The 69,774-nt window shown below is 51.9% G+C and overlaps 2 protein-coding genes across 6 annotated transcripts in view; both read left to right on the forward strand.

The window, feature by feature from the left end:
* The first annotated feature begins 19,097 nt into the window (after positions 1–19,097).
* Positions 19,098–48,216, forward strand: ADA2 (adenosine deaminase 2). 5 transcript variants are annotated; one of them, XM_029205535.1, is made up of 11 exons: positions 22,892–22,935; positions 24,040–24,360; positions 26,117–26,342; positions 27,462–27,672; positions 32,789–32,863; positions 40,343–40,470; positions 41,806–41,896; positions 43,146–43,254; positions 45,481–45,638; positions 46,116–46,318; positions 46,518–48,216. In XM_029205535.1, the coding sequence occupies exons 1-11, from the start codon at positions 22,908–22,910 to the stop codon at positions 46,615–46,617; spliced, it is 1,650 nt and encodes a 549-aa protein (XP_029061368.1). In that variant the 5' UTR covers positions 22,892–22,907; the 3' UTR covers positions 46,618–48,216. The 5 variants fall into 5 exon arrangements, with proteins under 5 accessions (XP_029061366.1, XP_029061365.1, XP_029061368.1 ...); XM_029205533.1 differs by lacking the exons at positions 22,892–22,935; positions 32,789–32,863 and adding an exon at positions 19,098–19,238 and having other exon boundaries at positions 46,518–46,805; XM_029205532.1 differs by lacking the exons at positions 22,892–22,935; positions 32,789–32,863 and adding an exon at positions 21,480–21,578 and having other exon boundaries at positions 46,518–46,805.
* A 14,043-nt stretch (positions 48,217–62,259) lies between these two features.
* The window catches only part of HDHD5 (haloacid dehalogenase like hydrolase domain containing 5), a 12,539-nt gene continuing 5,024 nt past the window's right edge, over positions 62,260–69,774 (forward strand). Inside the window, exons 1-4 of the mRNA XM_029206189.1 lie at positions 62,260–62,372; positions 66,584–66,787; positions 67,656–67,768; positions 69,066–69,159. Coding sequence (XP_029062022.1) covers positions 62,265–62,372; positions 66,584–66,787; positions 67,656–67,768; positions 69,066–69,159 — 519 coding nt within the window. The 5' untranslated portion in view covers positions 62,260–62,264. The remainder of the gene's footprint in view (positions 62,373–66,583; positions 66,788–67,655; positions 67,769–69,065; positions 69,160–69,774) is intronic.

Consider the following 69,774-nt stretch of genomic DNA (forward strand, 5'->3'; position numbering starts at 1 on the left):
ATGGGAGCTCGTGTGTGGCGAGAGCTGTGTGCACAGCAGTGGGCCGGGGCCAGTGCGAGGGGCTGCCCCCTTTTCCCCCAGGTGTCGGGGGAGGTGAGGCTTGGAGCAGCTGGAGCCTCCCCGGCATAAGCGACTCTTAATTCTCTAATGAGGAGAAGCCGGTGGGTGGAGGCTGGCGGTGCACAAAGCCATGTCACACGTCCTCAGGGCCTACGGCCCTGTACGCCTGTGAATTGCTGGCGGGGCGACACCTGCTGTTCCATGCGTGTGCTGTTTTGGTGAACCCCTCGGCCCTCTGTAATCCAGGTTTTCGGGCATATCACTTACACACTAACTCTGGAGTTGAGGGAAAATTCATCTCTTGAGATTTAAAAACAAATAAACATTCAAACATAAAATGGTTGAGTGTAGCTTTATACATGAGAAACCCACCCCAAAATACGGGCAATGAATAGAGCACTGGAGGTGCTGGAGGGAACTGGAGGTGTCCTGCTGTCGGTCACACACTTGGGATGAGAATGTTACACTCCAGTCGGGATGATTTTGGTCTCACATAACAGAATACGTAACTAGGAGTGGCCTAAACAATGGGGCATCTAATCTCACGACAAGAAGTGCAGAAGGAGGCATCTGGACGGGCGGGCAGCTCAACACCCTCAGGGCTCTGTCCCAGCTTCCCTGTGGTTCTCATGACCCCAAGGTGCCTGCTGCAGTGCCCAGTGTTACACACCATTGTGACAATAAGCAAAGATGGCAAAGGGGGGAAGGGTCTGCTCCAAGAGCCCCAGCCAAAGTCAATGTCCCCCCCCACCAGAGCAGGCCACACACCTGCTCCAAGCCAGTCACTATCCAAGAAGATGCGTGGCCCCGGCGTGGCTCCGACCAATCGCATTTCCCCCTTCAGAGCTCAGCCCACCTCCCCTGAAAGTATTACATTCTGAACAAAACAAAAGGAGCAAAGCAGGAGTTGGTGGACAGCCAGCAAGGTCTACGGTGGTAACTAAGGAGAGTCATCCTCTGAGCCACTGTCACAAGGTCCCTGGGGAGAGAAGCAAGCTTCAGCAAAGGCCCCCTGTGTGCAGACAGCGAACCCCAAAGGGAGCAGAGACGGGGCAAACCCTAGCTGTGAAGTGGCTTCGCTTTCGGAGAAGGTGGCCCAAGTGAGAAGGTCAGCTCCTCGTTGGTGAAAAGCAGGGACTGCTTCTGTGACAACACACAGGCCACAACGGCTGTGCCGTCTGCCGTGAGGATGAAGCCAGGTGTTGGGCTGTGGGCCGGGACCCTCCTGGGCCCCTCACTGATTTCCTGAGGAACTGGGGGGACAGGCTTGTCTGAGAGAGGCAGCTGGTTTTGCCGTGTATGAAGGAGGGTCCGGGTTTGCCCCATCTTCTGATCATTCCAGGGAAGTCAAAATTTAAAAATGTTATATGAAACGGTCTCATTTAAAAAAACTAGCAAATTTAGAAAGTATATATTTAAAATATGGTGGACCAAGTACAACATCTGTGGGTCAGATGGACCTGCAGGTAAACGGGCTTGGGGAATGTTACTGGGGTGATGGAGGTGCTCTCAAATGTATTTATGGTGATTATTGCACAACCTGACTTTTAAATTTACTAAAAAATCATTGAATTATACACTTGAAATGGATGAATTTATGATACGTCAACATGCCTCCATAAAGTATGAAAAAAATGTGGCCTGCAGGCTGTAGGTCTGCTGCCTGTGGACTGGAATATTCTTCCCAAGGCCTCTCCTGTCCTGGGCTTGCACCCACCTGCCTTGGGCGCTCTTGACAGTGGGTCAGGACGGCCTTCCCTGGTTGCTCAGGTCGATGTTGCTGGAGACCAGCAGCTCCTCAGAGCTGACGCCCATTGATGGGGGGTGGCAGGACAGCGTAGTGGTTACCTCACCTGGGTTCACTTCCCCTTTCTTCGACCCGCGCTGTGACCTTGGGCACATTCACCCTCTGGGCCAGTTATCTTAGTTTCCTCACCTCTGCGATGGGAATGGCAATATTAGCTCCTGGAGGATTAAATGAGATGATACACGTACCGCATCTGGCACAATGAAACCCGCGGGGGATTATACAGTTATCACTGGGAGGTCTCGCCACCAAGGGCGCCTGAGCAGTGGGGGCCCCTTCCTCCGCCCGCTGTTGGGTGGGAACTCCATCACTAAGCTCCGGGGCGCCGGAGGATGGGGTGTCCCCTGCACCTCAGGGGTCCACAGGGCGCCGAGGGAGGGCATGAGCTGAAGTCGCAGTTCCTGGGAAGCTCAGATTTGGGCTCCTTTTCCTTAGAAACTCAAGGAGGGTTGATGGACATCCTCTGCTCCTGTTAAAGCCAGATTCCTGCTGAAACAGGGCTTCTGTGGAGCTGCGGGTGCCCCTGGAGCCCCAGTCAGAGACCCAGGGGACCTTACGTGCGGAGGCTGTGACCTCACCGCCTCGCCCCTGGCCGCCAGCAGAGGGCACGGCCCTCGGGATTGCCAGGCCCGGGACGCCTGCGCCCCCGTCCCCAGTCTGACATGGCCCTGCTGATCTCCACTCCACCCAGCAGCCCGGCCCCTACGAGGGCCCTGGGAGCCCCACTTAACGTCCTCAGCAAAGGTGAATTCTAATTTGCTTGCTTCAGGCGGGTCTTAAAGATATTCCTGAGGCATCACCTGAAATGGAGGAACCTTGGCCACCTCCAGGGCCAGGCCGCTGCCCTAGACTCACGGGAGCAGAGAGGGAGGCCCCACCCCGGGGCGAGGGGCCCACCGCAAACCCGGGAGCCCAGGAGGGGTCGCGTGCCTGCGGTGAACACGGGGGCCTTCCGGAGGGCAGCAGGAGTGGGGCACATGGAGCTGAGGGGAGCCGGGGGCACCAGGCCAGGCCGGATCCCTGGACCTGAAAACGCAGCGCCGAGAGAAGTGGGTCAGACCATCCGCCTGGTCGTCAGCTCCGCACGTTCTCATCCTGTCTCTCTGATTCCATCTGTCCTTCCCTAATTCTACAGGCTCCTCCTTCCCCTCTGCCCACATCCTGTTGCCCGAGGCCAGAGCGGCCAGGAAGGAGCCCCTAAGCGAGCTGGCTTTACCACCGGCAGTCGGGCTCCCGGGGGCTAGGCTGCGGTGGGCATCAGGGGTGAGCTCAGGGGTGCCTGCAGACTGCGGGGGGAGGTTTTCTTACCCACCCTCGGGGGTGGAACGTGTCAGTTCACACCTGGTGTGTCGGGTAGGGGGCCTTAGGGAGCAGAGCAAACCCCACCTCTGCCCTGCTGCGGGGCCCTGGCTTCACCACGCGGAGGGGGACCCTTTTCTGTTAACAGAGGGCAAGACAGCCCTTCCCAAAAGTCTCGGGGGTGCTTCACTCCACACTCGATTGACACACCTCTGCCTTCTCGTCCCAGTCACCTCCTTCAGCTAGTGAAACGGTTTGGTGTTAGAATTCCAGACAGTGTTATAGGCTGAATCGTGTCCCCAGATTCGTAGGTTGAAGCTCTAACCCCAGGACCTGAGAATGAGACTGTACTTGGAGACTTTACGGAGGGGATTAAGGGTAAATGAGGCTGTCAGGGCGGGTCCTGATCCAATCTGACTGGTGCCCTTACAAGAAGAGGAAATTTGGACACACAGAGAGACCAGAGGCCATGTGAGGACACAGCAAGAAAGCCATCTCCAAGTCAAGGAGGGAGGCCTCAGAAGGAACCAAACTGCGGACACGTTGATCTTGGACTTTGAGCCTCCAGAACCGGGAGAGAACACATTTCTGTTGTTTAAGCCCCTGTCTGTGGCATCCCTTATGGCAGTGCCAGCAAGCTCGTACAGAGCGAGAGGCTGAGATCCCAGGAGCAAGTGTCTCCTACCACAGATTCAGCGGCCCAGCTTCTGGAAATGCCCTGTGGGTGTCATGTGCCCACCAGTGCAGTTCCCTGAGGGGGCTGTAGTCCAGCTGTGTCTTGGGTTTACTCCTTCTCATGCTCCCTGCAGACAAAAAAAGGGTGTGTGTCTCAATCAGGAGTCCCCCCAACCCCGTCCGGGCCTCCCACGCCCCTCCCACTCCATCATGCTCTGCCCCCAGATCACACCAAAGTGCCACCGAGTGTCACCTCACATCGTGCGGAGGTGCAGGCCCACTCTGCCCTGTGGCTGAGGGGGCTCCTAGGAACGCCCTCCCAGCGCCCAGGTCTCCGGACAGGTGGACGGCACCAGGCAGCCACCCGCGCCGTCTAGCTAAGCTGTCACCACCCTCAGCCGGGCCAGCTGCTGGACACCAGCCAGGAAGCTGTGCCACGGAGACGGGAGTCTGAACAATTCCTGGGGAAGGACAGGGAGACACAACCAGGAGAGACCAAAAGGCAACTAACAGCAGAGGCCTGGGCCGCGGGCCCTGGGTGCGCAGGCTCCCCGATTTAACCCCAGAGCGCTGTCCCGTGTGTCTGTGACTGTTCTTCGTTTTCCTCCTCCAGGCACCTGGGAAGGCCTTTTGCGCACGCGAGTTCCTACTTCCCAGGGTGAGCTGTGAGTCACACTTGCCCAACTTTGCCCACCCCCATAGGATCTGGACGGAGCACAAAAGTCTGCCCCCATGCCCCGTCCTTCGCACCCAATCCCATGCCATCCTGTCGCTAATCACAGCCACCAGCTTCGCTGGCATGCTCCCAGGGGTGCTTTTTGTAAACAGTCACGAGTATATACTGTTCTTTCTTCTTCCTTTCTTATATTGGGGTGGCCCAGTACCTACCTCTGCACCCTGTTTTTTCTTTTAACTTGAATGAAGTTTACACAGAGAAAGGTCTTCCTGTCTCGGTAAAGCACAGCCTACCATCCACCTGTCTCTGTTGATGACCTGCTGGTCTTTTCCAATATTCGGCCGCGTGACCATGGCCATCAGTGACCAGCTTCACATGGTGTCACTTCCTGCCTGTGGCCACTGCGTCCTTTCCAGGTGTAACGTCCCTAAGGCTATTTGACCAGCGGGCTCAGTGACAGTCTCTTCCAGGAACGGAGGCTTCAGCTGGAATTTGTGAAGCTGAGTCATGGCTGGACCGGGACACGGTCTCAACGCCCCCGAAAGCGTTCTTGGCTTTTCTACAGGACCTCGACCTCCTGCCCAGCCCCTGGCCCGCCAGGCCGCGCACCCTGTGGTGGAGTGAGCTGCCGCCTGGTCCCCAGCCCCAGAAGGAAACCCCAGCTCAGCCGCAGTCCCAACTGTCCCCTGACCCGGGGATGTCCCTGCTCTCACCCTAAGGGTCACTTCCTCACACTGCTTCTGCCCAGTGCCCCCTCTTCTCGCGCTCCCTCCGGGTTTTCTTCAGCTGTCCGGAGAGGGCGCACACGCGATTCCTCGGCACCTAAAGTGGCCCACTCAGCCCCCAGCAGGGAGCCCACATTGGCCTCTGGTCTAAGGCCCTTCCTGCTCACCCCACCCGGCCCTCGGGCATCGGCCTCATTACACAGAAAAGACCCAAGTCCCTTGCAGGCTCCAGGCTCTGCCCCTTCCTCCAGACCCTCTGGTGACACAACTCTACTGTCACCACTGGGGACGCCCAGGGCCGGGGGGCACCGCGCTTCATGCAGAAGGTGTCCTTGGGGAGGCCGAGGGCTGCTCCCAGCCGGTGCGGGGCAGGGACGACGACAGGGCCGGGCCCCCGGGACGAGCAATCCCATCTCAGCTCCACGGACTGAGCGCCCGCGGCCCTAGCGCCTGGGCAGGGCCACGTCCAGTCTCGGGCCAGGCTCCCTCTATTCCACCTCCATCCTTCTCTCCCTTCCTCACTCTCCGTCCAGGCCCTCCGCGCGCATCCCCACCTTGGTGGATGCTTCTCCTCCCTCTGCCACGTCTGCCCCCCCCCCCCCCCCGGTCTCATTTAAAATGTCACTTCCGGGGGCTTCCCTGGTGGCGCAGTGGTGGAGAGTCCGCCTGCCGACGCAGGGGACGCGGGTTCGTGCCCAGGTCCGGGAAGATCCCACATGCTGCGGAGCGGCTGGGCCCGTGAGCCATGGCCGCTGAGCCTGCGCGTCCGGAGCCTGTGCTCCGCGACGGGAGAGGCCACAGCAGTGAGAGGCCCGCGTACCGCAAAAAAAAAAAAGTCACTTCCGGTAGACACTGCCTTGCTCCCCCGCCCTGGGCTGGGTCTCCCCCCGTCCCCCGACACCGTTCCATCCCTCCAGACCCTAAATGCGTCCACGCCTGTGTCTCCCTACAGATGGCAAACTTCCTGAGGGCAGGACCGCCCCCAGCACAGAGCTGGGCACCGAGCAGATCTTGGTAAGAGTTTGGTGAGTGAACGGATGAGCAGAAGGAAATCAGAGGCAAAGGATCAGTCGTCGCTTTGTCAGCGAGCGCTCAGGCGGCCGGACACTGGGAACCTCAAAACAAATCCCACACATCGAGCACATCCGTGTACCAAGGAGGGGGATGTGGGCAGGAGTCTGTGGCGGGGAGGGCGCCTGCGGTGCCCCCGCTTGATTTCAGTTCCTGTACTCGGTCGAGCTAGCAATTCTGGGTCCGTTTCTGTCCCAGAAGACCCCGGCTTTTCTGGTGGAATAAATGTCCTCCTTGTTACCCTGAGTCACTGACCCCAGGAATCCGGACCTCGGTCAACACCCTGGCTTCCCCCCAGGAAATTTTTATCACCTCTCCTGGGCTCTTGCGTCCCCTTTCGGTCTTTTACTTGTTGTTGTTGTTTTAATAAAACGCTAGCCCACCCAGTCAGTCCCTTCCCTCCAGCCCTCAGCTCATCACCGTGACAATAACTGCGCTTAAAGATTCATTATTTTCATTTGCATTTAAAAGCTAATCCTTGTGGCCCCAGGACAATCTGTTTCTGGTATTCCAACCTTAAAAATATTTAAGATCCCTGCATTTGCATTTTAACACAGACCTCGCCAGGTTCCGTGTTAGGGGGGTAGAGTCACCCCAAATCTCTCCATTTGCGTTGGGGGAAAAGAAGCGTTGCCCGGGCGCTGGCTCTGGCATACCTATGGAGCAATTCCAGGTGCTAATGCAGCTGCTCGGCCGGGCGGGGCACACGGGGCCGCAGAAGCCCCACGCCCTGATCCGGAGCCCACCGAGTCCCCAGGCAGACCGAGAGGCTGGCCGACATTCCGGGCTCTTTGGTAGGTCTGGGAAGTAAGGCATCCTTGTGGATTTGTCCTAAGCCCTGTCTGCGTTTTGTTTTGAGGCAGAGACAGCCATGTTCCCCTTCTCTGCCCTCCTGCACTTGAACCGGCCTCGAGCAATCTCGTCTCAGCTGGGAACTTCCCCTGTGCCACTGCCCAACAGATGGTTTTCCTGCTGCGGACCTCAGGTTCTGTCTTTGAAGCTTTGGGGCGGAGTCAGGAGCGGGTGTGTGTGTCAGGACAGAGGCCCCACACACAGCGTGGGCCAGCCAGGCCTGGCCGATGCCTCCGCTTAGGGGGAGCTGCAGAGGAGCTCCTCTGGGAGCAAAGGAGCCGGCACTGCTCTGAGTGCAGGTCCCCTCGGCAGCACCGTGTCCCCAAGGCTGGGGGTGAAAGCGCCGGGTCTGGAGATGGGGGGGGAGGATGGAGCGATGGGGGCGGAGGAGGGGGACTCCCATCCTCTCCCCACTGCTGTCACTTCTTTCTGCTTCAACAACCACCAGGCGCCTTTTAAATAAGCCCTGAAGTCAACGTTTCTGCTGGATGGCCTGACTCCCCACTGACCTCCAGCCCAGGACCACCGCCTGGACATGAAGTCTGGGGCCTAGGGCCCCAGGGCTGCGCAGGCCCCTCCTCTGACGCCCAATCTCACCTCCTTTACGAGGCAGCCGCCAGCTCCCCTCCCTGAGTCCCCAAGAATTTGAGCCTTTTTAATCTGTGCCCATAATGCCATGAGCTACTATTTAACTTTTCCACGTGGACCCATCTTCCGAAATGCAGTGGTTCTCAGCCTTGGCTGTGCTAGAGAGCCCCCAGTGAAGCTTAAAAAAAAATACCTGCACCCAAGTCCCAAGGCCGGGGGAGCAGATTTAAGTGGTCTGGGGTGGGGCTTAGAGGATCCCACGTGCTGTCAAGGCTCTGAACCGGAAGGCAGGGCTGGCCCCAGCAGGGCTGTCTGAGGTCTGTATGGACGGGAGGGCCGGACACGTCCAGGAAGGAGGAGGTGAGGCCCGGCCGCTCCGTGGAATAATGAGGGAGCCTAAGAGGTGTGCGATGCGCTCGTGGCCTCCTGGTGAGTAGGTAGTCCTTGCCCAGAGCCTCAGCCCCGCTGGTCATCCTTCCGGTGCTTTGCTGTGTCCACACACCTGCGGGCTCTCCAAGGGGCTTCAGCGAAGGGCAGGAGGACGGTACCTCCAGGCTCAGCCGCTTGCTGCGTGACCTGTACAGAGTTTATGAACGTCTCTGAATTCCAGGTTTCTCATCTGTCAAACGGGGTGAAAGGCGGCTCGCCCACCTCCTAAAGCCACTGTGCAGATTACAGAGCGAGGGCTATAGGACATGGTTCGCCTCGCAAGCCGAGCTCACGGTAAAGGCCATCGCAGCTCTTTCCACCGGGTCCCGCCTCTTGGAGGCTGCAGAACGGACCACCTGGCTGGGTATGGAGCCCTGAGGCCTCTGTTGCAGCATCTTAGACAATAGGGGCAACAACAGGTCTCGTGCATGTTGGCAGCCTTTGTGGGTAAAGGGCAGCGTGCAGAGGGCTCCCCTGCCCCCTCCTCCCGCTCTAGGTCTCCTCTCTCCGGGCTCAGACTCTCTCCTGACCCTCCTGAAGAGTCAGAGACTGGGAGGCTGTGGATGGAGCTTGGGGATCAAAGAGGAGTTAGAGACAGAGGACGGGGCGAGGAGATGCACTTCGGGGATAGAAGACCTGGTGAAGTCAGCGAAACAAAGCCCCGTCATCGCAGGGTCTGAGTCTCCCGGAAGAGCTGAGGAAACCCCACGCTTCCTTCACCCACTCACCGCTGGACAGGTGTCGATGGGGGTTCAGTGCGAGGGGCACAGGGCTCTGTGGACGGTCTCTGCCCACAAAGGAGATGCATCCTTCTTGCAGACAAAGCCCCGGGACGTTTCAATGTAGTGAGCGAGCCCTAAAACAGCACCGGAGGGGCCCCTGACCTGGTCTCTGTCCTGGGGCGGGAATCATGACCTCTGAGAGTAAAAGGAGCCCTCGCTGAGATAAGAAAGTGGGAGTTGGCCTGAAGGGGAGGGGAAACCTCTCAGGCCCAGGGAATGGGCGCCAAGGTCTGAGGTCGGGGCGAGCCTGGCTCGACAGGGGCACAGCCTGGAATTCAGGAAGTCTCTCTGGAGACCGTGGGTGACTGGTAAGGCTGGTGAGGCCCCACGAGGACTTCAGAGGGTTTTTAGAAGAAAAGTGACGGGATCTGCTTTGTTTCATGAAAGTCTCTCCCCCAGAGAGGAGAAAATGCTGGAAGAGCTTCACGGGCCAAAGTGGAATCCTCGGTGAGAGGTGCTCAGCCAGGGAGGCCTCGGCGTCCAGGGAGCAGCCCTTTCCCTCTCCCGCTGCTGGGGGACAGCCAGGGGAGTGGCGGGTCCCCGACGCCCTGTCGGCAGACGGTGATGGGTCCTCCACCCCCGGGAGGCTCAGGTCCCCACGCCTGCAGGGACCACGCCACCCAAAATGTGCACAGTCTCACCAGAGGCCGCTTCTTGTCTTTGGACTCGGAACCCACACTGAAGGTGGCATGATTGGTGATGAACCCCTGTACCAGCCAGAGCGAGGGACCACAGAGCAGCCTTGCAGGTAGGACAGGTCTAATAAGGGAAAAGCTCCCCCCAGCAAAAAAAAATAGGAAAAGAAAAATAAGACTGGAACAAAAACATTACAGAGAGTGTAAAGGTCAAACGTGGGGCTTGCCAAGAGTGAGCCGGCACCTGCAGGCAGGAGGACAGGCCGAGGGACACTCAGTGTTCACGGAAGGTGGACGGGAGCGGGGTCCAGCCCCGGTCCTCAGGCTGGTGCCCACAGGGGCAGGTTGCTGTTCACACCCACTTCTGTGCAGCTGTCTGGCAAACTGCTGTTGGGATCTTGGGGCTTTGATTTTCTAGGCTGAGGGCATGAGCTGGTTACTGATGTCTGGGAGACAAACAGGGGAAAAGCTCGGAAGACTCAGAGCTCAACATGCAAAATTCCAACAATGCCCTCACTTGTACTGGGGAACCCCCATCCTCATCGGGGCCAGAATCCGCTGCCTTCTCTGAAAGCAAACCTGTAGTGCTCTGCGGAACGGAGAGCGAGCGGGAAGGATGTCCGTGGCTCTCGATTCTTTGGTTTGTTTTTGTTTTTAAACGGTCCAGCCTGCCCGGCTGCGTTTCTCTGAAAAGCTTGGGGTCCTTCCCGCGTTCCTCCTGTCTGGGACCCTCCTCCACCCCCGCTCTCAGCAGCGAGGTCGTTAGCCCTCCTCACTGCTGGTTGAAGATTCCGCCTTTTTGAGACTTCCAAATTATTAGCACTTGTTCCAAAAATATTTTGCTCTTTTCTCCACTCCTGTTTTCTTCATCCTTGTGGATCTGTGCTTTCAAAAACAAAACACCTCTTCCACTGTCATTTAGTGGGGTTTTGGAGGGGAGCTGACGTTAATTCCTGGGCTCAGTCTGCCTTCGTTACTGGGAATCAGTCCGTGCAGTCAGGAAGGTGCCCAGCTTGGAGGACTCTCCAGGCTCTCGCTGGGGACCCACATGACTTGTAGTTTTGGTCATCTGGTCCCTCAGTCCACAGCCAACAAGAAGGGACACTTCAGAGGGGAGAGTTTAGAGAAAAGACCCTCCAGAAGGAGCAGGTGGGAGAGTTACCTGGTGGTGGTAGGATTCAGCGCTTTCACTGCCCTGGCCTGGGTTCAGTCCTTGGTCAAGGAACTAAGATTCTGCAAACCGTGTGACACAGCCAAAAAGAAAAAGAAAAAAGGAGCAGGTTGACTGCATGGGGAGGGACAGAGAGTCATATTGATATAAAGCGTGTGTAGGGGCAGAGCCACTGAGAACAGAGCTGAGCGTGGACACACCGCGGTGTGATGGCCCAGCAGCTACACGAGGATAAGATAAAGGCTCCTGAGCGTGACCCTGACACGGCGTAAAAGGTCAAATTACGATCGGTACATTCTACAAAGCCAGAAAAAAACATACTTTAGAAAGACTTGTGCAAGGAATATTACTCCCCCTGCATAACTGCATAGGTACTTGACAGTTTTAAAAATATTCCCACCTGTGTCGTTTCACAAACACACAAACTGATTTGGTAAAAACCTTAGTGGGAGGCACCTGTTACTCCCCCCTCTTTGCAGATAAAGTCGTTAAGGCTGAGGAATGTTCAGATTTTCTTCAATGCCACACAGCAGTTCTGTGGAAGCACTGACTTTTCTGCTTCCTAAGAATACTTTAGTTGTTAAAAACACAAGCTCCTGTATCTGGAAAATTCGTCTTATGCCTGGTCTTTTCTGTCCGATGTCCCCCCTGTGCTGGGGAAGCTGCCCTGACGCCTGCAGACCTGTGGCCTTGCTGCCAGGGATGCGACAGGTGACCCTGCCTGGGCCATGTCTGTGTGACTGGGCAGGTTACCCAGTCTCCAGGTGCTCTGTGTGCTCACCCACCTGTCAAGGGGGCTGCAAGGATTCAGTGAGTGAATATATATAATTCTCAATACGTTTTACCTATTATTATATCCATTTTCTTAACTCTGGTGGTCAGAGACCTTATTATCATCTATAAAAATGGTATATCCATCACATTAAAACCTCAACCTATATACTGCTATGGGTTGAATATAGCAACAGCATATAACTCACTGTACAGGGAAAAAGAAGTTTTTTTTTTTAGAGGCATCTTTCTTTTTTAATTAATTAATTTATTTATTTTTGGCTGTGTTGGGTCTTCGTTTCTGTGCGAGGGCTTTCTCTAGTTGCAGCGAGCGGGGGCCACTCTTGATCACAGTGCGCGGTCCTCTCCCTGTCGCGGCCTCTCTTTTAGCGGAGCACAGGCTCCAGACGCGCAGGCTCAGTAGCTGTGGCGCACGGGCCAAGTTGCTCCACGGCATGTGGGATCCTCCCGGACCAGGGCTCGAACCCATGCCCCCTGCATCGGCAGGCGGACTCACAACCACTGCGCCACCAGGGAAGCCCCCAGACGCCACCTCTTGCTCTCTTCCACCTCCTGCTGCCCCCTCTTCTCCAGTAAAGGAAAAAAAATCCAAAGTGACTATAGCTCCCTTTAAGGAGAAACCTATTACAGGGAGAAATGAACCATCCTTGGTGCTTACGTGCACACCCTGGACCCGAGCAGAACTCAGAGCCTTGGTTAAGGAATTTCCTGATCCGAGTCAGGATTCATTGGGATTTGCTAGGGAATCTGATTTAACCATCCGGACCTATGAGCCCGGGTTTTCAGATCTATATCAATAAATACAGCTGTTAGCTTCTGAAAGCAAAGCAAGGGAATGGATAAAGAAAGCAGAATGGAAACACCCCTTAATGGATTTTGAACCACAGGCTCTCACTGAATGCAAGGAATTAGCTCAGAAATTACTCGAAATGATCCCATAGCTTTTTCCCAAAAACTGTAGATGTGACAGAGATTCGACAGTGCAAGCAAAGATCGGATGAATCCTTCTGGACTATCATGAAAGGGTTAAAAAAACTTCTCAGCCCTATTCCAGCTTGACACCGGAATCATTCTCTAACCACGAAAATGATGCTTTGCTTAACTTTGCCTTTTTAGAAGGCTTAGATGAGGATTTGGCTACCCTAGTCAAAAGATGCAATCTAGGTTGGTCCACGTTATATACAAACACCCTTGTTATGTTGACTGACCAACTTTTCAAGACCATAAAAAAGAAAGAGAAGGGGATATTTACAAAAATTATGAACCTTCAATTGCGCCAGTTAAGTACACAATGCTTGTCAAAGTTTAACCAACCTCCATTTAATTCTCTATCAGTAGAGAAAGCTAGCTTGAAGAAGAAAAAAAAACCTCTCTTCAGAATTCTGACCCTAAGGGAGTAAGTCCTACGAGGTGAGCCTGATTTTCTTTCCCTGTGCCTCCCAGAGCTCTCAGGATCACTTATCTAGATCATCTCTAATTCCTGAGACTGAGGGGGAAAAAAGGACGGGGGAAAAATTCTTTTTAAATTTAACTTATTCCAACAGTTATTTACAACTAGTGAGTTTTATATTGTGATATCTGATTCATGACTAAATTTAGAAAATGAAGCTATGAGATCTCTTGCTGTGTCTGTCTATACGTTCATGTGTGCATTATCTTTGTTTTTACCTTTGGGTAAGTGAGCTCTACCTAACTGGATTAAAGGAAATTAAGCACTTATATAAGTTCTCAAAAAATACAGAAGGTAACTGGCCAGAATTAATTTCAGGTTCACATGAACTGGGAAATATTCAGTACTAAATTAATACCTGGTATGAATGTGTGTTTGTTGATCTAGTTAATATAGACATGTCTTTAGACTCATCAAGTATAATACTTTTACTGTGCCTAGGTTAAATATAAGTTAGGTAAAATTTTGTTATATCTGTTGCAAATTTGTCAGCAAGGAAAGTAACTTGATGTGCAGAAACTTTTAAGGAAAGAAAATGTAAATAAGAGCTTTTAGATAAACTCTATTAAGAATAATTGTGCTTTAGGAACGTTTATCTAAAATAGTGTCTCCAGATTCTGGTAACTTGAAATTCTAGAGTCGCTGCTAAATTAAGTGATGGAAGTTTATTGAATAGCTAGGTCATTCCCAAATAAAATAAGATCCTGAAACAGTAATTACTGAACATTGGCTTCCTCTTTCAGAGAAACTAAAGATACTTAGGACCAGTAATGAATATGTTTGGTGCCATCCTGAGATGTTCTCTATAAGAAAGCAAATGTTTTTTGAAATTATCACTGGTATTTATGCTCACCAGTCTACAGAATGCTAATGTAAAGGACGGCTCATAATTCATTACTTCTTAGTTTTCACAAGAAATTAAGGTTTTAAGAGCTGAGGGTTCTAATTTAAACATGTAATTAAAGCTACTGGAAATAATAAAGGAAACATTTCAGTCTACAGCAGGAAAGTAGGATGTGTGTTGTCAGTAAAGAAGGTATAAGGAATGGAATTGCATTTTATTAGGAAAAGGAAGGAGGTCTGCTTAAAGAGCTGGTTACTTCTGGATGGAAAGAAATACAGTGATGGATACAGAAAATGATGAAACTTTTGTGGAAAGTAGACCCCGAGAAAAGAATTTTGTGCAAGGTCAGGACTGACTAAGTTTAGAGTAAATTTAATTCAGTAAATGGATTTTAAAAGTAAGCTGGTGCAAAACCTGAATTTGGCTTTTCTCTGTTAAAAAGACAGGTTTTCTTAAAATGTTGAACTGCCTTTGATAACAGGTTTTAAGTTCTTTACCTTTTAAGTGATCTGTTCTTTATTTGTCTTTGAAATCTTTTATTGTCACTTTGGCGAAGTGAATACCTATTGTTTCACAGTGACCTATGATCCTATCTGACTGAGTGTTCTAAACCCTTTTGATATTTTTTTTGACAAAACTTCCTAAATCAAATTCTAATGAAGTCCTTTTGACCTCTAGCTAACTTTGGGATGCTTCAAAGGGCCCCTGAAGCATCCCAAAGAGATACTAAACTAAGTAGGTTCACTTGGTATGTTAAATTGCATGGGAAGTATTGTCAAATGAGTAATAAATCTTCTTAGGTTATACTGTATGGTAAATGTAATTAATATGGATATTCTAGAAATTATATGGAATTCCTCAAATTCTGATATGTCCTGGTAAAACATTATCAGTCATAATTCCTGTTATTATCTTAAAGTGTCGTATGTCACAGCAGTAACCAAGTTACTTTGTTAATTGCATTGCATTGTAATCAGATTTTAAGCATGCTTTTTCTTTTTTTTTTTGGCGGTACGTGGGCCTCTCACTGCTGTGGCCTCTCCCATTGCAGAGCACAGGCTCCGGACGCGCAGGCTCAGCGGCCATGGCTCACGGGCCCAGCCGCTCCGCGGCATGTGGGATCTTCCCGGACTGGGGCACGAACCCGTGCCCCTGCATCGGCAGGCGGACTCTCAACCACTGCACCACCAGGGAAGCCCCAAGCATGCTTTCTTTTTTAATTTTTTTGTTCTTGTAGTTGTGGCTCACAGGCTTAGTTGCTCTGCGGCAGGTGGGATCTTCCCAGACCAGGGCTCAAACTCGTGGCCCCTGCATTGGCGGGCGGATTCTTAACCACCGTGCCACCAGGGGAGTCCCTTAAACATGCCTTCTTAAGTCTTTTGTCATTATACACAGTTATGGTTTTATTCTGATGCCTTTGCAAAAATGCTTCCTCTTCAAGGAGATTTATAGAAAGGACTTTTGGATAAATACAAGTTTCTGACTTTCAGTTCCTAATGCTGAACTGGGTAAGAAATTAAAGAATTCTAATGAGAAACATGATGGCTTCACAAACTGTTAACAAAAAGGATTAGTTATACAGGACTGAGTGAAGTGGTGAACATGGTCATCATTTTTATGGTTTCCAACTGAAAAATTACTGGTTTAAATCTGTGTTTTCCAGGTATAAGGAAAACCTTCCCCTCAAACTCATTATGACTTACAGTAACTTGGTAAATTATACCTTTGTAAGCAGGATTGACACATTTATCTTTTCTCTCTATCTTATCCCTCCAGAGATTGGAAATTCGTAGGTTCCCAGCAGCTTTATCAGATAAATTAGGAATGCTACCTCACTAACAGGTACAGAAATCTCAAGGTATTTTGGTGACCTTGAAAAGGGAGGAATTCACCCAGATCTGTTAGGCAAAATCTGTGATAAGCCCATGGTGTGATTTTCCTAGCCCTGAGAGATCTTTTAAACGTTCAGTCTGAGACTCCTTACGAAAGCTTCAGCAAAGCAAAAAACGTCTATGTGATCAATTATAGTTATATAAATCATCAGGCCAAGTTTATTGAGACCAGACTTATTTTGCCACAAATCAGTCTTAATTTGGTTATATTTGGTAGAGGGTAATTTTAGAGAAAAAAATATTATGTTTCAATGAATATTAAATCCTAGTTTTGTTAGTGGAGGTCTGTATTTACTAAGACTCACTTCCGGATAGTTCCTTGCTGTTACGTTATATTAATGTAAAGTTTAACTGAATTATTAAAAAGACTCTCTAGGGCTTCCCTGGTGGCACAGTGGTTGAGAGTCTGCCTACGGGTGCAGGGGACACGGGTTCGTGCCCCGATGCAGGGGACACGGGTTCGTGCCCCGGTCCGGGAAGATCCCACATGCCGCTGAGTGAGCGGCTGGACCCGTGAGCCATGGCTGCTGAGCCTGCGCATCCGGAGCCTGTGCTCCGCAGCGGGAGAGGCCACAACAGTGAGAGGTATGCGTACCGCAAACAAACAAACAAACAAACAAACAAAACTCTCTAAGTTTGTTCCTGAAGCTTATCCCAGTAATCTATCTTTTGATGAAGATCAGATGCCCCACGACCTGCAACCCGGAGATTATGCATACTGGAAAAGACATAATTTAAAGGAATATCTCCAACCTAGATGGAAGCACCCTTATCAGGTACTCTTAACTAGCTCATGCACACTGAAACTGAAAGGAATTGACTCGGATTAATTCCCGCTTACAAAGGGCCCCTACGCTGGACTGGCCTATAGAGAGGACGGCTAACCTCAAAATCAATGCTCAAAGGAGAAGCTGCACCCACACCAGGACGAGAAGAAGATGACTTCAGAAGTAGACAGCTTACCCAAGACACTGGACCTGATCCGTATAGTGTTTTCCCGACTTCTTGGACCTTTGCATATGAATCAAATGTTTTCCTATACGATGCTAGTTTTAAAAATCAATCCAGCTGTTGGGTTTGTGGCCAGTTACCTGTGTCTAGAGCTTCTGGATTACCTTGGTGGATTTTTCCACTCCAAGGCTCTGATTGGATGGCCCTTAGGAAATTCATTCTAGAAGAAAGAAATTATAGTCCTGTTCAGGCCACTATTGGTATACTAGGTGGGATCCCCTCACCTAGCCAATTAATAATACCTGCTCCGACCCTGGCCATAGATAGGAATTTTCTTTTAGGGTCACTCAAGCTCAGTCAGAACAATAAGCTAAGTCTCAACGAAAACCTTAACCTGCCATCTGCTAGAAGGAAACCTTCCGCAATTATGGGATGGGTTTATGTGGTTAACAACAGGTTATAGTCTTTTAAGTTTAAAAGCTCCTTTATGCTGGGAACAATTAAATCGTACTAAGCACGATCAGCCTAGGGACATTAGGAAATTGGGCCGGGTGCCTTATGAACAATGCCTGCATATTATTACCCTTGGAGACTGTGATTGGTATGGAACCGACTGGGTCAGACGACCAGAGATTCACTGGGTTGCACCTAATGGAACTCAGTGGATTTGTGGTACTAAGTTATGACCTTGGCTTCCACCAGGATGGATAGGAAGATGCACCCTGGGATTCCCTTGGACTCAAGGTCATATATGTAACAATTTAGAGATGACCCCAGCTAATCTACCATTGGTACGAGCCCTATGGGTCAAGAGATCTGTATTCCACTGGTATGACCATTTTGCACCTTCAATAGGATTGGAGAATGCAATCGGCCATATTGAAGCCTTAGCAAAATTCACTCAACGGGCTTTAAATGTAACGAGGCTATTAGCCTACTGAATTCTGAGGTCTCTATGATGAGAAAAGCGGTGCTACAAAACCGCCTGGCCCTTGACATCCTTACAGCATCTCAGGGAGGCACCTGTGCCATAATTCAAACTGAGCGCTGTGTTCTCATACCTGAGGAATCCTCTAATATAACACGTTTAATGAACCATATGAAAAATCAGATTTCTGCCTTAAGTGACCCACTCCCTAGTCTCAACGACCTCTTCAAAAACTGGTTTGGCATGGAAGCTCTTGGCTTAAATATTTACTTATAACTCTATTAATGTTATTAGCTATATTATTTGTATTTTACCTGTTTTACAAGATTATTGTTTCTTGTTTTACCAAATGTGTGACTGAGCCTCCAACAAAAATAATGATGACTAGGCGATTTGAATCAGTTGATCAAATACATAGTTCTGTATGTGATCAATGATTGTAATAGTGTAACTCTAGATATGGGAAGATGCAATAAGAGGGAATTTTTTTTCCTGGACCGTAACAGACTAGTAAGACAGGTGGTCCAGGGACCTTTGGTTACTGTTAATAAGGCCTACTCCAGTAATAGCACACTGAGTGGCTTATCAGCGAAAGCTTCGCCAGACCTGGGAATGAGCCCTCCTAGCACCATGGGACGAAATGGTCATGAAATGCCTCCCAAACCATGGTCGAATTTATGACCATGAGGGGGCCCTGTCAACTGCAAATCGGTACTTGCCATGGGCACTTGCCATCTACCTCTGCAAGGATTAAATCACGAGCCACTGCAGCTTCTGGCCTTCAACACCCCCTGATAGGAGCTCAGGGTGGAGAGCTGAAGTGAGGCCCTCTGTGCTCTGGGAAAAACTGGCAGAGCAGGTCTTCAGAGAGTTAGATATTTTCAGGAGAAGATTTTATGAGCCCAATTCTTGCATCTCCTCATATCTAGAAGAGCACTAAAATCCTTCATGGTGACGTCTGCTCCTCGAGACGAGCAGAAACCTTCTGCAAAAATATGTGCTTGATTGTATGTACTCCCCCTTCACCAAAATCACATCTATACTGACCTTCCCGCTGCCTCTTAGGAGCAGTTCCTCAGAGCTCTCCGAGATGCTGTCTCCCGGGCCACAGTCCTCATTTTGCCCCGGATAAAACTTCATTCACAGCTCTCACGTTGTGCTTTTTTTTTTTTTTGAAGTTGGCAGGGGTCATGACCCACCTGTCCCTTCCGGCTTCATTCCGTGCAGGTGTAATTTTGTGGTGCCAGAGGCTGCTTTGTTTCCCTTTTCTGGAGGTCCTGATTTGAACAGAAGCCCAATTCGGCTTCTGACGGTGGTCTTCAGGAATGTGTGGGGCCAGCATTCTACTCTACGTTTTGCGGTCCCTGCACTGGCACAGCTGTGGTTGGCATGGCCTCACCGCGCTGCCCCGCTGGAGCTGTCATCACAGGCCACGGCTTCTCTGCTGGACCGGGCCGCACCTGGAGGCTGAGCGACCTCAGATGTGACCGTAACTACAAAAGCCCAAGAGGTTGGCCTGGACAGCCGTCCTGGACCTGCTGCTCTGCACGCCTCTGCTCAGTCTCTGGGCTCTGACCCTGCTGGGCCTCCTTGTTTCTGACTCTGTGTAAGGTATGTGCACCTGGCCGGCCCCTCTGTTTCTGCCTAGCCCACCTGGGTCCCCTGCTCCCCCCGCCCAGGTAGATTCCGCAGCACAGCACCTGGACCCCACCCCGGCCAGTGCAGGCCCCAGAGCCAAGATTTTGAGATGTGAAAACTAGCTCCTACTTTTAACCACAGCTTTTGAAAAGACAAGGTTTCTCTTTAACTCTGATCTGGTATTTTTAAAATCTTCAGATGATTTCTGTTCAAGGTCGGTGGTCTGCCCTCTTACCTTCTGCTTTAATCAATGTTGTTATTGTTTATTTATTTATGTATTTATTTATTTTTGGCTGCATTTGTCTTCGTTGCTGCGCGCGGGCTTCTCAGTGGTGGCTTCTCTTGTGGCGGAGCACGGGCTCCAGGCGTGGGGGCTTCAGTAGTTGTGGCTCGCAGGCTCTAGAGCACAGGCTCAGTAGTTGTGGCACACAGGCTTAGTTGCTCTGTGGCATGTGGGATCTTCCCGGACCAGGGATCAAACCCGTGTCCCCTGAATTGGCAGGTGGATTCTTAACCACTGCGCCACCAGGGAAGCCCAATGTTGTTTTTCTTTACTACTTGCTTTTTCCTTTTGATTCCTCTTACTTTTTTTTTTTTTTTTGGCCATGCCATGCTGCATGTAGGATCTTAGTTCCCTGACCAGGGATCGAACCTGTGCCCCCTGCAGTGGAAGACTGGAGTCCTAACCACTGGACCGCCAGGGAAGTCCCTGATTCCTCTGACTTTTAAAAACTAATTTTGAGGGCTTCCCTGCTGGCGCAGTGGTTAAGAATCTTCCTGCCAATGCAGGGGACACAGGTTCGAGCCCTGGTCCGGGAAGATCCCACATGCTGTGGAGCAACTAAGCCCATGTGCCACAGCTACTGAGCCTGCGCTCTAGAGCCCACGAGCCACAACTACTGAAGACTGCACACCTAGAGCCTGTGCTCTGCAACAAGAGAAGCCACTGCAATGAGAAGCCCGCGCACCGCAATGAAGAGTAGCCCCCGCTCGCCGCAACTAGAGAAAGCCCGCACGCAGCAACGAAGACCCAACACAGCCAAAAATAAATAAATAAAAATTTAAAAAATATATATTAATCTTGAACTCTTGAAGAGGGAGCTCTTAATTCCTAGTTATTTTATCTTTAGAATTTCTTCCTGCTTAGTAAGCGATGGCCTTTTTACTTCTTGGAGTGATGACAAGGGGCCCGGAGGTTCCAGCGGATTAGGAGCTGCTAAGTGGCTTTGTGGGTGATTTGGGGCAGAAGGCATTGTAGGAGTGGGACACGGCTGGGATGGGAGGGGTGCAGGGCAAGCATGTGGACCGTGTATGTGACACAGGTCACTGGGGCAGCCTACCATGGTGTCGCCATTAGGTTGGCCTGGGGCTGAGTCACAAGAGTTACTCCAATGACAGTGATGTTCGTACTGCTGGGAACTGCCGGGCACTGGGCCCTTTGCAGGCCTTCCCCACTGACCCGTGCAGCACCGTGCGCAGCCCTGCTTCTGCGAGCTCCACTTTCAGCCCAGGAGACTGAAGTACAGAGCGTTTAAATGACACGGCTGAGGTCACACCGCTGTGCACGGCCAGGCTGTTATGAAGCTCGGCCTGATCAAAGCCTCTGGGCATCAGTGCTGTGTCCACCCTGCCTTCCCTCCCGGAGAGGCTACCCTTCCCACCTCCCTCGGCCTCCCACCCCTGCATCCTCCACTGTCCTTCCCCGACATCCCTGATTCTCCATAAAACATCTACCTTTTTGTTTCTTTTTAGTCACGCCGTGTGGCTTGCAGGATCTTTGCTCCCTGACCAGGGATTGAACCCGGGCCCTCGGCAGTGCAAGGGCTGAGTCCTAACCACTGGCCCTCTGCGGAAGTCCCAAACATCTACCTTTTATTATACCTACCTGCTTGTTTACCTGTTGTCCAGTGGGCTGGCCCACACTTCACCCTGCGCTTTGAGGAGGGGAACACATCCCAAAGTTCATGAGCGGGTCTGAGTGCCTCACAGTGGTCCGTGTGGTCCAGAACTATGTTCCGGGTCATACAGGCACGGCGCACCGCGACTCACACCCCAGACAAATGAGCATAACCCATCTGCACACAGACTCACGCACACACACAGACACACGTGTGCGTATAACCCCCAGAAACGCACAAGCACACACGTGGATACTCACACACACGTAGAAACATGCGCACGCGGGCGGCCCTCCCTCCCTGGGCTGCAGGGAAGTGAAACCCCTTGGGGAAGTGAAACGGTCGGGAGCCTGGGCTTCCAACGGGCCACTGGGGGGACAGAGTCCACGGTCACGGTCGCTGAAGCTGCCCCAAGGTAACTGGGGTCTCCTGGGTGGGGTCCGGGGACCAAGGTGTGTAGGTGGCTGGTGGCACTGCTGACTCACCTGGGCGGGGGCCCTGCCCGCGGGGTGAGTCCCGGGGGTGGGGTGGGGGCAGGGCAGCCTGGCTGCACCGCCTGCAGCAGCCCAGGGACGTGACTCAGGCTCACGGACGCACCGATCCTTTCTTCCGAGCCTGCAAACAAGCTATTTTTGTAGAGCTTTTATGCGCCTTCTTTTTTTGTTTTTAGAAATTTATTTAGTTTTTATTTTATTTATTTTTGGCTGTGTTGGGTCTTCGTTGCTGCACACGGGCTTTTCTCTGGTTGCGGCAAGCAGGGGCTACTCTTTGTTGTGGTGCGCGGGCTTCTCATTGCGGTGGCTTCTCTTGTTGCAGAGCACGGGCTCTAGGCACACGGGTTTCAGTAGTTGTGGTGCACGGGCTCAGTAGTTGTGGCTCGTGGGCTCTAGAGCACAGGCTCAGTAGTTGTGGTGCACGGGCTTAGTTGCTCCGTGGCATGTGGGATCTTCAGGGACCAGGGCTCGAACCCATGTCCCCTGCATTGGCAGGCGGACCCTTAACTCCTGTGCCACCAGGGAAGCCCCTACGTGCCTTCTTCTAAAAGGGAGGGAGGACATGAAGTGGCCGTGTGGACGGGATGACCCCTTCTCCTGAGCGGCCGGCTGCTCCTGACCTGCGCTGGACACACTTCGGTCTGGCCGGCGGGGAGGAGCCCCCGGGTGCTGGGCACACAGATGCTCTGGGGTCCTTGGAGAGGACCGAGTGGGAGGTTTGGGGGTGGTGGCCCTTGTTAAATGTCATGGGGAGAGGGGACAAGGGGCGGGGCCCTTGGTGGAGGATGTTAGGGGGGCTGGATGGCTCCATGATGGGGATGGCACACACGTCACTGTCCTTCTGCCTGGAGATTTCAGCTTTGGCAAACAGTGTCAACCGAGGAGAGATTTTAGGACCTGATGAAGTGGCAGGGATTCTCCGAAAGCCCAGCTCTCGGATTCGGGGTCCAACCCTGCCACGCTGCCGTCCCAGTGGATGACCATCTGGTTCCTTCTGAAGATCTCCCCCTGCGTTTCCCCCTGTGTCTCCCCCTGCGGTCTGGTATAATCATTGAATAAATACCTAGAATAATTGAGAGCCATCCCTGGAAAGAACCTTGGACGATGTGTCCTGATGACGGCCAGGCTCTCCATTTTTGTTGTATTGCTGTACCTCTATTTACTTAACATTTTTCTTTAAATTAACTGCTTTAAGTTTTTTATTCCACCTGAACAGGGATGACACATGTATCACACTTTGAGAACCACTGATGTCATCCAATTCACCCTTTTTTGCAGGTGAGGAAACAGACCCACAGTCATGAAGTGATTTGCCCAAAGTCTCACCAAGACGTGCTAATTTGGGGCTGGGCCTGGGGTCTCCCCATTTACAGTTTTGATTCTTTCTGGTAGAAAGCATCATACTCTCATGTGTGTAGAAACAATTCCTAAATATGGTTCCAGTAGTCAGCCCAGGTCAGGGTCTGCCCACAGACCCAACCGGGACAGTTCCTTCCTTCTTCCCTCAAATCCCCGCTCACTGGAGACCTGGGTCAGCTGCTCTCTGGAAGCTCCTGGAATCTTTGATGCTAATATTCTGAAATGTCAGGAACACATGTCGCTGTTGAGTGACTGTGCTGGGTGCCTGCTGGGTGTCTTGCCAACCCGGTGGGGGGGCAGGTCTTCAGTTCTGGGACAATTTCTTATAGTATTTATTTCCTTTTTTTCTCCCATCTATTTTTTCTTTTTCCTTCTGAAATGTCTATTATTTGGGTGTTGGATTTCCTGAACCAATATTCTTCTCTCCTATTTTTGTCCTACTTTCTAAAAGCTTCTCTTCAGTTCCATCTTTTAATATTGCTCGTCAATGTTTTAAATTTCAGCATTCATGTTTTTAATTTCTGAAAGCTCGTTTTATTTTTTACACCGCCCTGTTCCTGTTTTGGGGACACATAACTTTTCTCATCTCTGTAAAGATATTAACTATGGTTCTTCTGGGCTTTCTTTCGTTTCCTGTGCTAGTTCCTTCTCTGTGTTATTTTTTAAGTTCCTTTGTTATGCTGGAGCCTTTCTTCGTAAGCCTCGTGATCCTCTGCTCTCCGGTTGTATTTAAAAATGAAACACTAAAAATCCGATTTCAGTGTTTTCCTGAGCATGTCAGCAGGGCTCGCGGGGGACAAGCCCTGGCCTGGGAGGCCTCGTGATGAACTTTTATGTGGGGAACCCCCCCTTGTCTGTACCCAGAGGTCTCTTCTCTGGGATCTCAGAGAAGGAGAAGTGTCATGTACATGCTGCCTCCTGGTCATCTGAGTATAGGATGGGAGGAGGGCAGTCCAGCTTCGACACTAAAATCTTCAGCCTCCCCCCTTCCCAAGTCTCCAGCAGAGCGATTTCCTCCTCCAGGCATCCCAATGTCCGTGTCAGGGCGGCCAGCCCTGCCCACCCTGCTGCTGGCCGTGGCCACGTCTTCTTTCTGCTCGGCCACATCCGGAGACGAAGCACGAAACCGGCTGTTGATGAGAGAAAAGATGATGCGTATCGGGGGGCAGCTGGTGCTGAAGCAGGAGGAGGAGCTGGCCAACCAGAGGCTCGGGGCCCTCAAGGAGGCTGAGATGCAGGAGGCCCTGAGGGCGGGGAGCATCCCAGCCAGCATGCACTTCTTCCAAGCCAAAAGCCTCATTGAGAAAAGTGCAGTGTTCAACATCCTGAAGAAGATGCCAAAAGGTAGGGGTCTAGAGGGGACGGTTGTGGGGTCCTGGGGACATCGGAGGGACTAAATTGGAGCCGGTGGTTCTTGTTTTGAGTGGAGCCCAGACTCCACTGGGGCCCTGAGTCCTAGTCCTTGCTGGTGGACTCGGGGCGGGGGCTCCACGTGGCTGCCGTCCACCCTGAAACCAAAACCCTGGCTCCGAGGGGACTCGGCCTCAGACAGATGGCAGGGAGGGGGCTTGGACATCACCGGGCATCCCTGACAGGGCTGGACGTTGTCCCCTGTAAGAACCCTATCCCTCCCTGCATACGTTCTTCTAGCTTTTCTGGGGGCTAAGTTACGAAGAGGATGCGTCCCGGATAAACAGCACATTTCTAGTACTTCATGGCTACTGTCCACTGGAAAAAAGTGCACAACGTGAGAGCTGGGAGTTCAGTTTTATTTGGGACAAAATGAGGACTATAGCCCGGGAGACAGCATTTCGGATAGCTCTGAGAAACTGCTCCAGAGAGGTAGGGGGAAGGTCAGTACCTACGTGATTTTGGTGAAGGGGGAGTACGTGCGATGAAGCACATGTTGTTTTTTTTTTTTTTTGCGGTACGCGGGCCTCTCACTGTTGTGGCCTCTCCCGCTGCGGAGCACAGGCTCCGGACGCGCAGGCTCAGCGGCCATGGCTCACGGGCCCAGCCGCTCCGCGGCATGTGGGATCTTCCCAGACCAGGGCACGAACCCGTGTCCCCTGCATCGGCAGGCAGACTCTCAACCACTGCGCCAACCAGGGGAGCCCGAAGCACATGTTTTTTGCAGGCAGTTTCTGCTAGTCACCAAGAGCAGACGTCACCGTGAAGGATCTTAGTGTTTTTGTAAATAAGAGGAGTTAGTTTTTCCCGGAGCACAGAGGGCCTCATTCCTGAGCTCCTTTCAGGGGTGTCGAAGGTCAGCACCCGCAGCGGCTCGTGATTTAATCCTTGTAGAGGTAGAGGGCAAGGGCCCATCTGCAGGTGACGCTACTGTATAGACGCATCGCCGTGAACAGTAGAACAATCATGGTCCTGAGCACGTAGCTTGCAGCTGCAAGCTTTCTATACTTTTTTTTTAGTATCACAGAGATTAAAAAATGTAAAAACTGTGAGGTTGCTAAAGCAGCCTCCCTGTTTAGAGAGGGGACACGCCAGAGCTCACACAGCGGGACACCTGCCAAGGGGCCAGTGTCCAGGCCAGGTGCTCAGACGCAGCCGGAGGGCAGAGGGGGTGAACCCTGAGCCTCGAGTCGGTGTAAGGTCTGAAGGAGGCCAGAAGCCGCAGGGCTTGGCGGGAAGCAGGAGGTGGGCAGGCCGCGTGTGGGGTGACGCGGAACAGGATGGGGGACTCAGGGACCCTGGGCGAACAGGCTGGCGTGGGCGGGCAGGGGCGGTCTTCTCACGCCCCTCACGCTGCGCTGGGCCCGGAGGACTCATCTGGGGGTCAGGCTCCCCATGGGAGCTGGAAGCCAATAGATGGAGGCCAGCCTTCTGATTGCAAACCTGCCTGCGGCCTCTTGGATGAGACCACCCAGGGCTCCTGCTGGTGAGGGACGGGGTCAAGGAGCCAGGAGGCCGGGCCACCCCGGGACAAGGCCGCCACAGACGGAAAGGGCCCCGTGTCCCCAGGAACGTGGCCCCATAGAAAGCTGCGCCCCTCTCGTCCGCCTCTGCTGGGCTCTCGGCCCCGAGCCCCGGGGTCCGGCTCCCCGCTGCCCTCGCCTCACCCCACCCGCCCCTCTCCCTGCAGGGGCTGCCTTACACGTCCACGACTTCAGCATCGTCAGCGTGGACTGGCTGGTGAGAAACGTCACCTACAGGCCCCACTGCTATTTCTGCCTCACCCCGAGGGGGACCCCGCAGTTCAGATTTGCTCGCTCGACTCCCCCCACCCTGAACACAACAGAATGTCCCGCGTGGGTTTTGCTGGAGAAGTTTCGAAAGGGGCTGCCGAACATCACCGAGTTTGACCACAGGTGGGTGGTGGTTCAGGAAGAACCCGTCTCGCACCTGCGCAGGTGGGCTTGGCGTGTGCGCTGTCCCCGTGGGACAGACCCTTCTAGAAACACCTGGCGTTAAAGAAGTCAGGAGGCTTTTTCTCTTAACTTTATGGGATCCTTTGCTTCACCAAGGCATTCAACACCTTCCGCTCCCGCAGCAAGTTCCTGGTACGTTTAAAACCCGATTTGACCAGTGACACTGCTGCCGCGCTGAACGGGATTTGTCTGGACCCTCAGGAAGGCCGGAGACAAGGGGATTCCCAGCTCCTGGAGCCAAGAGGGCCCAGGATGGATGAAACAGCCTGAAAACACGATGGCCAGCTTCCTAACAGACTTGTATACAAATATTATAATAACTATTCTAATCGTAGAACGATCTACAGAGGGCTTTCTTGACGTATTTCCTTGATAAGTAAGAAAATGCAGCCCAGCCTGCATTTTAAGGAGGTTGCCCAAGGCCACACAGCTGGTAAACGGCTAATCAGGGAAGTAACCTGGGTCCTGTACTGCCAAGTCCACAACTACTTCCATCGGACCTCGGGCTTGAGTTTGCTGGGGCTGCCACAATGGAATACCACAGACGGGGTGGCTTAAAGAATACCAGTGTATTTTCTCACAGTTCTGGAAGCTGGAAGTCCAAGATCAAGATGTGGGCAGGTTTCTCGAAGGCCTCTCTCCCGGGTTGGCAGATGGCCGCCTTCTCACTGTGCGTGCACCCCTGGGGTCTCGGACACCAGCCCTACTGGGTCAGGGCTCCACCCTTACGACCTCATTTAACCTTAATTACCTTCTGAAAGTCCTCATCTCACATTAGGAATTAGGGTTTCAGCATCTGAATTTGGGGGACACGATTCAGTGCATAGCACCCTCCAAGGACAGCTTGGTCTGAGATGTCCGTTCAGTGGGGTCAGCCTGGCTAAGAGGCCAAGGGGGACAGCAGAGCCTGGCTGGTGGGAGCATCCTGCCAGGTGTCTCCTGGGGAGCACTTGGAGGTCCCAGGGTGGGGGGCCTCCATCAGGGAGCCCGGGCAGGAGTCCTACAGGCCGGGGTTGACGGCCTGCCGCAAGCCCCTGCCTACCCTTTGTATCCTGACAGCCTGCTAAGGAATTTCACTCTGGTGACCGAGAACCCCCAGGCGACTTATGCAAACCAAGACGCGGTCTGGGCCAAGTTCGAGACCATCTTCTTCGCGATCGCGGGCCTCGTGAGCTACGCCCCGGTATTCCGAGACTACATCTCCCAGGGCCTGGAGGAGTTCTACCAGGACAATGTGCTGTACCTGGAGCTCAGAGCCATGCTGTACCCGGTGAGTCCGTCTCTGCTCAGGCTGGACTCTCTGCTCTCACCCTGTAGGGCTTCACGAGCTCCCCACCCTGGTGCTGCATAGGACCGAGGGCCGGCTTCACCCCCAAGGGGCCTGGTGTCTTTCCGGGGGCCATGTGAGCAAGAAGCCCTGGGCGGGCCCTGCAAAACTGGGCACGTGCCCCTCACTGCCCGTCACCTCCCTTCCCTCGTGATCCCCCTGGCCCAGCTCCCCCGAGATGCACAGGCCGTGCTGATGCCTGGGCACCTGCCCTGGACTCTGGGCAGTGCCTCGTGCCCAGACCATCCTTGACCGTCTCCTTTCCTATCCAAATGCGCTACTGTGAGTCCCACAGGATGATGCCTTGGTGCAAGGCCCGCTGAGCCTTTCATCTGGTAAATGGGTCTAGTTGCAGGTAGAGTGAGGTCTGGTGAGTTCCTGGGGGCCCTCTCTGTGGAGCACGGGGTCTTCTATGGGCAACAGAGACATTTGATTTGACTTTGAGGAAGAAAGGTCAAAGAGAAAAAAAAGGAAAAGATTGAGAAGAGTCCAAAAGTATCCCAAAGTGTCAAAATATTAACAAATCGCTCATAGGACCTTGTATGTTGGCCAGAAGCAAAGGGTGATGGGGTCTCAGGTACCTGAGACGGACCGACCTCAGCTTTGCAGACCTGAGCTGGGGGAGGCAGCGGGGTGGCTGGGGCTCCAGGCTGGGGAGGCGTCCCACAAGGAGCCCGGGCGGGTCAAGCTGCGAGGGAGGACCCTTCTGGTGGGTATGGAAGAGGACTTTCCTGAGGACTTTTGCGGGGAGGTGGGGATTGGGGGTTGAGGGAGTAGCCGAGGTATTGGAACGTTCTTCCAGTACCTTTAGGGGGCTCACAAGAGTGTGTGCATTGAGCTGTAAGGGAGCACACTCGCCCCCAAAAGTGTCACTTTGGCATGTGGATTATTTCGAGCTGAAACAATCAAGGCCCAAAAGACTCAGGAAGAGCCTTTGACCTTCCCCCTAAGTGACTAAAAGCACCTAAAGGGCCTGTTCTCAGCATAGAGCTGCACCAGAGTCTCTGCAGAGAATACGACCGGGTGTGGTCGGGGGACCCCTCAGGGCCTGGACACCAGAGTCCACTCTGTCCCACTGTCCCTGCTGGCCCAGCAAACATGTGTTTACCAAACACTTGCTTTTTATCACCCTGTGAATTGCCTTCCTCCCCTTTGAAGTCCCAAACCCCTACCCCCCAACATCCTCTTTTGTCTTGAGCTGAAGATGGTATTTAAGGTGAGGGCTTCAGCCATTTGGGTGAGCGGCTCAGTCTTCCTGGGTCTCTCCCACGTAGAGCTGTCATTAAACTTTTGCTAGATTTTCTCCTGTTAATCTGTCTCATGTCAGTTTAATTCTCAGACCAGCCAGAACCTCGAAGGGTAGATGGAAATGTCTCCCCCTACACCCCGACAGTTGGCCAGCTGGCCTAGGCAGCTGGATTCAACTTTACTGGCTGGACACCCCTGGCCCCAGGCTCCTGCATCTCCGAGATCCTGGCAGAAGCTGAGAATCCTTATCCTGTCAGTTTGCTGGATCTCCGCCTGCAGGGGCTTTTGGAAACAGGAGTGGAAAGAGTCCTTTTTCTCTTTTCTAAAATCAGATTAGCAGGAGAAAAGATTTGTGGAGCTAGTTCTCGGGCCTTAGGGCCTCTGGGTCAGTGAATTTGGAAGACAGCTCTGGGCTTGTGAATCCTTTTCCTCCCAGAGATGGTCGCTGTTTTTCTGTGTTTCTGTCTTTTGTGTCACAAGGAGGAAAACCATTGGTCTGATTGGTTTTACTTTTTTCTTGTTCTATGTCTTGAGAGTTTGGCCTCAGCACCAGTGAGAAAACTTGGCTGGTCCTGCCGTCTGGAAGGCGCAGGCACCAGGGCATTTGGTGGCCAGTCTGATAGACTGGGATTCCTAGCTGTCACCTCTGGTCGGAAGCACAGGCCACACCTGGGCTTGCAACCAGCGTCCTTGTCCAACTGTGCTGGCTCCCGGGGGTTTGTCACAAGGGGTCTCCGTCCACAAGGGGCCTCTGTCATCTCAACCTTCACGGCCGCCTTTGCTTCCTTAGACCATCCTTGGGGGCGAACTTTCTGGAGCTTGTGAGGCTGTGCCCTTTGCACTCTCCTGGGACACCTCTTTTGTTCATGGTTAAGCCACGGAAAGCCTTATGGTGTGAGTTGGTATTAGGATCTTACTGTCAATGGCCAGAGGATGGATACTTTGAACTGGAAAAACTTCTAAATTGGTAAATTTTTTAGAGACCTCTCCTTGTAAACACCTGTTTTATTGGTACCAATGTTAAGACCAAAAGGTTACCTTAACTCAAACGAACAAAATGGTTTGGGAAGCCGTATGGAATTCAGTGTCCTAGCTTTGCCTCATGGGTCTTACAGATGCTAATAAAAATGGTCCATTAATTAACAAGGGAGTGAGAAGAAGGGTGAAGTCGGGACTCTTTCCAACAAGGTAGACATTTGTAAAGGGTTATTAAGGGGAGAGTCACAGGACTGGTCCCAGCAGTGTGGGAATCTATAGATGGTTATTAAGAAATGGGATGAAGGGCTTCCCTGGTGGCGCAGTGGCTGAGAGTCCGCCTGCAGATGCAGGGGACACGGGTTCGTGCCCTGGTCCGGGAGGATCCCACATGCCGCGGAGCGGCTGGGCCCATGAGCCATGGCTGCTGGGCCTGCGTGTCTGGAGCCTGTACTCCACAAAAAAAAAACAAATGGGATGGATACAATGGACATTGATGGGATTAAAACAAAGGTTTTGATAACAGCACTACCTAAGGCTGGGTGGGCCAAAGGGACCCCCCGCCAGCACCCCCCAACATGAAAGGGCCCCAAACAAGTCCTCTCTCTTTCCCCCAGTTTGGAGAAGTTTAAAGGCCAGGAAGCAAAGCTGACACCTAGTAAGCCGACCTGCAATCCCGAGGGCAACAGTCAGGCTGATTAACCAAGTTAAAGATTGACAGGAGGGCCTGGGTCCCTGGGGTGGACTCCGCACTGGGGACCCAAGGCCTTTGACAAAGGAGGGTGGAGGGAACTTCCCCTGACCCCTCGAAGCGGGAGCCCCAGGAGCTGTGGCACCAAAACCGCTCGTGGAGCCGAGTTGTGGTGTGAGGGTAGATGAGGTTTATAAAGCTTGGAACGTTTGAGGAGTGTTTGATGGGAAGAGGTGTGATGTCCAGCTGAGAGCGCTTCCCCGACAGTATCCAAACTGGTCTGTCCATTCATCCAAATTATTGAGTGTGCCAAGGCCTTGCCACACTCAGTAATTTGAACTGACTTCAAGGGTGGCACTATTTTGGTTTTGTTACCGTATTCCATGGTCTTTATTGGCTCAGAAATTTTACTGTTTGTACACCCAGAAGCAAAAGGGCTCCAGGACTGACACACATTGACCAAAGTCATAAGAGACAGATGTATACACAAGAAAGTCAGAATGCAGTTTTCAGAGAAAATTATCAATCAGACCAGTCACGTATGCTTTCCCATCAGTAAATTCTCTCTTGAAGACAAATTTTTTTAATTGAAATATAATTGATTTACAGTGCTGTGCCAATCTCTGCTGTACAGCAAAGTGACTCTTTTACATATACAGACATTCTTTTTTTTTTTTTTTTGAGTATAACTGCTTTGCAATGTTGTGTTAGTTTCTGCCGCACAGTGAAGTACATCAGCCATACACATACACGCATCCCCTCCCTCTTGGACCTCCCCACTACCACCCCACCCGACTAGGCCATCACAGAGCACCAAGCTGAGCTCCCTGTGCTAAGCAAGTTCCCTTTAGCTATCTATTTTACACATGGTAGTATACTTATGTACATTCTTTTTTTAATACTCTTTTCCATTATGGTTTATCCCAGGAGACTGGATAGAGTTCCCTGTGCTATACAGTAGGACCTTGTTGTCTATCCATTCTAAATGTAAAAGTTTGCATCTCCCAGCCCAAACCCCAAACTCCCCGTCCATTCCTCTGCCCCATGGCAACCACAAGTCTGCTCTCTACGTCTGTGAGTCTGTTTCTGTTTTGTAGATAAGTTCATTTGTGCCATATTTTAGATTCCACATATAAGTGATATCATATGGTATTTGTCTTTCTCTTTCTAACTTCTTCACTTAGTATGACCATCTCTAGTTGCATCCATGTTGCTGTAAATGGCATTATTTCGTTCTTTTTATGACTCATATTCCACTGTATATATGCACCACATCTTTATCCAGTCTGTTGATGGACATTTAGGTTATTTCCATGTTTTGGCTATTGTGAATAGTGCTGCTATGACCGTAGGGGTGCACGCACCTTTTTGAATTATAGTTTTGTCCGGGTATATGCCCAGGAGTGGGATTGCTGGATCATATGGTAGCTCTATTTTTAGTTTTCTGAGGAGCCTCCATACTGTTCTCCATAGTGGCTGCACCAACATACATTCCCACCAACAGTGGAGGAGGTCCCCTTTTCTCCACACCCTCTCCAGCATTTGTTATTTGTAGACTTTTTAATATTACCATTCTGACTGGTGTGAGGTGGTACCTCATGGTAGTTTTGATTTGCATTTCTCTAATAATTAGTGACGTTGAGCATCTCTTCGTGTGCCTACTGGCCATCTGTATGTCTTCTTTGGAGAAATGTCTATTAAAATCTTCTGCCCATTTTTCGATTGGGTTGTTTGTTTTTTTGTTGTTGAACTGTATGAGCTGTTTGTATACTTCGGAGATTAAGCCTTTGTCAGTTGCATCATTTGCAAATATTTTCTCCTATTCCGTAGGTTGTCTTTTTGGTTTTTTTATGGTTTCCTTGGCTGTGCAAAAGCTTATTAAGTTTGATTAGGTCCCATTTGTTTATTTTTGTTTTTATTTCTATTGCCTTGGGGTGAGGGCAAATCTTAACTTCTCCTGAAGCCAAACTATCTGATATTTTTGCATTCGGAGGCTAATTTTTAAATCCTGGGTGGGATCCCTAAACTGACTCTATTGCCCTAGTTTGACTTGAAGGGTTCGGGGACCCTGTCGTGGAGGCTGCTCTAGCCCTGAGAACCCGTCCTTCCCGTCCTGAGTCAGCGCCCCCTTTCCCCCACTTCCAGGTCTCTACTCTCCTGTGTATCCTGGATGACCCCCTTTTCCTGGGATATGTTCACACCTCCTTGAGGTCGGCCCAGGTGAGGGTGTGCATCTCCACCAGGATCTGGTGATTGTTTGCCGGTTTCACGCTGAGCACAGACCTGCAGACCTATTTCTGATTCTTGGGAAGTGGGAGTGGGCCTGACCTCGGCCCCCAGGAGAGTCTTCATCAGCCTTGTGAGCAGAGTCAGTAAGTCCTGGGTACAAACGATCCTTTCAAAAGAAAAGAGAGGGTCCAGTCCCCCTTCTACTAAGAGAAGAATTTCGGAAAGAGATGAGCTGGCCCTGGACGAGCCCGTGCAGGGAAGAGGCCAGTGCATCTCCCAGAGCCATTAGTCCCCTGTTTGGCCGGAAATCCCTTCCTTCGCCCAGCCTGGGCCCCGCCCCCAAGCCCATCCTCCTCTGGAGTCTGGTTTAAGCCCTGCCTCCACCACACCCCCCCACCTTCTTGGGACCGGCTTCCTCTCCTTGAATCCCCCCGTGTGTATGTCAGCCCTGGTTTCCCAGCGAGGGAAATGACTGTGAGTCATTTCAGACCCGGCAGAGTCCTCTAGAGGCTCCAGAGGTGATAATCACGCTTAGGGGTGGTAGGTGTACATGGGACTAAGTTGGAGGTGCTCTTTGGACCCTGACCTCCCAGGGTCCCAAACCTTGGGTCTTGGGTTGGGCTAGGAAGCTGACGAGTTAACTAGCCAAACGCCCCTGTCCCCCGCGCCCCTCGGTTCCCATTCAGATGATCTGACCCAGGCCACACTTCAAGACCTTTTGAAAGCACTTTATCTGCATGGTCTCCTTTGAGCCTCACCACCTGCACTTTGCAGATGTGGAAACTGAGGCTCAGAAGGGTCAAAGAGCCTGACCCAGGCCATGTGGGCAGTAAGTAGGGACGGGCCAGGGGCCGGGGTGCTGGGCTTTGAGAAACCCTGTGGGGCTACACGCATCTCAAAAGGAGCTCCCTGATGGGCTTCCGGCCTGGGGGTGTCGCTGCCTGTGGGCACATCCTGGCAGCTTTCACAGAGTGGGGAGTGGGAGGGAGGCCTCCCCTTGGGGAGGAGCCTTGGGCTCCTTAGGGGGAAGGGGAGAGGAGGGAGAGAGGTGCCGAGCGGGGGTCTGAGCCCCTGGGGAGGTATTTGGGGAAGCTGCAAGGAATTGGGCCTTGCTTCCAACCCCCCTCCCCCCTCCCCACGCCCCTTGGGGACACTTGGCTCTGGGGTCTGCCCTGGGGACCTGCCCAGCTAGCCTCTCTCCCCGCCTCCTCCAGCACCCAGCGAGGGCTCCCTGAAGGTGGAGGGCGGCTGGGATGTGGGCTGGGGTGAAGACTGAGGGGGATGGGATTTGCTGTTTGCTCTGGTCTGACCCTGGAACAAAGGGCCCTTGCAGTCCGGAGTCTTTGCCTAACGCCCCCTTAGCCAGAGTAGGGGAGCCATCAACACATTAACTGGAATTCTTTTCTGGGCCCCCTGCCTCCCCCTCTTTGCCTGTGGGGCTAATTCAGGGCCTGGGATGCTGTTGATGGACTATGCCACTGCCCAGCCTCCTATTGTGTCACTAATGCTCCATCACAAAGGCCACTCACCCGTAGCAACAGTTGCTAGGCGGGTCTGAGCTCCTGGGCCCCATCCCCGCCCCCTCGGCCGGAATCGGAGACTCAGACTGGGTCGGGCCAGCCTTCCGAGAGGAGCTCCCAGGGGATTATGCACAGGAGCTAGCCCAGCGGGCATTTACCCGTGGGCGGTCTCGGGGGTGGGGGGGGACACGTCGGGGGCGAGGGAGCTCAGGATGGTCGTTCGCGGACGGCTTCCTGGATGCTGTCACTGTGTAACCAGCGGTCCCACTGCTCCCCCTACCCACTCCCAGGGTTTTGTCCTGGATTCTTAGCAGAATCCTTCATTAGAAACTCCACCTGGCTTTTTGCTCTAGTGACCCGTGTTTCACGTCATTGGTGTTGCTTTGCGGAATCCCGATGGCCGCGCTTTCCTACTACGTTGCGCTGTGATCGCGCTCTAAACAAGGCTGTGAAATCGACGAAAACGGTAGATCTCCAGCCTAGAGGTACATTATTACATGAGAATCACCCGGGCGAGTTTAAAAAACCAGGTTCTACCCCCAGAATTTAATTAATCCGGGGTGGGATCCAGGCATTTTCTCCTCACTAGGTGGTTGGAGACTTTGAGACAGCGCCCCTCCACCGCGATGCCGCCGACCCCCAGCCCCCCACTCCAGCCAGGGAGCCTCAAAATCCTCATCTGTAAAATAAGACCTACCCAACAGTGCAGTTTTTAGGGTTAAATGAGATCGATGGAAAGCTCTCGGCATATGCCTGGCACGTAGCAGAAGCTCAGTTCGTGCTTTTTAAGTGAATCCGGCTCTAGAAGTGGAAGCTGGTTGCATTCGGAACTAGAGCTTCTGAGTCCTAGTTTCTGGTCTGACACAAGCTAATTGTGTGACCTTAAGCAACGCTGCCCCCACATTTCCTTTCTGTTCCTTCAGCTTCAAATTCTTTAATTCCATAATATCATAGACAACGGGAATTTGTAATCTTGTACTAGTTTAGGAAAGTAGTATGTAGTTTGAATAACTTCCCCACAAATATACACCGCCTCAAGTAAACTGCAGGATTTGAGATCATCTAAATTGAGTCCAGTGTGTTTTTAATCCAAGGGGGCTTATTACAGAGACATAGCCGCTTCTGTACCCCTGAGCCGTAGACGAATGACAGACCGCTTCTTGTACTTACAGGTTGTCACATTCTCAGATGGTAACTCATCTTCCTGCAGGACAACTGCAAATTTGAGTTGTTTTTCTGCATCTGGCCATAGGTTGCTGATAACAACACGGTATTACTAGTTATCATTTCTTTTTTCAAAATTTTATTAGGGTAGAGTGGCTTTACAACGTTGTGTTACTTTCTGCTGTATAATGGAGTGAATCAGCTATAGGTATACACATATCCCCTCCCCCTTGGACCTCCCTCCCGCGCCCCCCATCCCACCCATCTAGGTCCCCACAGAGCAATAAACTGAGCTCCCTGTGCTATACAGCAGGTTCCCACTAGCTATCTTTTTTACAGGTGGTGGTGTATTTATGTCAAACCTAATCTCCCAGTTCATCCCACACCCCTTCCCCCACTTTGTTCACATGTCCATTCTCTACGTCTCCGTTTCTATTCCCGCCCTGCAGATAGGTTCATCTGTACCACTTTTCTAGATTCCACACATATGTGTTAATATACGATATTAGTTTTTCTCCTTCTGACTTAACTTCGCTCTGTATGACAGACTCTAGGTCCATCCATGTCTCTACAGATGACCCAATCTTGTTCCTTTTCATGGCTGAATAACATTCCATTGTATATATGCGCCACATCTTCTTTACCCATTCATCTGTCGATGGACACTTAGGTTGCTTCCATGTCCTGGCTGTTGTAAATAGAGCTGCAGTGAACATTGGTGTGCATGTATCTTTTCGAATTGTGGTTTTCTCAGGGTATATGCCCAGTTGTGGGAGTGCTGTGTTATTATGGAGAACAATATGGAGGTTCTTTTAAAAACTAAAAATAGGGACTTCCCTGGGGGTGCAGTGGTTAAGAATCCGCCTGCCTGTGCAGGGGACACAGGTTCGAGCCCTGGTCTGGGAAGATCCCATATGCTGCGGAGCAGCTAAGCCTGTGAGCCACAACTACTGAGCCCGAGTGCCACAACTACTGAAGCCCACGCACCTAGAGGCTGTGCTCTGCAACAAGAGAAGCCACTGCAATGAGAAGCCCGCGCACCACAACTAAGAGTAGCCTCCGCTCACTGCAACTAGAGAAAGCCCGCGCACAGCAACGAAGACCCAACGCAGCCAAAAAGAAATAAGTAAATTTATTTTTAAAACCCCCTAAAAATAGAACTACCATATGACCTAGTTACCATTTCTGAGTGCTTTACAAATATTAACTGATTTGATCCTTGCAACAAACCTCTGTGGTATGATTGGTTTGGAATATATTGTAGCTCACTGGAGCCTGAACCCAGAAGGCTGACCACAACCTCAAACCAGATGAGAACTTTCCTCTGAGGCTTGGCTTCAGAGCCTGTTCTAACTGCACCAGTGCGGCTGTGAGGGGCTTCAGGTCTCACCCTGGAAAGGGTCTCCACTCCTGCAAGTGGGGGGCCCTTGCGCTTTCAGATTCCCATCTTGGTGCTCCCATCAAGGCTGCAGTTTCTTGGGCAGAGGCTGGAGGCCAGAGGGGCATGAGCTCGGGGCCTGGGCGGCCCCAGGGGAGACTTACTGGGGTGCCAGAAGACCAGGAAATGCTCTGGATGCGGCTTCAGTGTCTGCCCTTGTCGCTCTCTGCGCCACGGGAACCAGCAGTGGGACCGCTGACAGAATCCATGAGTGTGAACCACCCTGAGTGCATCAGGCCTCCGTGGCACCTTTTGTGTAGCCATGCAGACTCGATTAACCTGCCAGGGATCTTCCTTTAGGCAGAATATCATGTGTTGATCTATATATTTAAGTTTCTTTCTTCTGTCTCCTGTGCCCCCCCAACATCCATCTATCCACCCATCCCCTAAAACGTGCTGCGTGGGGCTTACTTTTTCTTTTTTTTGGCTGCAGTGTGCAGCAGGCAGGATTAGTTCCCCAACCAGGGATGGAGCCCATGCCCCCTGCAGTGGAAGCATGGAGTCCTAACCACTGGACCGCGAGGAAAGACATAGCACTTTTTTTTTAAATTGAACTATAGTTGGTTTACAATGTTGTATTAGTTTCAGATGCACAGCAAAGTGATTCAGTTACACACATATATATGTATCTGTTCTTTTTCAGATTCTTTTCCATTATGGGTTATTACAGGGTATTGAGTATAGCTCCCTGTGCCGTACAGTAAGCCCTGTCTTAGTATTTTTAAAGCTGGAAGTAGGGATTTCCCTGGTGGTCCAGTCGCACTTCCACTACAGGGGGTGCATTTTCGATCCTGGGTCAGGGAACTAAAAAAAAAAAGAAAGAAAAAGGTGCAAGTAGACAGCACTCTTCTTAGGTTAAAGCGTTTCTGGAACTCCTCCTCTGGTCCTAGGAGAGGAGGTGGGAAGGTCAAGTGACATGGACCCCGTTCTTAGGGATCTCCGACCCAGCTGGGGTGTCTGGACAGGTGACTTGTAATGACGGAGCAGTCAAGGCACGGGGCAGAATTCCGTCCTTCCCTTCTGCAAATCAGGTGGGTAATGCCAAGATGACATGACGTCAGCTAGTAATTTTGGGTTGAGTTAATACAATGGTTCTCAAACTTTTACTCACAAAATCTTTGAGGATCCTAAAGGGCTTTTGTTTATGTGGATTATATCTACTATATCCTGTATAATATAACCAGTATTAGAAACTAAAACTGAGAAATTTTCAAAGCACAAGCCTACACAATTACACCATCTATTTTGTGTCAGAGCAATATTGCCATATGTGATGCAGCTTCTGGAAAATTCTGTACTCTCAGAGACTTAGAGTGAAAAAGAAAACATCTCAACATTTTTATGAAGACAGTTTTGAATTTGTAGACTTTGCAAAAGTCTAGGGGACCCTCAGCGGCTCCTTGACTATCCTTTGAGAACTGCTGGAGTACAGCATCAAAGATTTGAAGATTCTAACAGAATGCCTTGATCAGTAACAGGAAAAGCATTCTTTTAAAAAATCCTTTGGGGACTTGCCTGGTGGTGCAGTGGTTAAGAATCCACCTGCCAATGCAGGGGACATGGGTTCGAGCCCTGGTCCGGGAAGATCCCACATGCCATGGAGCAACTAAGCCCCTGCACCACAACTACTGAGCCTACCCTCTATTGCCTGCGAACCACAGCTACTGAGCCTGCGTGCCACAACTACTGAAGCCCACGCACCTAGAGCCCGTGCTTGGCAACAAGAGAAGCCACCGCAATGAGAAGCCCACATACCGCAACGAGGAGTAGCCCCCGCTCGCCGCCACTAGAGAAAGCCCGCGCGCAGCAACGAAGACCCAACGCAGCCAAAAAAACCCCCACAAAACTTTGTAAGTAGGAAAGGAAGAAAGTAAGTTTCCTTTACCTTCTTACGTTCTGTTCTTGGGATGTGCAAATTAAACTGACAAAAGCAGGGCTTCCCTCGTGACGCAGTGGTTAAGAATCCGCCTGCCAATGCAGAGGACATGGGTTCGAGCCCTGGTCCGGGAAGATCACACATACCGCGGAGCAACTAAGCCTGTGCACCACAACTACCGAGCCTGCGCTCTAGAGCCCGTGAGCCACAACTACTGGGCCCGTGTGCCACAACTACTGAAGCCCGCGTGCCTAGAGCCCGTGCTCCACAACAAGAGAAGCCGCCACAATGAGAAGCCCGCACACCACAACGAAGAGTAGCCCCTGCTCGCTGCAACTAAAGAAGGCCGGTGTGCAGCAACGAAGACCCAACACAGCCAAAAATAAATAAATAAATTTATTTAAAAAATAAAATAAACTGACAAAGGCCACATTAACAGGAGAAAAGGCATAGAAATTTCATTTGATGTCAACGTTTAATTTTTACGTGCATGGAGACCTTCATAGAACAGACGTGAAGACCCAAAGAAGTGGGTAGACCAGGTTCTTATATGCTACAGTACTTTAACAAATGGTGAGAAATTGTGGAAAAGCAATAAGACAAAGGAAAAGAGGTTTGGGTTTCCAGGTGCAGTAAATTGTGGGGAGGTAAGTGTATGGGGGAACTAATAGAAGACGGGTTATTTTAGTCAGATTCATCTGTTCAGATCCAGCTTGGAGCCCAGTTGAACTGGGCTGAAGGAGCCCAGTTTCTGTCTGCAGTGATAAGGGCTGTTTTCCCGGAATGGGAGCTGGAAGGGGGCGCCTTCACAGACAGAAATGTATGTCCTGCTCTGAGGCAGAAAGGAGGGCACAGAGCTCTGTCTGCTTCTGTGCTTCTTAATTGCCTTTAGCTCAAAATAATCCTTATGTAAAAGTGGGATCTTTGGGGGCAGCACATCTGATACCCCTCAGGACCCCCAGAGATGGACAAGCAAAAAGCCTGCTCTTCCCCACTGCATGTTTTCTCTTGTCTCACCTACTGTGCACCCCTGGCTCTTCCCACTCTGCCCCTGACCATTTCGCTCTTGGTGTCCCTAGTGGCTTGGCCACCTCAGGGGTCCCCTGCCTCGGGGTGGGAGAGTGGGGAGATGAAGTGGGTCCTTGGAACACCTTTTATGGCTTGTGTCCTGTTGTCAGCTGGCCTGTTCCTCATTCGCTGCACAAACGCTTACTGAGCACCGACCATGTGCCAGGCACTGTTCTAGGTGCCAGGACCCAGCCCTGAACAAGAGGCAGACATCCCAGCCTCGTGGCACCAAAGAGCATTATCCCATTCGGGGCTGGGACTTCTGATCAACCTCAGAGGCCGTCACAGGCACTGAACAAGGACATCACAGAGTCCAACCTAGTTTTGGAGACTGTTGGCAGTTGGGACTGGAGACCTGCTCTGCTCACCTCTGACATCTGGTCGGGACCATGCTTCCCTCGCAGGTGTATGAACTGAACGGGACGGTCTACAGCCCAGAGTGGTCGGTGAGGTTGTACGAAGAAGTGGCTCGTAATTTTGCAAAAGAGCATCCTGGGTTTATTGGAATCAAACTCATTTATTCGGATCACAGGTGAGAGCGAGCACGGCTGAAGCTGAAGGAGCTAGGAGGAGACGGGGGTGGGGCGGGGGGGAGGGGCTGGGAGGCTGGGGCCAGAGACCCCGGGGGACTCCATGTGCCGTAGCGGGCGTGCAGAATCCACTCTGAAATCCCGACCAGGCTGGAATGAAGAACTGTGGCAACTTTCCAGTTCATTCCAGGCTGTGACCCACGCTGGCCTGGGTCATCAGTTACGGGTTTAGTGTTTTTGCCTGAATGTTTTTTGCTTCAATCTGCGGCCGGGTTCTGCCTCACGGCAGCCACGTCTGTGTGGAGACCTCTGGGAGCTGCAAAGAAAGACTCACCCTTGCCCCAAGCAAGAGAAGGAAGCCTCCAGCGGAATTCAGATTTTCCCGAGGAAGGGTCTCCCTTCTGTCAGAAAGCAGCCAGTCTGGACAGTCGGCGCCGTGTCCAGCCGGAGGGTTTGGGGAGGGCAGACCCCGCCTGCTCAGCCCCCCGCCGGGGGAGGTGGAAGGGCAGTCAGACCTCCCTGGAGCCCCCTCCCATCCTGGTGAGGCTTGGGGCCACCAGAACTGGTGGGCCAGGGTGGAGCTGGCAGTGGTGGACGGTGGAGGCTCCCGGGGGCCGGTGTCAGGAGTGCGGCCGCACGGCGTCCCCTTGGCGCTTGGGACGGAGGCAGCTGCTCCCGGTGCAGAGGAGGGACGGGCAGGTGTGGGGCTCACAGAGCCGGGGATGGAACAAGTGGGCCGATGCCTCGGCCCCATCATGGACTTGTGCCTTTTCTCTTTGTGCTTCCGTGGTGTCGCTCCCGCCTTTTCCCTGCCCTGGGCTGGAAGGGAGAGACGTGCAGGGGAGAAGAGACACTTTGGTCGTGTGGTTTCTGCAGTGCCCGGGCCTTGCTGACGGAACCAGGGCCCAGGCCCAGCTGCCCTGGCAGGGACTGGGTGGCCTGTGGTGTTTCACAGGTGCCCAGGGAACAGTGGGCTGGGCACATCCAGGACCATCCTCTCAGGGATGCGGGGCAAGTTTCGGGCATGGCCGCTTTGCTTCAGTCAAATGCAGACCAATAAAACCACTATTTGTTTTGACCCCGTGGGTCCCTGTCCCCACTGGCTTTCCAGAGCCTGCGCTCTCTGTGGGCCCCGCCGGAGTCCTTGAAAGGATGGATTTGGGCAGAATTTCTCCGTGATGTGGCACCTGGGGGGCACAACAGCCTGGATGGGGCGGGGTCGTGTGGGCAGGGCGGCTGGGTGCCCTGGGCGAGGCCAGGCTGGCCGTGAGGGGCGCTCACTACACCCATTGGCCCCGAGGAGCCTGCGCCCGTGCTTCTCTCCATCTCTCCCACAGGTCCAAAGATGCGTCCGCCATCACGAAATCCATCCAGACAGCCATGGAACTTCGAGCCAAGTTCCCCGGGATGGTGGCGGGCTTTGACCTGGTAATGGGCCCAGCCCAAGGCCCTCTGGGAAGAGCTGGGTGGCTGGCACCCTCCCTCGGGGCCTGGGGGGGGTGGGGAAGGGAGAGCAGAAAAGTTCAGAAAAAGGCTAGAAAGGGAAGCTCCAGAGCAAGGAAGGGCCAGGATGAGGGGCTGCCCCCCACTCCCCGGCCTCTGCCCTGCTCTGGCCTCAATGCCCACGACACATCGCTCTTCAAGCTGCAGCCCAGGGCTGGGGTGTCTGGAAGGAGACATGGGGCTGGGCCTAAGCGTACCGTCCAGGATCCAAAAGCGGCCCCTCCCCCTTCACCCCAGCTGTTTCCAAAGCCCCCTCACCCCCCTGCCCCAAATAACAGCCAGGCCACACTTCCAGGTGACAACTCCTTAATCTCACTAAGAAGCTAGATTAATCTAACTGGCTAAAGGCACCCGACCCCCTCTCCCAGAATCTGCGCATTTTACTCGAGACTGTGCTGAAGCCCTTACTTTCAGACCCTCCAGGACCCTGGGAGCGGATCTCAAGAAATTGTTTTCTTTGGACCAGGGTGTCCTCCTGGGGTCCTTGGGGGCTGCTCAAGGGATCCGGCCTCTCCAACCCCTTTTCCCCTCTGTCTGCGGTGCCTCCCAACCGGTCCCTACAGGACTCAGGTGCACGCGTCCTCGAGGGAAGCCGGGCTGGTGTTGTTCAAAGGGTCGGCTGGGGTCTGCGCTCCGTCCTGCTGCGCTGAGCACCCAGCTTGTGTTATCACGAGAGTGTCAGCGCCCCTCCCCGCTTTCTCTCCCAAGCCTCTCTCACTCCCGCCCCTGGGGGTGGGGCTCCCTTTGAAGAGCCGACTTTGGTGCAATTGCTGTGGGGTTAATTACAGCTGAGGGACTCTGCTGGGAGCTGCCAGGCCCGGGGAGCCCAGGGGTCGAAGGCCAGAATCCTCCCGACCCTGGTCTAGGGCTCAGGCTCTCCCGCCCTCTCTGTCTCTGTCTCTGTGTCTCTCTGAGTCTCTTTCTCCCCCAACAAGGAGCTCGGGCTGGAGTGCAGGGCTGGGAAGGCCGTGTGCAGGACACCACGCAAAGGCTGGGAGGGTCGAGGTACAGCCTCTGAATAAGGGGGGAGTTCTTTCGGGGCAACGCGCTCTCTTTTTCTTTCCCAGTCCTGCTACTGGTCCCTCTCAAAAGGCTGTGTGCCTGAGGCCCGAGCAGTGCTGGCAGGTACAGGGCTGCAGGGCACACCAGCAAGGCCCCCAACTCTGTCCTGCAGGTGGGGCGAGAGGACACGGGCCACTCCCTGTATGACTACAAGGAGGTTTTGATGATTCCAGCCTCGCGGGGCATTAAGCTGCCTTACTTCTTCCACGCCGGAGAGACAGGTGAGCCTATGACCCCGTCGGGGACAGAGGGGGTGATGGGCAGGGGCCCTGGCCATCTCCGAGGGCACGGACGGGACACCGGGAAGTGGACTGACAGCCCCAAGCCGTCTCGCGGCACCTGTCCCTTTCACGTACATTATCACATCTGTCCTGACAGCAACACTCGGAGAAGGAGGGACAGTGATACTGGGGCAGCTGCCCTTCACATACGTTATTCATAGCTCTCAGCCGGTCCTGCCAGGAGGGCGCTTTTACCCCCATTTACAGGTGAGGAGCCCAAGGCTCCAGCCAAACACAGTAATTGGTCCACGGTAAGGAGCTGGGAACCTTTCTGATGATCTCCTTTTTATAAGGCATGAACTGTGCTTTTGAGGTCGACTCCCCTGCAAAGTGGCACACCGGGAAGTGGTGGGAGAGGGACCACCAGACCAGCGCCACGTCTGGGAGGCACTGTCCACACCCACCAGCCTGAAGGGGGGACCCCACCCCACTCAGGCAGCCTGGCTGCCCTTGTTTCTGAAATGCCATCCGCCCAGCCATGCCTCTGCTCCTCAAAGCTCAGTCCACGGGCCCACTGGTCGTCGCTCAGCCTCCAGACATTCCAGACCTTAAATAAAACGCGTCGACCCTCAGCAGAAGCAGCACCAGGTCACAGCTGCGACATCAGATCCCAGGGAAGATTTGGGGGGCTTAGACCTGCTGCATCCCGACTGGCACCCCTCAGAGCACCTTGGGCTCCTGCCACCTGAGAAGACCTAGGAGACAAGGGCAGAGCCGTGGGAGCTGGGATTTCATAGCCAGGCTTAAACCCTGGTGTCTCATCATCTATCAGAGGAAGGCTCCTGTGCACTAATCTCTCATTTATGTATTTATTTAGGCTGCCCCGGGTCTTAGTTGTGGCACGCGAGCTCTTAGTTGCGGCACGCAGACTCTTAGTTTTGCCGTGCGGCATGCGGGATCTAGCTCCCTGACCAGGGATCGTGGAGTCTTAACCACTGGACCACTAGGGAAGTCCCGCCAGGGAAATCCCGCGTTAATCTCTTTTTCCTGACATTATTTTCAAGTCCATTTAGATCCAAGCTGTTCTAGGAGATTTAAAGAATTTTTTGTGGGGGTGGGGAAGTGGAGATGGTGTGTGTAGGGGGGGGCGTTAGCCTTGAAGACCACGTGGTTTGGTTGGGAAAATCATACTCACCTCTGTGAAATCATCTCAATTCCAAGACGCATGGTCCTAGGAGAGGATTTTGCCAGGACTTGGGTATTTAATACCTTTAGTTAAAAAGAAGAAAATCTTTGAAAAGAAGTAGTAGTTAGGGAACTAGTGAAAATCCACCCGAAGCACATGCCCTCACCAGCAATGGGAATACTTGGGCTTCATTCCCAACAGAAAAGTGGAGTTTTCACATTTCCCATGTGAATCAGTCAGGATGCTTTTCCAGGCATGGGGCCCTCACACCCGGGTCTCACAATTAGGTCTTCTGTGATCTCCCGCAATAAGTAACCTCTGCTTTCTTTCTGGGTCCGGGATTTCACCCCACTTGGTCCCAGATAGTGAGGTCACAACCAGGCGTGACCAGAGAGGAGCTGTTTCCTCCAGGGCACCTCCTTGTACTGGGGGGAAGCTGCAGGAGTCCTCACCCGCACCCTCCCTCCCCAGGCTGGCAGAGTCCGAACTGCCATTCTCACCTCCAGCGAGGCCCTGCCAGCAGGAAGCCGCCTCGGGGTGGCTGGTTCCTGCCAGCCGCTGCCATCCTGCCACGGGCTGTCCCAAGAGCTCTGTCACAGATAGAAATTAAAGTTCGTAGAAATCATTCGAGTGACCGAGTCTGTAGCACATTGCTGTAGAGACCCTACACATGAAATTCCCAGAAAACATCTCTGGAAACAAACGTAAAATGGAAAGAAAGAATCTGGACGGTGGGTCAGGTAGACCAAGGCTTGAAACCCAGTTTTGCTGCTTCCTACCTGAGGACCTTGCTTGAGTTTATAAAGCCTGTGTGGGTTTCAACTTCCTCAACTGTTACATACGTACATATATACATACGTACCTATAGGCAGGCCGTACCTCTCTTCAGCATCGTCATAAGGAAAACGTGTGCGCATGTGCGCTTTTGTGTTAATGTTCATTTCTCTTCCTTTTCCTGCTTGGGGAGTCTGGGCCTTTCACCTGCAGATGGTCTGTGGGTCCCATCCATCCTACTGAAGACCCACCCCCTTTACTCCTAGACTGGCAGGGTACTTCTGCAGACAGAAACGTTCTGGATGCCCTGATACTGAACTCGACCAGGATTGGCCATGGGTTTGCTTTGAGCAAACACCCTGCCGTCTGGGCTGAGGCTTGGAAGAAGGACATCCCCATCGAAGTCTGTCCCATCTCCAACCAGGTACGCAGGCTCCCTGGGGCCAGTGGAGGGCACTCTCCTCCCCCAGCCACGGCCAACCTTTCTCCGGCATAATCTCTCCGTTAACTCCCTTGGTTTCTCTGTCCCTCCACTCTCTCACTCCCGTTCGTGAAGTTATGTAGGAATGGGCTTTGCCTAAACCATTCATAGTAATGAGGGTCCCCAGTGGGGCGGGATTACGGGTGAAGCTATGGACAAAGCTAAAGGGGCCCAGGACGGACACGCAGCGGGTAGTGTGGGGTCCCACTGCTGGGCAGCTGCTGCGAGCAGGACCAAGAGAGACCAGATGTTTGTGGAGAAAACGAGGAATCATGGGAGGACCGGCTCTTCCTGCGTCAGGATCACCCAGAGTCCCAATGCTCAGAACAGTGACGGGGATGGCAAGGCCCGATTATACTCACGGCCTCACCTTCCTTGTGATGGCTCTTCATGCATGCACGGTTGTCTCTGACTGGGCAGGTTCTGAAGCTGGTGTCTGACCTAAGAAACCACCCTGCAGCTGTGCTGATGGCCACCGGGTACCCCATGGTCATCAGCTCTGATGACCCCGCTACTTTTGGAGCCAAAGGCTTGTCCTATGATTTCTACGAGGCCTTCATGGGCATCGGGGGGATGACGGCCGACCTGAGGACACTCAAACAGCTGGCCATGAACTCCATCAGGTGAGTGTACGTGTTGCCTTCGGTCACCGCCTGTGTTGACCGCTCCGAGGTTTGGGCTGAGGCCCGAAGGTTTCCGTGCGCTTCTCCGCATAGTCTCTTATCCTGTGACTGCCCTCGGGCTGGGGACATGGTGCCCTGCCAGCATCCGAGGTCCCCTCCCGCCCCTCCCCAGGCTGACCCGGGCGCCCCTCCCCCACAGGTACAGCGCCCTGTCGGAGCCGGAGGAGCAGTTTGCCATGGCAACCTGGGAGGAGAGGTGGTGGAAGTTTGTGGCCCAGCTGGCAAGGGGCCCCAAGTGAGGAGACGGCGGACGTCTGTCACCCGCTGCCTCTGCTTCCCTCCGCCGCGGCCTCACCTTCTCTCCGCCGGTCCGGAACCCAGGGAAGTCACCTCCGTCTCTTTACCAGAACCGACCTGAGAAGGCCACCCTCAGCCTCCACCTCGCCCAACCTCTCAGAGCCCTCATCAGTGGACCCCACACACCTCGTGGAATGTCCTCCCTCGGCCTCGGTGACACAACCCCTCCGGGTTCCTGCTTCCCTCCAGCCGCAGCTCCCGGGGGACCCTGTCCCCGAGCTCCTCTTGGCTGATCGCGGGTGGGCGTCCCTCAGCTCAGCCCTGCGCTTTTGTCTCGGCTGCCTCCCTCCCCTTTTCTCTCTTCACTCCACACTCTTCTCCTGGGTGGTCTCGTCCACTCCTTCCCTTTAGAAACCGCGTACTTGTTGATGATTCCCAAACCTGTGGGTGATGCCCAATCAATACACTCGATGGCCCACAGGAGCCTCGGAGACCGGCTCCGAGCAACGCTTCCCTCCCAGGCGTCTCAGTGACTGGCATGGCCGTCCACGCGGCGCAGAGGTCGTCAGAGGAGTTCTTGCTGCCCCTGTTCACCCACCCTCCCCACACCGCTGCTGCCTGCCCTGCAGCCGCTGTATGCGCTCTGGCCTGACTCGCAACAGTCCCTAGCTGCTCTCTCTCTTCTCTTTGCCCTTTCCAGCTCGTTCTCCCAGAGCAATGACTGTTTAAAGTTAAATTAGGGGCTTCCCTGGTGGCGCAGTGGCTAAGAATCCACCTGCCAATGCAGGGGACACGGGTTTGAGCCCTGGTCCGGGGAGATTCCACATGCCGCGGAGCAACTAAGCCCGTGAGCCACAACTACTGAAGCCTGCGTGCCTCGAGACGGTGCTCCACAGCAAGAGAAGCCACCGCAATGAGAAGCCCGCGCGCTGCAACGAAGAGTAACCTCTGCTCGCCGCAACTAGAGAAAGCCCGTGCACAGCAACGAAGACCTGACACAGCCAAAAATAAATAAACAAACTTATTTTTAAAAAGAGTTAAATTAAACCAGGGTCCTCCACTGTGACAAGTCTGTGCACTTAGGAAACTCCTGTCCCCACTGGGCACGTAGCACCCTCTGAGCCGGGGTCCCTCCCACTCCATCCCGCCCCGCACGGGACTCCAGCCTCGGTGTCCTGAACTCTGCCCGCCCCAGGGCCCCCCTGGGTCTCTCTGCCGGGAATGCTGCTTCTCCCGCTTGTGTCTGACTCTTGTCACCCTCGGGCTTCATGTCCTTGTTTCAGAAAGGCTTCTCCCTCGGGGCACCTTGCTCTTCCCTCCCACCCCACCGTGATGTGTAATGACCATGTATTTAGTTCTGCGGGGCCGCCCTCCCCCACTCCGTCATCTCCCCGTGGACAGGCACGAATGACCGGTTCACGTCCACCGCGAGCCCGGAGCCCAGCCCGTGCCCAGTCAGCCCCCAATAAACATTGTGTTGCAAGAACGGACGTGCCCTGTTCGTGCTGAGCTGAGGTCGGGTCCCGGCTCCCAGCCTGGTCTCTGGGAGAAGGTAGGCGAGGAGCTGGCCCTGGCCTCACGTGGCCCCAGGCTGCGAAGGAGAACTGAAGAAGTCATTACAAGTGCCCTGTGGATGTGGTGAAGCCCACCCTCCCCCTGGCTCCTGGCTCCTGGTGCTGGGACAGCCTTGCTGACTAGGGTGCTCAACCACAGGCTGGTATCCAGAGGGAACCAGATGCCCTTGAAGACCTTTTGATTCATGGCCCTTAACCAATCCCAGCAGGGGGCACACGGGTCCCAACTGAGCTGACTTCGATTCAATGAATGGTGACAACGGAACTTAGCAGAACGGGCTTCGGTAGCAAGCTGCCACAGTCCTGGGGGTCTCCCAGGAGTGTAGGGTCTCTGATTTGGGAAAACTAACCAGCTGTGTTGCCTTCGTGCCGGTTCAACAGGCAGAGTCCCAGCAGAGAAACAGAAACACCAGCAGAGCCAGATCGGGACTCGCCAGGAGGGAGGAGCCGTGGCCCCCGGGTTCTGCGGGGGGCAGAGAAGGTAGAACTTGTTTCACTCACTCCTCCTGTGACTTCCCAGAGGGGCCCTGACACACAGGTCTTCGGGGAAAACTTGTGTTAGTTGAATTCTTATAAGCAAAACCTTGCTGCACCCGGGGGCTCGCTCTTTCTTTAAAGGAAATCTGTAGCAAAACCTCCTGTTCACAAAACACCTTTTGTGATTTGAACTCCTGGAGTCTGTATCTATTTGTTTTTAGAGTGAGGTCAAATCCTTTGTCCTCCTTTGTCAGATGAATGGTCTGGGCTGGAAAACCAGAGTCCCCATCATCTGGCCCGCGATGGGTGCCCTGGCCTGGCCTCCTGGTCCTGGAGTTTTGCTTCCGTCCAGGACAGCTTGGGGTGGGGGGCAGTTCTGGAAGATCCATCTGAGGGAATGCCGTTGGAGATGTGAATCATCCCCTCTTCCAGCAGTTTAGAAGTTGGGATCCAACCTCAGGGAAAACCATGGAACATTCAATCTTATAATCTTGAAATAATGTGAAACTTCAGAAAAGTAGCAAGAATAGTACAAAGAACTCTAAACATAAATAAATAAACCATGTTTATTAGTTTCTTGTGTTTCTTTGTACAAAATAAACAAATGCACACGTAAACTGTTTCCTCTTTCTGTGATGAAAGGCACACGTTGCTCACTGTCCTGAGCACCTGAAAATATAAATGAAAAAGGTGATAATCAGAAGATTCTAGAATAAAAGGAAGGAGAAATGATGCTGAACTCTGGTGAGAAATTAGCTTTAGGCAAAAGGGAGAATGTGCATCCACTGAGGATTAGTGTCTGAATCGAGACTATTACTCCCCTCGTGGCTGTTTTAGTTACCTAGTGCTGTATAGTAAATTATCCCAAAATTTAGTGGCTTAAGAAAGCAATAAGACGTATTGTCTCTCACGGTTTCTGTGGGTCCGGGATTTGGGGTGGGCCCAGCTGGGCAGTTCTGTTTGCGGCAGTTCCGTCTCTCCATGAGTTGGAGGGGTGGGAGCGGCGGGGGGCTGGCCGGGACCTCCTTGTCTCCACACAGCCTCCCGCCTCAGCCAGGGGTCTCTGCACAGGCCCGGGTGGGCTTCCGCACAGCATGGCGGCCGAAGGCTTCAAGAGTACATGTTCAGGGTACAAAGCAGAAGTTCTATTGCCTTTTCTGATATAACCTTGGAAGTCCCCTGGCATCACATCTGCCATACCCTTGGGTCATATCTCTCTAGGCTAAACCCTCCCGGTTTCAAGAGGAGGGGGAGAGGCCTTGCCTTCTGATGGAAGATGGTCAAGGTCACATAATAGGAAGGACATGTAAGATGCCGTAGAAAATATCTGGAGGAGACAACCACCAAATGGTGGTTTTTCTGGTTCTACCATTTCTTCCATATGTATGAGCTGCCATTCTGCTGTAAGAAGAACTTTCTCTGATCGATCGATTGGTTAACAGGTGCTGTCCGGAACTTCCTCAGGAAGACCTGACTGTTTAATTTTTAAAGTTCACCAGAACAGGATTCTGCGACCCATCTCAGCCACCTTGTCCAGATCCCCAAATGTCCCTTTCCCCAGGTCAGGAGTTTGAATCACTGATGTGAGCCATGCCTCTTGCAAGACTGGACTCCTTGAGGTCTGGCTACGTGTAGATGCATCTATCGGCCGAAATTAAGTCAGCTTGCTAGATTATAAATATTACTTTCACATACATAATATATGCTACTTTAATTAGCAGTCATCCTAAAATAACGTAACCTTCTTTGTTCCTTCTTCTGCGTCCCGAAGCGCGGACGTCAGACGTGTGGGATCTGGGATCACGGTGGGGACAGGCAGCCATTTCAGACGGGCTTTGCCCTGAGAAGCATCTGTAGCTCCCGATTCTCCCTGCCGACGGTGCGGCTGGGGCAGAGACGCTGGGTTCCACGGGGTCCAGGCTTTTCAGCCAATAGCCTCTTCCTCTTCCTCCTTCAGGGTGGCCAGGATCCAACCTCCCAAAGGGCCTTTCCTTGGGGACTGTCCGGAGACCGTATGTTAGGAGATGAGGTCTGCCCAGTCCAACCAGACCTCCCAGAGGGGAAGAGGTGGGAGGACTGGAAGTTTTAGATTCACAGAATATCAGAGCAGGGAGAGGCCTAAAGATCATTTTATCTACCCTCTCTGAGGGACAGAGGGCTCAACTGGGGCCCAGAGAGGGTCAGTAACTCTCCCAGGTCACACAGCAGGTGATAGCAGGTTCCTGAGTCTTGCCTCAGTGGTCACCCTACAATACGGGGCTGTTTTCTCTCCCGTCAGGGGCCCATCACCCTGGTGGGCCTGGGTCAGTTCTCTGAGGGTGGGGTTCGCACTGCTCAACCCCTAACCCACACACGACAGCCGTTTCACCCCTGTTCGGGCTCCATGAGGCCGGGATGCATCAGCCCTCGGGGGACAGGCTGACCCCTCCCGTGACCCCTGGCTTCCCTTGGCCTCGGCTTCCTGTGGCCCCGGAGGAACGGATTCTTGCCCAGAGCCTTTGTCCAGGGTCCTCCGCCTCCGCCCCCGGGGACCGTCGTTTGGTGGGAAGTGCCCGGAGGAAGGAGTCGGAAAGCAAAGGCGATGCTTGCGGCCCGCACCTTCGGCACCTGCGGCACCTGTGGCGGCGGCAACTGCGGCGGGCGGCGCGCTGCTGACACCTGGTGGCCACATACGGTAGCGCAGGTGCCTCCGCTCGCTCCCGGCGCCCTTTCCGCCTCAGACCCACAGGGGCAGGTGCGCTCGCTTTGAAAACACATAGGCCGGAATTCCACTTCCTCCTTCCCACGGTGACCAGACCTGCGGTCCGTTCCCCCGGCTCCGGCCGTCTCACTTGCACTACCTGTCTCCCCTGCCTTGCTTTTGCTCCCCATCTCCTCCGGGAGAAAGGCCCGCTCCTGCCATGGGCGTCCTGCCCTCTGGCCACATTTAGAGCTCGTAGCGGGACGGGAGGGCAGGGCCATCGACGTGTTTAAATTTTGTTATAGTAAAATAAGAAGTTCGAATAGGTATGGAATCACATTTCAAAAATCAAAAAAACATGAAAAGGGATATGTTGAAAGATTTATACCCACCTCTACTCCCCACACCTCTTTCACACCCCACCTATGTTTCCCACCATGTTTATTAGTTTCTTTGTGCAAAATAAACAAATGCACATGTAAACTCTCTGTTTCCTCTTTCTGTGATGAAAGGCACACGTTGCCCACTTCCTGAGCTTTGCTTTTAGTTGAGGGTCTTTCCCCACCCTCTGTCTCACTGTTTCTCAGTGGGGACACACCAGAGCTTGATAAACAAGGCCCAGATAGCTGACACCTGGATTGTTTTCAAATATCTGTTATTATAAACTCTTGGGAATTCCCTGGTGCTCCGAGGGGTTAGGACTCCACGCTTCCACTGCAGGGGGCACAGATTCGATCCCTGGTTGGGGAACTAAGATACTGCATACCTCATGGTGTGGCCAAAAAAAACCCTAAAGCCAAAAACCAAACAAAGAAACCATACACAAAAAAACCCACAAAAACTCTTGCAACGTAATAAGTACCTAATATATGCAATGACTGAATAAATGGCCAGGTGACAGAAGCCCTGAGGGCACTTCCCTGGGTTTATACACATGCCCCTTCCTCCAAGGCACCAGCTCCAGGGAAGGCTCTAGGACGTTTGAAACAGTCATCTATGCAGCAGGGGGAAGCAGGGTCTTGCTTTATAGGTCAAACACCCGGTCCAGGCAGATTAGAAGTAGAAATGAAAAAAGGAAAATATATGAACAACATTTTGAAGGAAAAAATAAGAAACTGGACATAATTTTCTGTAGATGAGGGACACCTGCAATTCTGTCTGCTCAGAAGGGGGTTGGAGGCTGAGGGGTCAGCGCCTCGGTCTGCGAGCTCCGGGAATGCCCTCTCTTTGACCCCCTCAGTCCTCCTTGCCCCAAACATCCTCTGATGCTGGGAGCCGTATCTGGGGCCCCAAACCTCTTCCAGAAAAGCCCACACTTCAACCCCAGTAACTCACCCAAGGCCAAATGCAACAAAGCCGCCAGGAGGAGAGGTGAATGTGTCAGAGCCTGGGAGGAGTGTGGCAGGGCCGTGAGCTCTGGTTCCACGTGGATTCCTGCCCCACAGACTGGGAGGCCCGTGGGAGGTGAGGGGTCGGATGGGGGTGCATCTGGGGAGGTCAGTGCGGGAAAGAGAGAAGAATGCTGGTCCCTGAGGTCTGAGCGCCAGCCAGAGGTCTCTGCCACCATGTCCAGTGCTCCAACCCTCATCCACGGCTCACAGGGCTTCTGGGCTGATGGCCTCATTTTATCACAGGAGGTGCTGGGCCCGGTGTGCTCTTAGAGCCCTTTCTGGCTCTGACAGTCAGTTCTGTGCTCTGAAGGAGGTGTTAACACTGCAGGGAGAAAACTCGGTCCATGGGGAGGCGGTAGCACCAATGGCTAGAGCGGAAGGAGGTGCCAGCCTCTGAGTGAAAACCAACCCTGAGTTCATCTTGGCAGGAAAGCCTCTGGTGAGGACCGGGGTGCAGCCGGGGCCTGAGATGAGAGGCCGGCCAGCTTCCCCAGAAGGAGAGCAGGGGTTACCGCGCACCATTTCAACAGCACCTCTACAGGCTCCGTCACTGCTCTTTTTTTCTTTTCTTCTGTTTCTTCCAGTTTGTTTGGTGACGGAACAAGCCGTTTGTCCTGTAGAGTGCCCCCGTCCGGAACTGAGGGCATCCCCTCGATGCTCCTGACCTGTCCCTCTGCCCTTTATTTCCTGTCAATCGGTGGTTGGACCTAAAGTCTTGGTGAGATGTCATTGATCCTCTTGCAGGCAGGACTAGGTCATGAGACATAAAAACGCACACCAGCGGGCAGCAGCCAGGCTCAGGCTCAGGCTGTGCCCCGCCCAGGGCTGGAGATGCGGGGCAGCCCCTCCATTTGCTCCCCCCAGCCATCTGTGGGAGGACAGTCAGACTCCCCAGGAGCCTCCTCTCCCCCTCGTCCCCCGAATGCCCTCCCCTCCGTGTGAGGCCCAGGGCCGCAGCCCTGCATTCATCTGTTCACGGAAGACGTTCTATAGGACTTCTAAGGAGGGGCCAAGGTGTCAGAAGTCACCCTTCTGCCCTCTCTGCAGTCAGGGCGGCAGGGCAGAGGCGGGGGGCAGGGCTCGATGACACAGTGCTTTACCTCAGCAGGTTTTAAAGATTTTCTGTAAATGTTACCTGGCTGCAAATCAAGGCCAGGTAATCCATCTGACACTGTCCCACCTGGTGGACCAGGGCTCCCACCCGGACCCACTGCAGCACAAGGCCATCCAGGAACCAAACCTTGTCACCCAGGATTAACACAGCCATGTCCCCTGCCTGCCTTTCCCGAGCAGGGGGTACAGGTGGGCCTGGAAACACGGAGCAGCACAGTGACCTTGTGCTGGGGGATCTGGTGGGAGCTGAGCTCCGAGCCCTCGGGCCCCTGTGAGCCTTTGCTCTGCCCACTGCCACCCTGTGGTGCCTCGACGTCCCCCTCCTGCCCACTTACAAAGCCCGCATTCAGGATGGGCGCGTCAGCCATTTATACCATGGAGTGAATTATCTCAACTTTCTGTGTCCCAGTTTGCCCCGTCTTCAGTCAACATTCTATGCAAGGTGTAGAAGGTGATTCCTTGGGGGTTTGGGGGGAGGGGTCCGGGAGCTGGCCTGGGCACTGGGGGACCTCCCAGCCACACTGGAGGCCACTTATTCCACTAATCGGCAGGGCATGTGAAGGCAGTGGGAGGAGGCTGTCGGGGCTTGGGCGATAAATCATAACCGACGACCTTGCTTTCCTGCTTACATCTAACTCGGTTGGAAAACAGATGTGGGGCAGATGGAAATAAAGGTCAGATGTATTCCTGCTGAAAGCTTGTTGGAGAGCATGGCTTATTTGGGAGAAGAATGGACTTGCTGACACTCTACCCTTGAATTACACTTATCCAGCCATCCCTGGCACAGCTGAAACCCCAGCCCCTCATTACTGGACCGAACACCGGGGCCCCTGATGGGGCAGCTCCCAGAGGGAAGAGAGGCCGAGCCGCGGCTGCCCATTCTTCCTTCCAAGCTTACCCATCAGGAGAGTCCCGTGTCCTCGGCCTTGGTGGAGAGAGGCCCAAGTGCTATGGACCGATGTTCCTCTTCAGGGAAACGCGGGGAGGGGATCAGCATTCCTCCCAACAGAGGCGAACACACCCTCCTCTTGGGATTCTCCTGCAGCACCACCCAGGGGGCCTGGGGAAGTAGCTGTGAGATAAGCCCCCCTCTGTCCCCTCACTGACCACCCACCATGCCCACCTGCCTCCCTGCTGCCCATCCTCCACTCTCCTTCAAGCCACAGCATCACTGCCTTTCCTCTACTGGGAACCCACAAGCTCTCTGACTTGTTTCTTTTGTCTGCTTCCTCCTGGTGTGAGGCATAAAATGCCAATCTCCCCCCCCCAATATCCTTTATTCCCTTCTTATGTGGAAAAGGAACCCCTGATTTTTAGCCAGGCATAAAGCTACATTTCCCAGCTTCTTTGCTGCTAGATGTGACCATGTGCTTAAGTTTTGGCCAGTGAGGTGTAAGCAGAATGGGTGTATAAGACTTCTTGGAATTGTACCTGTAGGGAGATGGCATTCCCTTTTTTGTCTCTTCTTTCCTGATGGCTGAAATGTGAACATGATGGCTGGATCTTGAGCAGCTATCTTGGACCATGAAGTGGAAGCTGTGCAACGAAGATGGCAAAGGAGAAAAATAGGAGCCTGGGTGCCTAATAAGTTTGTGGAGCCACAATACCAAGCTTGCACTCCTCTCCCAACCTTGTTCACATGAGAGAAACAAATCTCTTCCTTATTTAAGCCACTGGTCTTTGGAGGTTTCTGTTAACGGCAGCCAAACCTAATCCTAACTAACACAAAGTATGTGCATGGGTGTGAGCAGGCTCATACTCGCGTGTGTGCACGCAAACACGTATAAGCAATCCTAACTAATACAAAGTATGTGCATGGGTGTGAGCCGGCTTATACTCACGTGTGTGCGTGCAAACACGTATAAGCAAGTTGATGGGAAAGTAGCAGTGTGGATAGTCATCCACTTGCCTGTTATTATTTTTTTTTTGGGGGGGGTAGGAGTTTATTTATTTATTTTTGCTGTGTTGGGTCTTCGTTTCTGTGCGAGGGCTTTTTCTAGTTGTGGCAAGCGGGGGCCACTCTTCATTGCGGTGCGCGGGCCTCTCACTGTCGTGGCCTCTCTTGTTGCAGAGCACAGGCTCCAGACACGCAGGCTCAGTAATTGTGGCTCACGGGCTAGTTGCTCCGCGGCATGTGGGATCCTCCCAGACCAGGGCTCGAACCCGTGTCCCCTGCATTAGCAGGCAGATTCTCAACCACTGCGCCACCAGGGAAGCCCGCCTGTTAACATTAATTGTACATCTGTCATGTGCACCTCACCCTGACAGGCCTTATGAGAGAGACAGAGATGAACAGAGAGGGACCCTGCCCCCAAGGATTTTTGTTGTTGTTGTTGTTAGAGGATGGTTCTTAACCTCTTCTTCCTTAAGAACCCTAGAGGATCTAAGGAAAGCTTATCGATATTTGAACACACAGGCACACAGAGTTTGGATTACAACGGTCAGGTTGGAACCTCCCAGAGTGCACCTTCTGTTCTGTCATCATTTCTGAAAAACACCAGCCCATTTCTGATCCCTGCCAGAGATGGAGCTGAGTTCGCAGCCAAGGAAGATTGAAAGCAGGGCAGACCCAGACAGGGACAAACCTGACCCAAACTGAGAACCCTGGAGATGAAAGAGCAGTGATTACAATACAATTTTGATCACCACGTTGCATAACAAATTTCCCCAAAACTTGATGACTTAAAGCAACACACATTTATTATCTCCTAGTTTCTGAGGGTTAGGACTTCAGAAGTGACATAGCTGAATAGCTCCATCTTGGGGTCGTTCATGAGGTTTTGGCCAATATGTCTGCCACGGCTGAAGGGTCTGCCTCCAAGATGGTTCTCTCACTCAACTGTGGGCAGGAGACTTCGGGTCCTCATCTGTGGGCCTCTCCAGAGTTGCTAGAGTGTCTTTATGACATGGCATGTGACTTCCTTAGAATGAGTGATGCAAACAAAGGCAGTGTGGAAGCCAAAATATCTTTTATGACCTATTAGCCTTGGAAATCACATACCATCACGTCTGCCCCATTTTACTTATTCAAAGTGAGTCATTAAGTGCAGCCTACACTCAATGGGAGGGGAATTAGATTTCACCTCTTGAGAAAAGTATTGTCAAATAAACCGTGGACATATTTAAAAACCACTACACCAAGAAATGCTCTAATTACTGAAGTATTTTGATAGCAGGAAGAAATTGAGAACATTCTAATCCTGGAAAGCTATGTCCCCTGGCAGGGTTTATGTGTTGGGCTATTGTAGGTTTGAGTAATGTGAGTCAGTCTTCCAGACCCTGCTTAACTGTGGGTAAGCTGACATTATTAAGATCTTGGTATGATTTCAATCTTTTGAAATTTGTTAAGATTTGTTTTATGGCCTAACATATGATCTATCCTGGAGAATGTTCCATTTGCACATGAGAAGAATGTGTATTCTGCTTCTGTTGGATGGAATGTTCTGCAAATATCAGACCATCTGGTCTATCATGTCACTTAAGTCCAATGTTTCCTTACTGATTTTCTGTCTTGGTAGGCTATCAATTGATGTAACAGGGGTATTCAAGTCCCTTTCTATAATTGTACTGATCTCTATTTCTTAACAAATATCTTTTGTAACAAGTGTTAACAAATTTAAGAAGACTGAAATCATATCAAGCATATTTTATGACCACAATGGTATGAAACTAGAAATCAATTACATGAAGAAAACTGGGAAATTCACAGATATGTGGAGAATAAAAACCATGTTACTGAATAACCAATGGGTTATTAATTAACCCATTAATATTAAAAGAAAAAATTTTAAATGCCTGGAGACAAATGAAAATACAACATACCAAAACTTATAGGATGCAGCAAAAGCAGTTCTAAGAGGGAAGTTCATAGCAATAAATGTCTAGCTTAAAAAACAAGAAAAATTTCAAGTAAACAACCAAACTTTATACCTCAAGGAGCTAGAAAAAGAAGAACAAACAAAGACCAAAGTTAGCAGAAGGAAGGATATAACAAAGGTCAGAGCAGAAATAAATGAAATAGAGACTAAAAAGACAATAGAAAATATCAATAAAACCAAAAGCTGATTCTTTGAAAAGATAAACAGAACTGACAAACCTTTAGCTAGACTCACCAAGGAAAAAAAGAGAGAGGACTCAAATAAATGTCAGAAATGAAAGAGGAGATGTTGCAGTGGATACTACACAAATACAAAGGATTATAACAGACTACTATGAACAGTTATATGCCATGAAATTGGGCAACCTAGAAGAAATGGATAAATACCTTGAAACATACAACCTTTAAAGGCTGAATCATGACAAAATAGAAAATATGAACAGACTGATAACTAGTAATGAGACTGAATGAGTAATAAAAAAAAAAAAACAACCTTCCAACAGGGACTTCCCTGGTGGTCCAGTGGTTAAGACTCCCTGCTTCCATTGGAGGGGGCACAGGTTCAATTCCTGGTCAGGGAACTAAGATCCCACATGCCACATGATGTGGCCAAAACAAACAAACAAACCCTCCAACAAACAAAAGTCCAGGACCAGATGGTGAATTCTACCAAATATTCAAATAATTAATACCAATCCTTCTCAAACTTCCAAAAAAATAGAAGAGGAGGGAACACTTCCAAACTCAGTTTTCAAGACCAGCATTACCCTGATATCCAAACCAGACATGGACACCACAAGAAAAGAAAATTACAGGCCAATATCCCTAAAGAATATAGAGGTAAAAATAGTGAACAACAACATATTAGCAAACCAAATTCAACAGTACATTAAAAGGATCATACACCATGATCAAGTGGGATTTATTCCAGGGATGCAAGGACAGCTTGTCATCCACAAATCAATCAATGTGATACACCACATTAACAAAATGAAGAATAAAAATCATATGGTCATCTGAATAGATGCAGAAAAAGCTTTTGAAAAAATTCAACATTCATTTATGATAAAAACGCTCAAAAAAAAAAAACTCTCAACAAAGTGGGCATAATAAAGTCCATATATGACAAACCTACAGCTAACATCATACTCAACGGTGAAAAGCTGAAAGCATTTCCTCCAAGATCAGGAACAAGACAAGGATGCCCACCCGTGCCACTTTTATTCAACATAGTATTGGAGGTCCTAGTCAGAGCAATCAGACAAGAAAAATAAATAAAAGGCATTCAAATCAGAAAGGAAGAAGTAAAAGTTTCATTATCTGTAGATGACATGATACTATACATAGAACTCTAAAGACTTCATACACACACACACAAACCCTGTTAGAACTACTAAATTAATTCAGTAAAGTTGCAAGATACAAAATCAATATACAGAAATCTATTGCATTTCTATATACTAATAACAGAATATCAGAAAGAGAAATTAAGAAAACAATCCTATTTACCACTGCATTGAAAGGAATAAAATAGGGACTTCCCTGTTGGTGCAGTGGTTAAGAATCCTCCTGCCAATGCAGGGGACATGGGTTCGAGCCCTGGTTCAGAAAGATCCCACATGCCTCAGAGCAACTAAGCCCGTGCGTCACAACTACTGAGCCTTTGCGCCACAACTACTGAAGTCTGTGTGCCCTAGAGCCCACGCACTGCAACTACTGAAGCCCGTGCACTCTAGGGCCCACGTGCCACAACCACTGAGCCTGCATGCTGCAACTGAAGCCCGCGCGCCTAGAGCCTGTGCTCTGCAACAAGAGAAGCCACTGCAATGAGAAGCCCGTGCACCGCAACGAAGAGTAGGCCCTGCTCGCTGCAACTAGAGAAAGCCCACACAGAGCAACAAAGACCCAATGCAGCCAAAAATAAATAATTTTTTTTTTAAAAGGAATAAAATACCTAGGAATAAATTATACCAAGGAAGTGAAAAACCTGTACACTAAAAAACTATAAGACATTGATAAAATAAATTGAATACACAAATAAATGGAAAGATATTCCATGCTCATGGATTGGAAGAATTAATATTGTTAAAATGTCCATATTACCTAAAGCAATCTACAGGGGCTTCCATGGTGGCACAGTGGTTAAGAATCTGCCTGCCAATGCATGGGGCACGGGTTCGAGCCCTGGTCCGGGAAGATCCCACATGCCGTGGAGCAACTAAGCCCATGCGCCACAGCTACTGAGCCTGTGCTCTAGAGCCCATGAGCCACAACTACTGATCCCACGTGCTGCAACTACTGAAGCTCACGCGCCTAGAGCTTGTGCTCCACAACAAGAGAAGCCACTACAATGAGAAGCCCGTGCACTGCAATGAAGAGTAACCCCCGCTCGCTGCAACTAAGGAAAGCCCACGCACAGCAACAAAGACCCAATGCAGCCAAAAATAAATTAATTAAAAAAATAATAAAGAAATCTACAGATTCAATGCAATCCCTATCAAAATTCCAAAAGCATTTTTCACAGAAATAGAACAAACGATCCTAAAATTTGTATGGAACCTGAAAAGACCCGGAGTAGCCAAAGCAACCTTGAGAAAGAAGAACAAGCTGGAAGCATCATGCTCCCTGATTTCAAACTGTATTACAGAGCTGTAGTAATCAAAACAGTATAGTATTGATATAAAAACACATAGATAAATGAAACAGAATAGACAGCCCAGAAATAAACCCACATATATATGGTCATTTTATTTTTGACAAAGGATCGAAGAACATACAAACAGGAAAGGACAGGGTCTTCAATAAATGGTGTTGGGAAAATTGGACAGTCACATGCAAGAGATGGAAACTGGACTACAGTCTTACACCATACACAAAAATTAACTCAACATAAAGACGTGAATGTAAGACTTGAAACCATAAAACTAGAAAACATAGGCCGTAATGTCCTTGACATAGGTCTTGGTGATGATTTTTTTGAATCGATACCAAAAGCAAAGGCAACAAGAGCAAAAACAAACAAGTGGGACTACATCAAACTAAAAAGCTTCTGCACAGCAAAGGAAACCATTAACGAAGTGAGAAGGCAACCTATGGAATGGGAGAAGATATCTGTAATTCATATGCCTTATAAGGGGCTAGTATCCAAAATATATAAAGAAGTCATTCTACTCAATAGCAAAAAAGCAAACAATCCAGTTTAAAAACGGGCAGGAGATCTGAACAGACGTTTTTCCAAAGAAGACACACAGATGGCCAAACACAAATGAAAAAATGCTCAACATCAGTAATCATCAGGGAAATGCACATCTAAACCACGAGATAACACCTCACCCCTGTTATAATGGCCATCATCAAAGACAAGAGGTGACAAGTGTTGGTGAGGATGTGGAGAAAAGGGAACCTTCATGCACTGTTGGTTGGGATGTAAACTGGTGCAGCCACTGTGGAAACCAGTATGGCGGTTCCTCAAAAAATTAAAAATAGAACTACCATATGATTCAGCAATTCTACTTTTGGGTATTTACCCAAAGAAAACGAAAACGCTAACTTGAAAAGATATATGCACCTCTATGTTCATTGCTGCATTATTCACAATAGCCAAGATATGGAAGCCACCTAAGTGCCCCTCACTGGTTGAATGGACAAAGAAGATGTGATATATATACATATAATATATAATACATAGTATTCAGGCACAAGATAATATTATAAAAATTATAATTTTAAAATTATAAAATATTATATATCATTATAAATATATTATATATATAAAAAACAATATTATTCAGCCACAAAAAGAAGGAAACGCTGCCCTTTGCAGCAATGAGGATGGACCTTGAGCGTATTACACTTAGAGAAATAAGCCAGAGAAAAACAAAATACTGTGTAAGTTCACTTGCATTTGGAATCTAAGAAACAAACTAGCCAAGCTCATAGATCCAGAGAACAAAATTGGTGGTTGCCAGAGGTGGGGGGTGAGGTTGGCGAAGTGCGTGAAGGGGTCAAGAAGTACAAACTGGGCTTCCCTGGTGGCGCAGTGGTTGAGAATCCACCTGCCAACGCAGGGCACACGGGTTCGATCCCTGTTCCAGGAAGATCCCACATGCCACGGAGCACTTAAGCCCGTGCGCCACAACTACTGAGCCTGCGTGCCGCAACTACTGAAGCCCACGTGCCTAGAGCCCGTGCTCCGCACCAAGAGAAGCCACGGCAATGAGAAGCCCGCGCACCGCAACAAAGAATATTCCCCGCTCACAGCAACTATAGAAAGCCGACGTGCAGCAACGAAGAACCAATGCAGCCAAAAATAAATAAATAAAAAATAAATAAATTAAAAAAAAAAAAAAGTACAAACTTTCAGTTATCGGATAAAACCCGAAGACGGAAGCGGAACTACTGCTCCCGAGATGCCCCACGCCCCACCCCGCCCCAGACACGGAGGCGGGACTACAGCTCCCGAGGTGCCCCGGGCGCCACCGGTCCGTGATTGGCTGAGCGGCGGTCAGGCGTGCGCGGTGCGCGCAGGAGGCGGCCCATGGCTGCCCTCGGCGAGGCGGCGGCGCGGTGGGCACCCGGACTGTGGCGGCGGGCGGCGCGCGCGGCCGCGGGGTTCGGGGGCCGCCGTTTCGCGAGCGGCTCGCAGGTGAGGGCGGAGGGTGCGGGGCGGCGGCGGGAGGCCGTGAGGCCTCGTGGGCCGGGCTCGGAGCAGGGTGTCCGGCCTCCGGACGTCACTCCCCCCGCTCTGCCCGCGTGTGGTGACATCACGTCCCCTGGGGCCCCGCCGCGCGGGTCCCTGGCTCCCCGGGGCTCCGTCTACAGAGCCCGGGGGCGAGGCGTGACCCCGTCGCTCGCGGGGGCGACCGGGGGGCGGGGACGCGGGCCCCCGTGACTCGCCCGCCGGGATGTGATCCAGGAGGACTCTGCGGTCCCCGCCCCGCGGGTCCTGACTTTCCGGACTTTCCCGGTGGGGAGAGTAGGAGGAGGGAAGAAAGGATGCGGCACCGGCTAAGGGATCAGTCCTGCCCGGGCCGCTTACTGCCTGTTTGACTTAAGGCAAAGTGCCGCTGCCCCTCGGTGTCCTCAGGGGACCCCTAAACCCGCGGGTGCTCGAGTCCCACAGCCGACCCTGCATCCGCGGACCCGGCAACCCCCATGGTGTGTGAGGTTTGCGATCAGCAGTTGGTTGAATCCACACGTGAGGAGGCCGGGGTTACCGAGGGCCGACTGTATCTTTATTGAAAAATACCCGCCTGTGAGTGGATCGGCACAGTTTAAACCTGTGTTGTTCTAGGGTCAACAGTACTTACCTTTCTAAGCCTGGCTTTCCCCGTGTGTGTACCAGGGTTAGTCCTTACCTTGCAGTGTTTTCGCTAGAGGGGACTTGGGGTACTTTGTGTGATGTAGGCGCAGTGCTTTGCACGGTCACCGCATGTAGTAAATTCTTACAAACGTGGAGCTGGTTGCAGTGGACAGCGTGCTGGACGGTAATTGTGACGCTGTTGTTGGAAGCACACCAGCCAGTTCCAGATAAGAAGCAAAAACACAAAGGAACATCTTAGTGGTCCCTTCATTTAAAACTAATCTGAAGACCACACTTCTTTTTTTTTTTTTTCTTTTTTTTGCGGTACGCGGGCCTCTCACTGTGGTGGCCTCTCCTGTTGCGGAGCACAGGCTCCGGACCCGCAGGCCCAGCGGCCATGGCTCACGGGCCCAGCCGCTCCGCGGCATGTGGGATCTTCCCGGACTGGGGCACGAACCCGTGTCTCCTGCATCGGCAGGCGGACTCTCAACCACTGCACCACCAGGGAAGCCCCCACACTTCTTTTTTTTTAACTTTTTAATTTTAATTTTTTTTTGGTCACGCCATGCGTCTTGTGGGATCTTAGTTCCCCAATCAGCGATTGAACCCAGGCCCTCGGCAGTGAAAGCATGGAGTTCTAATTCACTGGACCACCAGGGAATCCCTAAGACTGCACTTTTAAAAATTCATGTATAGTTGATTTACAATGTTGTGTTAGTTTCAGGTATACAACACAGTGATTCAGTTATACATATATATTCTTTTTCAGATTCTTTTCCATTATAGGTTATTACAAGACATTGAGTATAGTTCCCTGTGCTATACAGTAGGTCCTTTTTGTTTATTTTATACTTAGTAAAAATCCACACATTTTATCACTGCCACAAATATGAACTTTAATTAGAAGATCTGCATAATACCCAGGACTAGTTTAAAAAAACATGAAGTGAGAAAGAAGAAAAATCAAAATACAGATACAGAAGAGAATGAAAAGAAAAAAAAAAAAAAGAATGAAAAGAAAAAAATCTAACCCTATGTCCTTTTCTCGAGGTGCCTTCACTCAAAAAAAAATTTAATAGATGTTATTCTTTTAGGGCAGTTTTAGGTTTTCAGGAAAGCTCAGCAGAAAGTGTAGAGAAGCCCCACATACCACCCCTCCCCGTTTCCCCTCTTGCTAACATCTCACAGGAATGTGGCGTGTTTGTTAACAATTGCTGGGGGCCTTTCATTTCTAGGTGGCTGGGTGCCTGGTTCTCTGTGTGCGCTCACCTGAGGGGTTGGGGGTCGTGGTTACACACTGCACAGAACAGATGAGGGAGCGTCGGGGATATTGCTAAATTGTCCAACAGATGAGGGAGCTTTGGGGATATTGCTAAATTGTCCAACAGATGAGGGAGCGTCGGGGATATTGCTAAATTGTCCAACAGATGAGGGAGCGTCGGGAATATTGCTAAATTGTCCAACAGATGAGGGAGCGTCGGGGATATTGCTAAATTGTCCAACAGATGAGGGAGCGTCAGGGATATTGCTAAATTGTCCAACAGATGAGGGAGCGTCGGGGGTATTGCTAAATTGTCCTGAGACTTCCTTGTTCTAAGTAGCAGGGTCTGTGGGTTCTTATGTCTAAGAGAGCAGATCTTGTGACTATTTAGGATATGGTCACTAAGACCAGTAAAACTGTATGGTTAACCTTGGCAGCCATCAGTACAAACAAGCTGTTTTATTTTTTTAACTATGTAATTGTCAAAAATCTAAGAACAATATTATGAACTCTAAAACCCATCTTCCATATTCAGCAGTTATTAACATTTGGCCGCACTTGCTTTGCTTATCTCCCCCCCACACTTTTTTTTTGTGTGGCTCTAAGATTTTAAAACAAATCCCTGATTTCTTGTTTGAATTCTTCTGTGTGTACCTTTAGGAAAATAAGGGTATTTTGAACATAAGCACAATGTGTGTGCGATGAAAGTGGCTTGACTTAGCTGGCGCCAAAAAAAGGAAAATGACAAACAGGTTAGGTTGGATTTTTCTGACAACTGAAAAACATCGTGTATGTTAACAGTTCATAAAATAAGAAATGGGATGAATTTTTAAAAAGGATAGCGTTCAACTTTGTAAATCCAAGAAATGCAGATTGAGAGGAGATAACCACTTTTTTAAACTTTGAAATTAACAAGATGTTTGATACTTAAACTCTTTGATACTGTGAAAATCACCTTTGGCAAGGGTACCAGGGTCCATGTGAGTTGATACTGTTTTGGAAAACAACTTGTCAGTAGGTGTTATGTCATTGTAATGTTTGCACTTTTTTGGCTTATTACTCTTGCTTTTAAGAATCTAGCTTAAAAGGGCTTCCCTGGTGGCGCAGTGGTTAACAATCCACCTGCTAGTGCAGGGGACACGGGTTCGAGCCCTGGTCCTGGAAGGTCCCACATGCCGCGGAGCAGCTAAGCCCGTGCGCCACAGCTACTGAGCCTGCGCTCTGGAGCCCGCGAACCATAACTACTGAGCCCACGTGCCTAGAGCCTGTGCTCCGCAACAAGAGAAGCCACTGCAATGAGAAGTCCGTGCACCACAACGAAGAGTAGCCCCCGCTCGCCACAACTAGAGAGAGCCCACGTGCAGCAACAAAGACCCAATGCAGCCAAAAATAAATAAATTAAAAAGAAAAGAATCTAGCTTAAGGAAAAGTCCATAATATGGAAAAATCAGTAAGCATGAAGAGTTCCTTATAGCATAATTTGTAGTAGCAGAAATGTGGAAAAACCTAAATGTCTGAAATAGGGGAAACCTAATGTTAGCGGAGTATTCACTCAGGATATTATGTAGCCAGAAATATGTGTAGGTGGTAGGTCTGTGTGTATCGATATGCAAAGATAACCAAGGGATACCAATGAGAAAAAGCAAGATGGGAAAGAAAGCACAACATAGTACCATTTGTGTGTTAGCTAAAAGGTAAGAAAGTAGAACCATCCATGAAAAGTTTCTGGAAAATACACAAGAGGGGATGGTACTGGGCAGAAGTGGAAGCAAGAACCTAAAAATTCTTTTCCTGTATCGTCTGTAGCAATTGAGTGTTTTTTTTTTAAAAACTCTGTGTGTGTTGTTACGATAAAACAAAATTCTAAAAGATGGTTATGAAGGCTGTTGTAACAGATAAAAATGCTTCATGTCAAGCAAAAAAAAAAACAAGATGCAAAATTGTACATATAAGGTGCGGTCATAGCCGCGTGACAAACGTAAGAATAGGGAAAGGAGATGAAAGGAAATACTGATCGGTTGTTTTAAAGTGCTGGGCTTGTTTCTGAATTTCTCTATTTGCCAATTTAAAAAATTCCTTTATATTAATTATGCAAAAATAACTTTAACAAAATAGTTATATGCTTAAAAATACCTGAAAAGGCTTAATTCTTTGTTGCAGATGGATTTGCCCTGTCGGCAACCCCGAGTCCTCACCTTGTGTTCGAGGCCCGGGCCGGCCCGGGGGTGGGGATGAGGCTCCCCCGTCCCCTCTGCCTCGACTCAGGGGCCGTTCTCGTCTCCCCTCCGTGCAGAGCCCTCCCACCTTCGGGTTCCTGTTGGACATCGATGGGGTGCTGGTTCGGGGCCACCAGGTCATCCCCGCTGCGAGGGAGGCCTTCCGCAGGCTCGTGGACCCCCAGGGGCAGCTGCGGGTGCCCGTGGTCTTTGTCACGAACGCGGGGAATGTGTTGCAGCGCAGCAAAGCCCAGGAGCTGTCAGCCCTGCTGGGCTTCCAGGTGAGGAGCGGCCGGAGACAGGAGGCGGAGGACCTGGTTCCCGTGGAGCCCCCTCTCCAGCCCTGTGTCCCCTGCCCTGTGGGGGGACGGTATGGATGAGCCTAGTACACATCTTCCTGCCGGAAAAATAACTTGAAGTTCAAGGCCAAACTCAGAGGGTAGAGCCTCATCATCAGGGTCATTTCTTATGAAAATGTACATGTTGAGCACAGAAATCCCACCTGTGGACTTGGCCGTTTCCATCTTTCCTCCTGGCCTCAGGGACATGTGTTTCTAAATCTCCATGCACCAGGTGGGACTCTGAAGTGACAGCCCTTGTTTCTCATAAGTAAGATGACACAGTTCAATGAGCTCTGTCCCTCGTCACCCACCTGCAGCTCCCACCGTCCCCGCATTGACACGTTCTTTGTTGGCAGTGGATTTGGTTCTTGGAAGGAGTCCTTTGGAACCGAGAGAGATCAGCTGGGAGGCGCTGCTCGGGGAGGAGACCGGTTCCTACCCTGGTGTCTGGACAGTGGGGCTGCGCAGTTGCCATTAGCATAAATGCTGAAAAGCCAGGTCTTTACGTAGAACTGAAAATAGTCGGAGGTGGAGGCGGGTCTGAGCTCATGCACGAACCCTGTGGTTCCCAAGTCGGGCTGAGAAATCGGGGTGTTGGGAGCTGGGCCGGTGGGGCCCATGGTGGCCACATCTCCTGCGGGCTCTGGTGTCTGGGTCCCCTCACACCTGTTGGAGTAGTTCTGGAAGGGTTGGGCCCCCCTTCTGGGCAGGTTTCTCCTTCCTGGGCCAGGGAGCCAGCTCCCTGCTGCTGCCCTCACCTGCCCTCACATGCGTGTCCTCTGCTCTCCATCTCTCGGCGGCCCTGCAGGTGGAGCCCGACCAGGTGATACTGTCCCACAGCCCCATGAAGCTCTTCTCGCAGCATCACGACAAGCGGATGCTGGTGTCCGGGCAGGGGCCCCTGGTGGAAAATGCCCGAGCGTATCCTTTTGCTGCTTCCTGCTCTGCTGTCCTTGCCCGGCTGAAAGGACCGGGGTCAGGAGCTCAGGGCACCCGTGGGAGGGAGGGAGGGAGGGCACCTCCCAGGGTGGCCAGCCCTGGTTCCCCGGGGGTTCCCGGAAGCCAGCCCACCGCCTCGGGGCCTGCTGGGCAGCTCACAGAGCAGATTCCTGCCCGTTCCCTGCAGAGTCTGACTCACTGGGTCTGAGAACCCAGGCGGTTCTGTGGTTCGGTTTGGGACCCACGGCTCCCTGAGCGTGTCTGCAGGGAGCTCAGCCCCGGGCGTGTGCTCAGTGAGGATGTGTCCCTGCTCTGAAGCAGCTCGTTCCTCTGTTGCTTCCGCAAACCCAAGGGAGCTGAGCACCGCCTGTGCGTGGCCGCGTGCTCGGGGCCAGAGCAGCACATGGCTGGTGCTTCATCAGGGCTCCTGCTTGAGGTGGCGGAGTGACACACCAGGAGCAGTGCAGGAGCGCTTAGGACGGTGTGTGGCCAGAGGCTGGGAAGAGCAGAGTGGGTCCGAGTGTCACAGATGCGGGGGGGGACCACCCTGGGGCGGGGGTCACCTGTGGCTTCATGGGGGCTGGCCGTGCCACAGGAGGGGACGTAGCTGGGGAGCCTGCCGAGAGGAGGCTGGGAGGATGCCCGGAGCAGGAGGCCGGGATGGGGTCGGGTGGGGAAGGGGGCCAGGAAGGACAGCGCTGGGCTCAGGAGCCTCAGACGTGAACGCTGAGGAGTACGGGTCTGTGCGGTCGTATTGCTGACGGAAGCATCATTCTGGGGAGATGTGTTTTGAGGTGATCTGAACCTGCGTCCAGTTAAGACTGCCAGTGGGGTCTGAGAACAGGAACACGGCAGCAGGTGTTGGAGGGTAAGGCTGCAGCGGGCGTGCTCCCCACGGCCTCCCTTCTGGCTGAATCGGGTCCATCGTCCAGATTTAGCTCCGGCCTGGCTTCTCCGGACCCTGCTCGGCTTCCTCCCCGCCGAGGAGTCTCCTCTGAACTGTCCTCAGAGCCCTGGTTCTCGTGGCCCTGGGCCAGCGTGAGCTCGAGGACGGGGCTTCCTGTGAGCCTTTGCGCGGGTGGTGCCCAGAGTAGGCCAAGCCCCCGGGTGTCCCCACCGCCTGCGCGCACGCCTGCCTGCAGCGCTCCTGGTCGGCGCTGGCCTCACGGGGCTCTGTCTGGGGTCGGGGAGGGTGGGGTTGATGTGGGCTGCGGTGGGTCCCTCACTTTAAAGGCGTCTCCCCGGCACTGGGCAGCTTTGCTTCCTGACCTCCTTCCAGACTGGGCTTCAAGCACGTGGTCACAGTGGACGAGCTGCGGGCGGCCTTCCCTGTGCTGGACATGGTGGATCTGCAGCGGCGGCCCAAGACCACGGTAATGGGACACGCTCGGGCCTCCCCGCTGACCCTGCAGCCCTTCCCTTCTCAGAGGGCAGGGCACGTCTGGCCGAGGCCTTTGTTCCCAGACACATGTTGTTGGGGGTGGTGAGCAGGGCTGTCCCCTCTCTCCAGAGCCCTTGTGTCCCCGCAAGGTGGTAGTTTTGTGATTTACCAGCTTTCCGAGTCGCTTGGAGAACCGCTAGCGTTAAGTTAATCGCTGCTCTGCTGTCCTGGAGCTCCTTACAGAGGGCTGGCCTGGTGGCAAGTGGCTTCCTGTGAAAGCACTGGCGGCTCTGAGCGTCTGCTCGGGTTCCTTTGGGTTTGGCTCATATTTGAACCTTATCTTTTCCGACCAGCGGTCACGGGGCCTCTCGTTGACCCTCTAGGGTGACCGCCCGTCTCCTGATGCCCCTTCGCCCCCTTCTTCCCTGCGTGAACTCTGTGTCTATCACAGAGTGTCTGTCACCGCCTGTTCGAAGTCAGTGCATGTCAAAGTTTGATGAACTGCAGTTATAAACAGACAGGCCTGCTTTTGTTTGTCTGTGTAGCTCTAGTCCCCCCCCACCCCGAGCTTTCCGAGGGCTCCCCCACCTTTGAGCTGCACACGTTA

This window comes from Monodon monoceros, unplaced genomic scaffold (assembly GCF_005190385.1).
Source record: "Monodon monoceros isolate NGI ecotype Baffin Bay Population unplaced genomic scaffold, NGI_Narwhal_1 Super_Scaffold_6, whole genome shotgun sequence".
Taxonomy (NCBI): domain Eukaryota; kingdom Metazoa; phylum Chordata; class Mammalia; order Artiodactyla; family Monodontidae; genus Monodon; species Monodon monoceros.

Excerpts from the sequence above, each read along its gene's own strand:
- ADA2 (XM_029205535.1), top strand. The coding sequence starts at position 22,908 with ATGTCATCCAATTCACCCTTTTTTGCAG. Across the intron at positions 26,343-27,461 it reads ATCACCGAGTTTGACCACAG|CCTGCTAAGGAATTTCACTC; the intron begins GTGGGTGGTGGT and ends GTATCCTGACAG. Across the intron at positions 40,471-41,805 it reads CTCATTTATTCGGATCACAG|GTCCAAAGATGCGTCCGCCA; the intron begins GTGAGAGCGAGC and ends TCTCTCCCACAG.